General features: G+C 59.5%; 2 protein-coding genes across 2 annotated transcripts; one reads left to right on the top strand and one right to left on the bottom strand.

Annotated features, from left to right (window-relative positions):
- Positions 1-1,655: 1,655 nt before the first annotated feature.
- Positions 1,656-34,355, top strand: CEP72 (centrosomal protein 72; the record flags this gene model as incomplete). The annotated part of the gene is given in 14 exon segments (XM_080804380.1): positions 1,656-1,737; positions 7,679-7,806; positions 8,855-9,047; positions 11,308-11,416; positions 18,825-19,003; positions 20,278-20,460; positions 20,714-20,920; positions 20,923-20,989; positions 20,991-21,012; positions 23,186-23,324; positions 24,446-24,639; positions 30,368-30,494; positions 32,714-32,825; positions 34,211-34,355. Coding segments are annotated over 14 exon segments (1,887 nt in total).
- Positions 34,356-41,151: 6,796 nt separating this feature from the next.
- On the bottom strand, positions 41,152-50,891 carry TPPP (tubulin polymerization promoting protein). Its single transcript, XM_080804433.1, has 3 exons — positions 50,572-50,891; positions 42,460-42,613; positions 41,152-42,316 (listed from the first exon to the last, which is right to left on the bottom strand). Exons 1-3 carry the CDS (start codon positions 50,886-50,888, stop codon positions 42,122-42,124), a joined length of 666 nt encoding a protein of 221 aa, XP_080660559.1. The 5' UTR covers positions 50,889-50,891; the 3' UTR covers positions 41,152-42,121.
- Between the last annotated feature and the right edge of the window lie 884 nt (positions 50,892-51,775).

Here is a 51,775-nt window from a genome sequence, read left to right as displayed (position 1 = left end):
TCACTGCATTCTTCCTGGGGCCAGCTCCCGGGGCCAACATTCCTGGCTTGCTTCAAAGCAGTTCAAAAGGAACTCCCAAATAATACCCCCTAGATTTATCCCCGTAAACAAACGGAGGCAGGTGGTCCAGGACAGAAGATGGCTCAGATGACCTGGGTTTAATTCAGTACGTATATGGCCAGGAAAAATGATGTTCGATTAATGATGGTGAAGAATATTTCGTCCCATAGAGAGTTCACACAGAGTAAAAAATACATATGTATCTGCATGTGAGGGTGGTCACCACGGTCTCACTGTCATTGAATATATACAGGCTTGGGAAACACACTTGAGGGATCCATGTTAAAGTGTTAACCTTGGCCGTCGCGACGTGGTGGAATTCAGTCTTTGTTCTCCAGTATTTTGCATCTTTTCTGCAATTAATATGCAATACTTTAAGAAGCAGAAAACATGATTTTTGAAGTTTTATTGGCACTTCTATCGCAACAGAAACGTTGACTGCGTGGTGCTGTCCCACGGGGCGAGTGCAGAGGTCCCCGCCCACCCGAACTGACCGCTGGGGGAGCAGGAAGTGCTGGGTGTCCTGGCTGCGCCCTGACCAGCTACTTCCCTCTGCTGGGGGCCAACGGAAGCCTTTTGCTTGCCTCTGTAGGCTTCTGAAGCCAGGCTGTCGGGTCAGTTTCTAAGTCTCCTGCCTGCGCAGACTTCCACTCAGCAGACCTGGTGCGGGGCCCCCGCGGGGCCTGGGATGTGCCCAAGTCCGTGGAAAGGGAAGCACGGGCAGCACTGGAGTGCCATCTTGGTCAGTTACGGGACACTCCCGAAGCAGGCTTGCCAGTCCCCATAAACGCTGAGCAGCACAAGGGCCCAGGGAGGCCAGGCTTGAAGCCCTGCACCGCCTAGCAGAGTTGGGGTACCCTGCGCCCCTTCGTGCTGTGCGCACCCCCCACCCCTCCCCTATACCTCCTGCCTCTAACCCCGCTGTATGCCTCCAGTACCCACACAGCCTCCACCCTCCACCCCCTATGCTACCACCCCGGCAGGGACATGCCAGGTGACTTTGCGGATAGGCTGGTCACATCTGGGGTGAGGGGTAGCAGGGGTGTCCCCAGACAGCAGGAGATGGGGAGGCAGGGGTGACCCCACGGTTCCGGCTGGTTGAGGCACATTCGGACACGGAAGGGGTCTTCCCTGAACCCTGCAGACCTCAAGTGCTGCTCACAATGCTCCGTAAAGGTCCTAGAGGGACGCGCATGCCACCAACCTGTCGGTCAGCGGACGAGCGCCAAGCTCGGGCCCCAGACTTCACTGGCCGCCTCCGGGGGACCCCACATGTGGGGTCCCGGGTGAGGCAGGGAACCCATGGGCTGGCGGGCTTTCCCGGGGGACAGCACCCCTCCCACCGAGGGCAGAGGACCGCTTGAGTCAACGCAGACTTCGACTCGCCCCGCCCGCCGGCCCGGACCCCGCCCACCGGCCCAGACCCCGCCCACCGGCCCAGACCCCCGCCCACCAGGGCCCCGGACCCCGCCCCTCGGCCCCGGACCCCGCCCCCCGGCCCCGGACCCCGCCCCCCGGCCCCGGACCCCGCCCCTCGCGGCTCTGCCGCGGCCCCACTGCGCAGGCGCCAGCGCAGGTGCTTGTCGTTTGAAACTATGGCGCCCGCGGGCCCGCGGCTGGTGCTGTGTGAGGAGAAGATCCGGGAGAAGAGCGGCCTGGCGCGTCACCACGATCTGGGTGCGCGGCGGTGGCGGCGGGCCGGCGGAGGGTGCGAGCTTCCCGCCGCGGCGTCCGCAGACGGGGTCGGGCCGGAGCGCGCCGTCCTGACCGCGCTCTTCCCGAACCGTCGAAGGCGGGGGGCGGGGAAGAAGGGGGTCCGCGGGGCACCGGGGGCCCGAGTGGGGGCGGGGGTCCGCGGGGGGCGGGGGGCCCGAGTGGGGGCCGGGGTCCGCGGGGGGCGGGGGGCCCGAGTGGGGGCGGGGGTCCGTGGGGGCGGGGGGCCGGAGTGGGGCCGAGGACGTGGGGGGGCGGGGGGCCCGAGTGGGGGCGGGGGTCCGCGGGGGGGCGGGGACCGCGGGGGGGGCCCGAGTGGGGGCGGGGGGCCGCGGGGGGCGGGGGGCCCGAGTGGGGGCCGGGGTCCGTGGGGGCGGGGGTCCGCGGGGGCGGGGGGCCGGAGTGGGGCCGAGGACGTGGGGGGGCGGGGGGCCCGAGTGGGGGCGGGGGTCCGCGGGGGGGCGGGGACCGCGGGGGGGGCCCGAGTGGGGGCGGGGGGCCCGAGTGGGGGCGGGGGTCCGCGGGGGACGGGGCCCCGAGTGGGGGCGGGGGTCCGCGGGGGGCGGGGGGCCCGAGTGGGGGCGGGGGCCCGAGTGGGGGCGGGGGTCCGCGGGGGGGCGGGGACCGCGGGGGGGCCAGAGTGGGAGCGGGGGTCCGCGGGGGGCCGGAGTGGGCCCGGGGACGTGGGGGGACGGGGGGCCCGAGTGGGGGCGGGGACCGCGGGGGGCGGGGGGCCCGAGTGGGGGCGGGGGTCCGCGGGGGGGCCAGAGTGGGAGCGGGGGTCCGCGGGGGGCCGGAGTGGGCCCGGGGACGTGGGGGGACGGGGGGCCCGAGTGGGGGCGGGGACCGCGGGGGGGGCCCGAGGGGGGGCGGGGGGCCCGAGTGGGGGCGGGGGGCCGCGGGGGGCGGGGGGCCCGAGTGGGGCCGGGGGACCGCGGGGGACTGGGGGCCGGGGGCCCGAGTGGGGGCAGGAGGTCTCAGGAGGTCCGGGGCCCGAGTGGGGCGGGGGACAGGGCCGCAGTGGCGGGGGACGCGGGGGGCGGGGCCCGGAGTGGGGCCGGGGTCGCGGTGGGGGCGGGGGCAGGGGGCCCTAGCGGGGGCGGGGCGCCGGGGCGGGCCGAGAGAGTCAGCGGGTTTCCTTTTATTTAAAAAATGTTTTCGAGATACACTGATTTGTTTGATGTGCTGTGACCGGGGAGACAGAAGGGGAGGCGGAGACGAGCGGAGTCCTCCGAGCCCCCGGGTGTGTGCCCACGCGGGACTCCTCCCGTACCCTGAGGTCGGGACCCGAGCGGAAATGCGGAGGCTCCCGCAGGACCCGCACGCGCTCCACCGCCGGGAGGCGGTTTCGGTCTCCCGCAGTCACGGAGAAGCGGGCCTGCGCCGCGGTCGCGGGGCTCCGGCGTCTCGGGACCCCGGGGTCGCGGGGCTCGGGGCGTTCCGGGACCCTGCGGTGTGTGCGCGGCGGGCGCGGGCCGCCAGCGTGCGGTGTGCCCGGTTTCCTCCCGGCCCGGCGTGCGCGGGAAGCGGGGCGCCTGCCCTGGTGGACTCTCCCCGGAAGCCGCGTGGCTTGGAGAGGCCTGTCCCTGCCGCGCCCGACGGCACGTGTCGCTTGTCCGTCGGGGGACGCGTCGTACCGCTTCCTTCTCGGCTGCGCGGGTTGTGGCGGCGGCTGGGACCGACCCTCGGGAGAAGGCGTGGAGCTCGCGCGTGCGTCCCGGTTCGCCGGTCCGTGTCCGGAGGTCGGTCGTGCGGTCTGGGGAGACGCCTGGGACCGACCGGCGCCTGCGGCCGTCTCCCTGGTCAGAGACGGACATGCCGCGGGCTCGCGCCTCCTTTGCTTCTCTCTGCTCGCGCGGCGCTGATTTCCCTCTGCTTCTGCAGGGGGGAGGCGCACGGGGGAGGCGCGGGGGGCGGGGGCGGCCCCGGACGGCTGCGCGCCCAGCGCAGAGCCTGGGGGCTCGACCGGCCGCCCTGAGACCGCGCCGCGGGCGGAAACCCGGGGTCCGAGGCCGCGCGGCGCACCAGGGAGGCGCTGCTGCTGCCGCGGGGTCCGCCGCCGGGAGCCCCGCTACCGAGGCGGGACCCGCGGCTTCCCGGCTGGAGCGGTGGGCGCCGCGCCCCGCGGTCCGTCCGTGCCGCTGGGCGTGTGTCCGGGTCCTCCCCGGAGGCGCCGTCCGCGGCCCGGACTCTTGCGCGCGTCTTGTCGTGTGTGCGCGGACTTGCTTCCTCCTCCGCGTTCTCGTTCCCGACGGAAGCGCGGCTCCGCCTGGCTGTCGTTCCGTGGGACCGGCCGGGGCGTGTGGGCTGCGGCGCCCTCGGAGAACGCGTGCGCGCGGGGCGCCCGGGCTTCCTGCGGATCCAGTCAGCCCCGTCGGCCGCCCGGGACGCTGGGTTCTCGGTCCTCGCCGTCCGGCCCGGCGCTTGTGCCGACTGCCGGGGCGCGGGCAGCCCCGAACCCGAGGCCGGACTCGTCCGCTCCCTCTCGCCGCTTCGTGGGTGTCGGGGCCGCGCGGCGCGGAGCGGTGCGTGCGCGTCGGGGACCGGGGCCTCGGGGCGCGCGCGGGGCCGGGGCGGGGGTCGGGCCGGGGCCGGGGCCGCCCGCGCCGCGACTCCCGCGCCCTCTGGTCCCCGTTTCCGGGGCCTCTTCCCGGCTGTTCCTCCTCCGCCGAAGCGGAACGCGGTCGTCGGCGCGACGTGAGGCTCCGTCGGCAGTGGGCGGTCGGTCCGTTGTCCGGGACTCCGCCGTCCGTGCCCTTCGTGGTGTCTGTAGACCCTGGACGTCGAGTGCGACGGGCGGGCTGGGGCCGCTGGAGCTTTGCCTCCTGCGGTCTCCGCCGCCGCCGGGTCGCCGGTTCCTGCCTCCCCCGGTTGGGCTGTTTTCCTGGTTTCCCGCTTGGCGTTCTCTCGTGTATCTTCGAGCCGATCCCTCGGTGTAGCGTCCGCCTCGGCGGTTTCCCGAGTTACGGTGTGTTTGTGTCATTTAACACCGTCTGCTTGTGCGGACCTTTTACTCCTTCAAGCAAAAGGTGGAAACTTTGTAAGCGCTGTTTCCTTTGTTTCTCCCTTTTATCGTCTAGTGGCCTTAAGTATTTTCTCGGTATGCCTTGAAAACCACATTAGTCGTTTTTCCTTTTCTTTTACAGTCAGCCAAAATTTTAAATAACGCCAGAGGAGACATTTTTCCTGCATGTTTACCTGTTTCATTACTCTTTCTTCATTTCTGATGCTTCGGGTTTTCTTCTTTTATCCTTCCTGTATGTTGGAAGAGTTTTCTGTAGCAGTTGCCTTAGGACAGGTGTGCGGGTGAAACAGTCTCTCTGCGTTTCTTCATCTGAAAACACCTTATTTCGCCTCAGCCCCCAAGACTGCTTTTGGTGGATACAGAGTTCTGGGTTGAAAGTTCTTTTCTTTCGGCACTTGGGAAATGTGGTGCCCCTTCCTTCAGGCCTCCTTGGTTCTGAAGGAGAGTCCCCTGTCCTGTGAGTGCTTTTCTCTACCAGGAATGCCTTTTCTGGTTGCTTTCGAGATTCTTCCACCACTCTTAGTTTTTAGAAGTTTATTTCTGATGTATCTGGGCATGGCATCTTTTTTTTTTTTTTTTTTTTTGGTCTTTATTCTGTTTGGGGTTTTCTCACATACTTGAATATGTACCTGTATGTCCTTTGCCAAATTTGGTAAGTTTTCAGCCATTATTTCTTTAATTGTTAAATTTTTTTCTTCTTTGTCATACTTTCTCTTCTTCTTGGAACTCTAATTGGAACTGCACTGGGACCTGTTGTGACAGGAGTGTTAGATCTTTTTCTGTGGATCCTTGAAGCTCTGCTCTTTTTATTTATTTATTTTTTAAAGTCTGTTTTCTCTCTGCTGGTCAAATAAGACAATTTCGATCAATATGTTGCTGCATTTACTCTGGATTTTGGCTTCTGTTGTCTCCCTCCTGTTGCCGAGCTGCTTCTGCGCAGTGTTTTTGATTCCGTTATTGTATTTCACGTTTCTAAATCGCTGTTTGTCTCTTCTTTATGTCCTTCTGCTTTTTGGCCAAGACTTCCGATTTATCATTTGTTTGAAGAGTGTTGATAATTGTTCATCAAACTCTTGCTTTAAAATTCTTTTTTTTTAAAGGTCTTATTTATTTGACACAAAGAGACAGAGATCACAAGTAGGCAGAGGTGGAGGGGGGGAAGCAGGCTTCCCGCTTAGCAGAGAGCCCGATGCGGGGCTCGATCCCAGGACCCTGAGATCATGACCTGAGCCGAAGGCAGAGGCTTAACCCGCTGAGCCACGCAGGTGCCCCTGCTTTAAAATTCTTCTTTTTTTTTTTTTTTAAGATTTTATTTATTTATTTATTTGTCAGAGAGAGAGAGAGAGATCACAAGTAGGCAGAGAGGCAGGCAGAGAGAGAGGAAGGGAAGCAGGCTCCCTGCTGAGCAGAGAGCCCGATGCAGGACTTGATCCCAGGATCCTGGGATCATGACCTGAGCCGAAGGCAGAGGCTTAACCCACTGAGCCACCCAGGCATCCCTTTAAAATTCTTGTTAAAAAGTTCTGACTCTTGTCATTTCTGTGTTGGTGTCTGTTGATTGTTTTTCCTCATTCGAATTGAGATTTTTTTTTCAGTTTTTGGTCATTTTGTATTGAGTCGTGGACATTTTGGGTATTAAGAGGCTGTTTCTTATGTAAATCTCATTGCACAGTGTTGGCACTGAGAGGGTGCTGCCTCACTGCTGAGGCGGCGGCCACCTTCCTGTCACACGCACACTCCGTGCATGCCTGTGGGCCACCCGGGGTAGGCGTCGGGGTCCACTCGTGCTTTTTCGGGGCCGTCCGCGGCGCAAGGCAGATGTATGGTGCATTTTTTTACTGGGTGTTGAGCTAGTGTGGGGCTCACGTCAGGATCCTGTGCTGCAAGGTGCCCGTCCCCGTCCTCCCGTGGCCCAAAGGCTTACCCTTCTGTGCTAGTCAGAGTCCGTTGGTTGTTCTGGGCTGCCGGCTTCGTTGGCCCTCAGATTGGGATGTGTGGAAGACAAAATAGCCCAACGCAGGGCCCTCCCTGCTTGATGGTTTTCTTGAGGTCCCTAGACAGTGAGCCTCCCGTTCCCCACCCTCCCGAGGGGTCTGGTGCTTGTTTCAGACCTTGTTTTCCAGGGAGTTAGGCCTAGCACATGCGTAGAAGTAGGGTGAAATGGGTCTATTCTGTCTCGTGTGGAACTGGAGGCCCACAAGCCAATTTTAAATTTGACTGAGATGTGTTTTAAAACATAAATATTCCTGGGGAAGTATTGGTGTGCCTAGACCCAAACTGTCTTTTTGATGACGGAAACTTATTTTTGTAACAACATTTACTTACTGGCTGCTTGGTGAGTGTGTCACGCAGCGGCACGTGGTACGCAAAGGATGACTGTGCCCTCGTGTGTAAGTGGCTCGGACTAGGCAGGCTAGCTAACCAGTGGGCTTCTGATTGTGACCCCTGAGTGGAGGCTACGCAGGCGCTGGGCTGAGCGGCCAGGAGTCAAATAAGAGCCCGGCTAGGAGGGCCTTGCTGGTGGGGGGTGGGGAGCAGGGCAAGGGCTCGGAGATACTTTGGGCATAAGCAAGCTGAAACCTTGAGTGCAATTCTTTCATATCACTGTTCAATTAAAAGTAAGGTTAAAGGGGCGCCTGGGTGGCTCAGCGGGTTAAAGCCTCTGCCTTCGGCTCAGGTCATGATCCCAGGGTCCTGGGATCGAGCCCCACATCGGGCTCTCTGCTCGGCGGGGAGCCTGCTTCCCCCTCTCTTTCTCTGCCCGCCTCTCTGCCTACTTGTGATTTCTGTCTGTCAAATAAATAAATAAAATCTTTAAAAAAAAATAAATAAAAGTAAGGTTAAAGTCTCTGTTTTCTGTTATTATTTTTCTGTTCTTAGCTGAGCTCCGGTCATTGTCTATTCCTGGAACTTACCAAGAAAAGATTACTCACCTGGGAACTTCTCTGGTGAACCTAACAGGTCTGAAGTCTCTAGACCTCTCACGCAACTCCCTGGTGAGTCTAGAGGTAAGTTTTAAGTTTGTTTCTTCAAAGACAACTTATTGCTGTCAGGAGCAGTGCAAAGTAGGTTTATAGTAAAAAATACCATCTGTAGGGCGCCTGCGGGGCTCAGCGGGTTAAAGCCTCTGCCTTCAGCTCAGGTCATGATCCCATGATGCTGGGATCGAGTCCCGCATCGGGCTCTTTGCTCAGCGGGGAGCCTGCTTCCCCCTCTCTCTCTCTGCCCGCCTCTCTGCCTACTTGTGTTCTCTGTCTCTCTCCGTCAAATAAATAAAATCTTAAAAAAAAAAAAAATCTGTCTTACACCTGCACTTACGTGGAGGCCGTATACTTGGCCCTGATTACAGGTGGTGTTTTTCTTGTGCATCTCATTACGTCTTTAAACTACTTGGACAACCAGAAGTCCTATCTCTGATGAAGACGGTTGTATCGTTAAGGGAACTAAAATAAGGCCGAAAAGACTGTTGTGTGTGCCAGTCACTGTCCGTCCCTGCCTGTGTCGCCTTTTTCTTCATACTCATTCTACGCTCACATCTGTTTATCATCTGCCTGCTGGTGGCCTCAAACCCTGGAGTGGCAGAGCCATGGGCGCAGGGCTCCTGCCGGGGCGGGCGCTGGGTCTGCTGAGCAAGGAAGAAGCCGCCGGCTGATGGCAGCGCGGGACGTTGTGTGAACGCTGCTCGTGACTTCATGGAGAAGAGGCTCCCGCTGCCCTTGGTAGACAGAGCCCCCCGGCATGGGGCTGGGAGCCTGCCCAGAGTCCCCCCTCCGGGCGCCAGCTGTCCTGGTCTGTGCGCCGTGAGCGCCGACTGCGGGAGACGGTGACAGGCCGGTGGAAGCGGGCTGTCCCCGGCGCTGTCGGGGCTCTGCGCACGTGACCTCCCGCAGCCGCGGGCCGCTCCCCGCGTGGGAGCCGCGGCCGCCTCCCGGGAGCACGCGCGTCTCTGTGCTCTTCCCGCCAGCTGCCCGGGGCCGGGGCCCGGGCCGGTGCGTACCAACGCCCGGTTCACTGCCGGCCGAGCGCGAGCTCACTGTGCCTCCGTCCTGTTGGCAGGGCGTCCAGTACCTGACCGCGCTGGAGAGCCTCAACCTCTACTACAACAGCATCTCCTCGCTGGCCGAGGTGCTGCGGCTCCACTCGCTGCCGGAGCTCACCGACCTGGACTTCCGGCTGAACCCCGTGGTGAAGAACGAGGCCGACTACCGCCTCTTCGTCGTGCACATGCTTCCGAAGCTCAGGCAGCTGGGTAGGTGCCGCGGCCTCGCTCACGGCAGCGCTGAGCGGCGAGCGGTGCTCTCTGCTCCTTGGTTGCGCCCCTGTGTCTCGCCGGCTGGGTGTTGTGGGGGTGCTGCGTGGGAGGAGGGCGGGGAGCTCTGGCCACAGACACCTGCCTGGGGCGACCGGGGCGCGGTTGAGGGCGAGGGGCGGGCAGGCTGCTCCGTCGCTTTCTGGCTCTCCACATTGTAGCTCCTGGCCTGGACATATTCTCTGGAATCCGGTGGCGTTTCCTTGCCGGGCTGCCCGGGCTTCCTCTTAGGCAGTTGGATTCTTCCTGGTTTCACATCCACCTGGAAGGACAGATACAGGAAGAGAAGTTCATGTGTCACACCGTCCCCCGGATGATAGAGGTGGGAGAGTGACGTTCTGGTGGCAGGTGTAGCTGCCCACCGGCTCAGTAAGCTTGTCCCTCAGAGAAACAGGTTTTCGTGTCAGGCCGTAGGACAAGCTTCCAGCGCGCCTGCCAGCCACGCCCGGGGGCGGGTCACGCTTACAGAAGCCATAGTGGCGCCTCCTCAACCCCTTCCTGGTTACCAGGAGTTGTTTTTGTCATGAGCGTTGTGGCTGTTGGCACTGCCCGTGCCCACCTTGTGTCGCCGCACCCGTGAAGGCGGAGTGTGAGCCCAAGGGCACACTGAGCACGGAGAAGGGGCTGGCTTAGAGCCTTGGCCCCGCAGTCCGCCGTGTGAACGGGGGTAATGAGTGCCGAGCGGTGGCGGTGTGGCCACGTCCCCGTGAGGGGCAGTGTGGCTCCGTGTCCTCAGTGATCACAGTGTGTCCTCAGGCCTGAGGGCCGGTTCACTGCTTGGCGAGGCTGGGGGGCGTTTGGGCGTCTCCGTCTTCTGGGAGCTGACCTAACGAAACCAAAGTCAAGCTGGATCACAGCAGCGCTTGTCAGGGAAGACGGTCCGCTGTCCTTCCACGTGGTAGGTACTGAGCCGGGGCCGTCCCGTGGCTACTGGCCTGGCAGCGGCCAGGCGGTGTCTGTGGAGACCCCCGTGTTTTGCGTCTCTCGGCTGTAGCAGGTTCGCGAACGCTTTCTGCACGAGCACGCCGGCTCGCCTCCCGGTGCCCCGTCCACGGCTGGTGGGCCGTGGGCTCTGGGAGCCTGCAGCTCTGCCGGGCTGCGCCTGCCTGGGGTAGGGGTGGGCTGTGGGCATCAGTGACCGACCCCCATCGGTACATGTTTAGTTTGGATTTTCAGGTGTTTGAGGGGAGTAAGCGCCGGTGCTCTCGCTTACTTGACTGTTTACCAGCAGTTGAAGTTGGCGCTTTCACAAGCATTGTGGTCCAGATTATTGGAGAATTTTGCCGTCTTCAGTCTTAAATCTTTACTTTCTCTTCATTATAAAGGTTTTAGATTCAGAATCTTACAGTGTGCAGAAGGGGCATAATAAAGAGGGACAGTGGGAGAGGGAGAAGCGGCTCCCCACTGAGCAGGGAGCCCAACGCGGGGCTCTATCCCGGGAACCCGGGGTCATGAACTGAGCTGAGGGCAGACAACCGACTGAACCACCCAGGGCCCCCAGAGCATTGACTTTTGATGTTGGGAACCATCTTAGCCCCTAGATACACTGAGGAAGGCCCAGGAGTAGGAACTGATTAGAGGCCTTCCGGGCCCCGGGCGCACAGGCGGGGGCAGTTGGACCCGCGGATCTGACGGTGCGAATCCTAGGCCCAAACACAAGGCCGTGACGTCCTCTCTTTAGCGAGTTCGGGGTTCCTAAACGCAGAGACGTCTCCGACGTGCTCAGTGAGGTTCGAGAACCTCGCAGGGCGCCCAGAACGTGCGTTAAGGGAAGACCGCGCTGAGGAGGACGTGCAGGCGCGTGTGCCGCGTGCATCTCTCTCCCCGCGGCCGCAGGCCGCCGGCGCGTGGGACCCGAGGCTGCGCCCTGTGGGAGCCGGCCAGCCCTCCTGGAGTCCGCACCCGGCGTCTCCGGGAAGCCGAGCGTAGCTACCACGGCCCAGCGTTCCTTTCCTGGGGCTGCACAGTGCTTACGGGGACTCCTGGGGCAGTGCCGGCCCTGGGGGGATGGAAGATCCCTGAAAAGCGGCCGCAGTCCTGGTCACGTGCGGCGGGCTGCAGGGCGGGCGACGGGGGCACCTTCATTTCCACGGGGACGTGGGTGTGCTTCAGGGGTGCTCGGACGTACCCCTGTGGGGCTTGGTCGCCGGGGCCTGTCACCTGCTTCGTGGTCTGCGCATTTCTCGCATTTTCTCCCTAGATGACCGTCCTGTGAGGGAGAGCGAGCGGAAGGCGTCCCGGCTGCATTTTGCGTCGGAGGAGCCACTCAGCTCAAAGCAGAGCTTCCCCGCTGGTTTCAGAGTCGGAAGGTAAGAGCAGAAGTGGTATCTGAACGCGGAGAGCAGCCGTTCCACTCGCCTGTGGCTGGAACGGGTACCGGAAGGATGCAGACTGCCCTGTGTGCCGGCTGCCGCTTGGAGGGCGGCCGTGCAGAAGAGCAGAGGGGCTCTCTGCCCCTGTCGTGCGTGTTTTCCGTATTATTTTTTAATATTAGAACGTTTATTAAAGTAACACGTGGAAAATCAAATAGCGCGAGAGGCTTGTCATGAGAAAGCTCGGCCCCTCGTTCCCTCCTCAGCCTCGGAGGCAGCCCCCGCCCCTTCTGCAGCCGCGTCTGCTGCCGGGCTCCGTGCGCGCTCCTCTCGCGGCTCCAGACCGGCCGAGCGCAGCGCCTGTCGTGCGTGCGAGCGCTTGGCCGCGGGAGCTCACTGCCGCCCCGGGCCCTCCTCCCCAGCCCGGCGGTCCGTCCCTGGAGCGCGGTCCTTCCTGCGCGCTCTGCTCAGTGGCCGGTGGCCGGTGCCGGCTCTGCCGTGTGTAGCCGGGCTGGGGACTGGCATCTCTGGCCTGCCTGTGCCCCGCCTCCTGCCCCCTCCCGGCTCCGGGCAGCTGCATTGTTGTGTTTAACTGCACCGTGAAGGTTGACAGTATTTCAGTGTGTTCTGAAACCATAAAGTGTCTTCGTGGTTTGCAGGCTGATTTTATTGCATTTATTTAGTTAGTTAGTTTTTAAGATTTTATTTATTTGTGTGAGAGAGAGAGAGAGAGAACGAGCGCACAAGCAAAGGGAGCAGCAGGCAGAGAGAGAAGCAGGCCCCCCGCCGCCGAGCAGGGAGCCCGCTGCGGGCTCCAGCCCAGCACGCTGGGATCGTGACCTGAGCCAAAGGCAGACGCTTGACTGAGCCCCCGGGCGTCCGTACAGGTGGATTTTCAAGGGCAACATCTGCCGTGCTTGTGCCAGGGTCATAGACCGTACGCCGTGTCGCTCCGTCTAAAGCCTTCAGCCGTCTCCTTGCGCCGGAGGCCTTAGCTTGCCTTTCGGCTCCTCGGCGCGCAGGCTGACCCGCTGTCTCCTGAAGAGCGCTGGAGAGCGGATACTTTCGGTTCTGCGGATCATACGATCTCCTTCTCAGCTTTGGAATTCTGCCTCTGTCGCGTGAAGGCCCCCGTAGGTAATGCTTCACCAAACGGCTGCGTTCCGGGACAACTTCGTTTACAGGCATAGGCAGGGCACTGGGTCTGAGCTGTGGCCTCGCTTTGCCGGTTTCTGTTCTGATGTCTCAGGATCAATTCCAAATCCTCGGGGTCTCTTGTTCCTCAGATCCCCTTTCTCTCTCCCACCCCCCTTACTTCCCCATTTCAAACCAGACTAATTACTGTGTAGACAGCTGTTCCCAGTACTGTGTGCAATGGCCTGGATGTTTGTGGTCCCCAAATTCCTATGTCGAACCCTACCCCGCTAGGTGATGGTGTCAGGAGGTGGGGCCTCCGGGAGGCGGTGAAGTCGTAAAGGCAGAGAGAGCCTCACGGATGGGCGTGGCGGCTTGTAGAGAGACAAGCCCCCCCGAGTTCCCTAGCCCTTTCCTCCACGGGAGACTGAGTCAGGTAGTGTCGCCTTCTGACTTTGCTCTTCTTCGATATTTTCTTGGGTCTCCGGGGCCTTCGCCGCTCTGTGTAAGTGTCAGTTTGTTGGTATCCGTGAAAGACCTTGCTGGGACTCCCTGCGACCGCGGTGACTCTTACAGATCGAATTGGGAGGATCTGACACCGTGACAGTCTTGAGTCTTCGTCCGTGCGAGCACAGGGTATCTGTGCATGTGTTAGTTCTTGATTTCACTTAGCAGAGATTTGTGCTTTTCCTCAGTCAGATCTCGCCCACGTGTCGTTAGATTATACCTAATCTATGGTCTTGGGACACCTCTGTAAACGGTGCTCTCCTGCTTCATTTTACACGCCATACCTTGTTGGTGTGTAGGACAAGCCTGACTCTTTTTTAAAGATTTTATTCATTTATTTAACAGACAGAGATCACAAGCAGGCAGAGGGGCAGGCAGAGAGAGAGGGGGAAGCAGACTCCCCAGGGAGCAGGGAGCTGGATACGGGGCTCGATCCCAGGACCCCGGGATCATGACCCGAGCCGAAGGCAGAGGCTTTAACCCGCTGAGCCACCCAGGCACCCCGGACAAGCCTGACTTTTGTATGTTCACCTTGTGTGTGTGTTTCCTAGAGCTGATGTCGCAAAGTGCCACAGACTAGGTGGCTTAAAATAACAGAAATCTGTTGTCTCACCATCGTCGAGGTAGAAGTCTGAAATCAAGATGTTGGGGCGTTGATTCTTCGTGGAGGCTGTGAGGGAGAACCCGCTCCCTTACTCTTCTCGCGCTTTGCTGGAAATCTTTGGTGTTCCTTGGCTTGCAGACGTATCTTACCAGTGCTATGTCTTCACGTGGCTGTCTTCTTTCTCCCTGTGTCTTTTCACAGAATCTCTCCTTTTACATGCTTGCTTCTGTATCCCAGTTTCTCCAAAAGGTGCCAGTCAGGTTGGATTAGGGGCCGAGCCTAATCTCATATTAACTTGATTACCTATGTGAAGACCCCATTTCCAAATAAGGTCATGTTCTGAGGTACAGGGTGTTGGGACTTCCTATCTTTTGAGAGGGACACAATTGCGAATCAGAACTCCTTGTGTTTTACAGCCTTATTTTACAGGAGGTTTTTTTCCCCTTGTTTTTGGTTCGTTCTTGAGGATTTTCTGCATAGACGATCATGTATCTGTGACAAAGACAACTTGATTTCTTCCTTCCCAATCTGTATACCTTTTATTTCCTGTTCTTGTCTTACTGCATTAGCTGAGACTCCCAGTATGATGTTTAAAAGAAGGAATGAGAGGGGCCGCCCTTGCCTTGCCCTACTTACAGGGACGTGTCTGTTTCTCACCGCTAAGTGGGATGTTAGCTACAGGTTTTCATAGATGTTCTTTATCTAGTCGAAGAGTTCCCCTCTATTCTCAGTTTGCTGATCATTGTTATCATGAATGGATGTTGAATTTTGTCACATGCTTCTTCTGTCATGATATGAGCATACGAGTTTTCTTCTTTAGTCTTTTGATGTGATGATTGCATTGATTGATTTTCAAATGTTGAACCAGCCTTGCATACCTGGAATAAATCCCACTTGGTTGTGGTGTATAATTCTTTTTGTACGTCAATGGATACAGTTTGCTGGTATTTTATTGAGGATTTTTGCACCTATGCTCATGAGAGCCATTGGTCTGTAGTTTTCTTGCATGTTAAAATAAGGCTGACCACATAGAACGAGTTAGGAAATATCCTCTCTGCTTCTGTCTTCTAGAAGAGATTATAGAGAATTGGTATAATTTTTTCTTTAAATATTTGATAGAATTCACCAGTGAACCATCTGGACCTGGTATTTTAGAGGTTATTAATTATTGATTCAATGTCTTTAATATATATAAATCTAATCCGATTATCCATTTCTCTCTGTGTGAATTTCGATAGAATGTGTGTTTCCAGGAACTGGTCTGTTTCATTAGATTATGAAATTGTGGGCATAGGGTTGTTCATAGTTTTATTACCTTTGCGTGTTCGTGGGGTCTGTCATCACGATGCCTCTTTCACTTCTGACACTAGTAACTCGTGTCTTTTTGTTCCTAATTAACCTGGCATGGAAGTTTTTCAATTTTATTTTTAAAGAACTAGCTTTTGTTGTTTTGTTTTTTTCTGTTGATTTCCTGTCTTCAGTTTCACTGATTGCTGCTCTAATTTTATTTCTTTTCTTCTGCTTACTTTGGATTTAATTTGCTCTTCCTTTTCTAAATTCCTAAGATGGAAGCTTGGAGCTTGGATTATTGATTGTAGATTTTACTGTTTTCCTAATGTATGAATTCAGTGCTATGGATTACATTCTAAATAGTGATTTCACTGTATCCCGCAAGTGTGTTTTCATTTTCATTTAATTCAAAATATCTGTAAATTTCTCGGGAGATTTCTTCTTTGACTCATGCCGCGTGTTATCCAGGAATTTGCTCTTTAGTCTCCCGAGTATTGGGGATTTTCCAGTTCTCTTTCTGTTACTGACTACTAGGTTAATTCCACTGTGGTCTGAGAACAGACACTCCATGAACTCTCCTCTTTTAAGTTTGCTAATATGTGTCTGGTGGCTCCTAGTGTGACTTGTAACTCGAGAAGAACGTGTAATCTGTGGTTGTTGGACGCAGTGGTCTACAGATGTCAGGACGTCCATTGGACTGATGGTGCTATTGGGTTCAACTGTGTCCTTGCTGACTTTCTGCCGGCCAGGTCCGTACAGGTCACGGAGCTTGCAGTCTTCTTGGAGAACTGAGCCCCTCTCTTTATGTAATGCCTCTTTTGTTCCTGAAAACACTCCTTGTTTAAAGTCTGCTCCGTCTGAAATTACTGCAGCTACTCTTGCTTTCTTTTGAATAGTGTCAGCGCGATATATTTGTTTTTAATACTTTCCTCTTTTTTTTTAAGATTTTATTTATTTGAGGGGGAGAGAGAGAGAGAACACGAATGAGAGAGCACAAGCAGAGGACCGGCGGAGGGAGAGGGAGAAGCAGACTTCCCACTAAGCTGGGAACCCGGTGTGGGGCTTGATGTCAGGACCCCAAGATCATGGCCTGAGCCGAGGGCAGCTGCTTAACCGACTGAGCCACCCAGGTGCCCCTAACCCTTTACTTCTTATCCATCTATGTCTTTATATTTAAAATGGGTTTCTCGTGGGTGACTTGTGGGTGGGTCTTGATTTTGATCCATGTTGAATCTCTGCATTGGAACGTTTAGACCATTGATGTTTAAAGGGTTATTGATAGGGTTGGATTTATATCTGCCACGTTCATTTCTGTTTCCTTTGTTCCTATTCTTGTCTTCTGCCCTGTTTCTTCCTTTTGTGGTTCTAAATGAGTGTGTTATACCATCCCATTTTCTCTCCTTGGTTAGCATAGCAGTCACACTTACATTTTTACTTTTTTTAGTGGTTACCCTAGCATATGAAGTAGACTTTCACAACTAACCCAAGTCCACTTTCAAATACTATTGCACTGCTTCCCCGGTAGTGGCAGTACCTCACACTCACAAAACATTCCGAATTCCGCCCTCCTGCCCCTCGTATTACAGGTGTCGTCATTCACTTCATTGATGCATAAGCTATAATCATGTAGGTAATCTGTGGGTACCCGTACTCAAGTATATTGTTGCTGTCGTCTCTTAGATCAGTTAAGAATAAGATATAATAAAAAGTTGTTATTTTATTCCTTCTCAGTGCTGTTCCTTTCTATGTAGATCTGTTTCTAGCCTGTGTCATTCTTCTCTCTAAAGAACTTCTTTTAACATTCCTTGTGAGGCAGGTCTACCGGCGACACGTTCTACTGTTTATCTGAGAAAGTCTTTTTTTCTCCTTCACTTTTTTTTTTTTTAAAGATTTTACTTACTTATTTGACAGAACAGGAGAGCAAGCGTAAGCGGGGGAGTGGAGAGGGAGAAGCACGCTTCTCGCCGAGCAGGGAGCCTGATATGTGGGGCCTGACCCCAGGACCCCGGGATCATGGCCTGAGCCGAAGGCAGACGCTTCAGCAACAGAGCCGCCCAGGCGCCCTCTCGACTTTGGAAGGACGATCTTGCAGGACACCAAATTCTAGGGTGGTAGCTTTTCTCTCAGCAATTTAAATCCTTGGCTCTTGTGTTGCTTGCATGATTTCTGAGGGGGAGTCTGATGTAATTCTTGTACTTGTTCCTCTACACGTAAAGTGTTTTTTCCCTTTGGCTTATTTCAGCATTTTTTTTTCATTTTCTTTTATTTTCTCCAGTTTGGTTATGATATTCCTTGATGCAGATTTTGGGTGTGTGTTCTGCCGGCGTTCTCTGAGCTTCCCGGATCTGTGATATGGTGTCTGACGCTGAGGAAATTTTTAGACTTTAAATATTTTTCGTGTCTCTTTTTCTCTTTCTGACGTTCTCATTAAGCATGTGTTATACCTTGTGGTTGTCCATTGTCCTTCAACTCTTGGGTGTTCTCTTGTGGGTTTTTCCAGTCTTTTTCTCTCCCTGTTTTTTGGTTTTGGATGATCGTGTTGAGCTGTCCTGAGGCCCGGAGATTCGTCCTCGGCTGTGTCCAGGCCACTGATGAGCCCGTCGGAGACTTTCTTCATTTCTCTTTCGGTGCGTGTGATCCCTAGTCTTTCTTTTTGAGTCTTTCTTAGGGTCTCATCTCCTGCTTCAGTTTCCCCTGTGTTCTTGTGTATTGTCTGCTTTTCCCTTTAGACCTCTTGACATCATCACTTCCCATTGTTTTAAACCCTCGTGTGCTGGTGCCGGCGTTTCTGCCGCGTCTGAGTTCTGACACCTGCTCTTCCTGCTCACGGTTGTTTGGCCGCTTGGAGTCCCTGGAGACTCCAGATGCGCTTTAGGGGATGTTTCTCTGCTCCTGCCAAAGACGCCATCGGGATTTTGACATGTATTGCGCTGATTCTGTAGGCTGCTTTGGGAAGTACTGACCCTTTAACGGTGTAAAGTCTTCCCGTCCATGAAGATGGGATGTGTTTCTATTTATTTAGATCTTCTTTAATTTCTTCCAGCAATATTTTGTAGTTTACTTGTCCTTGACAGTCTCAAGACTGAACTGTCACAGAGTTCAGAACTCAGAGAGCCTCATCATGACCTGGCGCAGCCTCGTGATCCAGAGGTGACTGGGAGACCCGTGAGACAGGAACGTGTCAGGTTTCTGTGGGCAGACCTAGAAAGAGAACCCAAGTCCCCTTCCCTTTGCAGTGGGCCGGAAAACTCTCAGAGGTAGAAAATAGTAAATAGTATCGATTTCTTAAAGTCCGATCAGATATCATAACACCAGCACTCATAGTATGTGACTGAGTATTACCGTTTAAGAGATTTTGTAAGCTGCCTGTGTTGGAAGTGAAGTGTCCTTGGTGTGTGTCCGTCTCCGTGCTGAGGGCCGCCTTTCGTAGGGATGTCGTGTGGTAGAGCACCTCATGCTCAGTGTGGAGAGATTTTCACTTAATGTGAAGACAGAAATTCAGAACACCATATCCTTTAACTTTCTTGACCCCCGGCACGTCGTGGATGTGCTAGGAAGAGAACACGCTAGCGGATGTCAGAACAGGAGCTTTCAGGACCTCTCGTTCTGGAGTGGACCCTCCTGGGGTTCCGTGCCCTGTTCAGACGGCGTGGTGACGTCACATGACCTTCTTTTCATGAGCGCTTGTCCTGTGGATGTCTTGCACTGACTTCTTTAATAGAGCCCTGGGAGCCATTTTCTGCTGCACACCAGCTCCTTCCTGGAGACCCCGTGGCCGTGCTGGGGCCCTTGTCTTCCTTCACAGGGTCTGTGTGCACTTGTGCGGGACGCCGGCTTGAGCGACAGCACTGAGTTTGCTTTTCCTTGCAGACCGTGCCACTCTAGGGCCCTGTGCGCTGACCCCTCGGCCAAGAAGTGCTTGGTCATGGATGCAGATGACGAGGCAGTCCTGAACCTCATTGCTGAGTGCGAGTGGGACTTGAGCAACCCTCCTGGGAGCACAAGCTCCAGCCAGAGGGAGCGAGAGGCCGACCTCCATAGTTCTCAAGGTAGGCTGCTACTGTACCGTGGAGGCCCAGTGGGCCCAGCCCGTGCTGGGAGCTGGTCGTCTCTGGCCTCCTGATACACAGCTGTGCTCCCAGAAAACTGACCTTTACCTGTCGAATCCTCGTGATGTCTCTGTGAACTTGAAAATACTAGTGGTTTGGATTCTAGAATTGTGACAGGTGACGTCAGCGTAATTGAGTATGAAGTCCTGCATGCTGGCTGTTCAAACTGTCCTCCCTCAGGTAGACCACGATTTTACTTACAGGGAGACCCGGAAGTTCAGAGTAGATGGGTGAAGTGTCCTGTGGTTGGTGGCACCGGTGTCCGTCCCCACCGCGAGGGGGTATTCACTTGGCTTGAGAGACGCGTGGTGCTCAGCCGGCCAGGTTCAGAGCTTGGACCGGACACGGACGTCGGGAAGCCTTTGCGGCGTGCGGGCTTCTCCACAGGCTTTGCTCAGGGCCCCCGTTTTCCAGCGGGACTGGTGTGTGTGCGCCAGCTCCTTCTGTTTCGAGTGTCTGAGAAATTTTCCTGAAGACAACGGGTTAAGGCATTAATTTGGGCTAAGATCCCAGGATTCGCCGGCTGGCACGAGGACATCTGCCCAGTGGGTGTCCTCGCCAGCTCGTCGCGGTCAGTCTTTTCAGGCGTGGCTCCTCTGGGCACGTGGGCGTGCTTCCTCGTGGTTCTCCTGCACGCTTCCCCGAAGCCCACTGGTGGGACGGTTCTGCTCCTGTCTGTTCCCCTCGTTTTTCTCTTCTTGGTCGTGGGTCGGAAGAGTTCTTTCTCTGTGGTTCTCTTCGTGCAAGCCCTTTCGCAGCTGTAAGTGCTGCAGCCTCCCAGTCTCCGGCTTGCCTTGTGTGTGCCCGAGCGCGCTCGAAGAGAAGAGGCTCTCGCCGTCCAGCGTGTGAGTTCTGTTCTCCCTGCGGTTTGTGCTTTCTGGTGTGCGCTTGGTTTACAGGAAATCTCTGTCTGCCCCACGCCTGTGAGGAGGCTGCCTTCTCAGTCGGTAACTGTGGCACATCCGTTAATTCGGTTGACGAGCCTCTCTCTGCATTCGGCCGGCGTTGGGTCACTTGTCGCGTCTGCGGGCTGGCGTGGGGCTGTCCTCCTCCCGCAGCCGCACCGTCCGTGCTAAGGCCGGGCGGGGCGAGTCCACCTGCGTGTCCCCTTTTTCTTGTTTAATTGTGTCCCAGATAGCTGTCACACGCCGTCAGAAGGTAAAGATGGAATTTCTGATGAAATAAAACTTTTCAAGTGTTTTTTAATAAAATAGAATCCAGACATCTGTTGAGCCCTCGGTCAGCACAGCCTCAGTGTGGGGACTCCATGAAGAAGGGCCATGAGAAGAGGAAGGGCAGCTCTCGAGTCTGTGGTCCGGAAAAGAGGCTTCAGAGCCAGTACTGCGGGGAGCTGCCCCCGCAGTGTGGACAGCACGTACACTTCACCCCACACCCCGGTGAGCAGTCTCACACTTACACTCCCTTTCCTTCTCCTACAATCCTTTGTGATTCCCAAATGCCAGATTTTTACTCACTTTTTTGTTGTGCGTGTTAAGGTACTTTTGGGCGGATTGTCCGCGCGCGTGTGCACGTACGCACGCATGCACCTGGGCGCGCACGCACACACGGTCGCCTTTTTCAGCGCGGGCACGGGTCGCTGCAGCCAGAGAACTTGGTCTGCTGAGGGCTGTGTTCCGCCCGCCCTTACAGATTCTGCAGACATTGAGGACTCGACCCTTTCTCAGAAGTCAAGTTGGTCAGCACAAAAGGTGTTAAATCCATTGCCCGATCCTGAAAAGTACAGAAAGCGAAGAACGCCTGGCAGGAGATCCCGGACTCCTGCAGACCAGGAGGGTCTGAGACGCCTGGAGAGGCCGACTGTGTCATCGAGCCCCGAGGAGACTCTGAGCAGGCAGAGTGCTCAGAGGGCCAGAGCGAAAGGACCTTGTCTCGCTCAGAAGTGTCGGAGCCTGAGGACGAGGGGCCTGCAGCAGGAGGGGCACGGAGAGGTGAGTGGGAGAGCCGAGCGGGCACTAGATGGGGAGGCGGGGCTGCTGAGCCCTGCCCGTGCTCCCTCTCCACCCCTGCACTCGCCGGCCCCCAGCCGGAGAAGCTTCTGTACAGGTCTCCCCCGCAGCACTGCTGCGTCGTGGTCTGTCGGAGGTGTGCTTCCGGGCTCCGTGCCCCTTCCCGCCACCCTCGGCGCTTTGAGGCGGGAGTGTAGGCATAGGCGAGAGGCGATCGTTCTGTGCTTGTCTCAGAGGTGGAGTCCGTCCTCTTGGCCCGGGCGCCATCAAGGGTCCTGGTGTGTGGGTGTCCTGCACGTGCATCCTGTAGCTTTCCAAAGGCCTCATCCTGGGTAAGGACTGAGAGTCCTCTCAGCCTCTCAGTGACCCAGAGCCACATGGGCAGTGACTCGGTTGCCGTTGTCCCTGGGTTTGTTGGAGATGGAGGCACAAAGTGGTGGGAATTGGGGCCGACCGCAGGCGCACAGGCAGAGCAGACTGTGGCAAGGCGGTCTGGCCCGCCGCTGATTTGGCAGACATGAGGAGCTGGCCTCCCACGGGGTCGGTTAGGGGAGCGATTTTGCTTCCTGTGGTCGGTCCTGAGTTGCGAACAGGGAGAAAAATCAGGACGGCCATCACTTCACTGATCGAGTTCTGGCCACTGGGCCAGTTGTTACAGGGGGTCATGGTTTGGCCCCCTGGCTGGTTGCTGTAGGTCGAGGGTCAGAAGGCTGCTCTCCTAGAAGGTCTGGTCATGGCCTGTACGGTCAGTCTCTCAACTGTCTGGATTGAGGGAAAGAAGAAAAATGAGGCTGTCTTTGAGATAGGAACATGCCTGGGCCCTTCCCGTGCCCCAGCGGCCTGGCCTCACTCTCCGCCCAGTGCAGAGCTTCGCCCAGAGAACTCGTACAGGTGCTGTGGGGGCCGGGACTTTGCAGGAGGAGCCCACAAGGCCTTTGCGGGCCTCGTGGAGACCATCCTCACAGAGCAGGCACTGCCCTTAGCTCCTCAGGTGGCACACGGAAGCTTGAGTGAGCCCACTGAGGACCCTGGCTCTGTCACCCGTGTCCAGACGCCGCTTCCGATGGAGGTGTTAGTGCCCAGTGCTCCCTGGGACGCTCAGCCCTCAGCTTGTTGGGGCGAGTGCCAGGCTTTCGTGTCTTCATGCTGCCCCCCCCACCCCGTGGGACCTTGGGCAGAGCAGTGCTTGCTTGCTGGCTGCTTCTGGGGGGGCCTGGGGTGGCGGTGGCGGCAGGAGTTGAGGAGCTGTCCCCCGCCGGAGTGGCTTTACCTGCCCTGCCTCCTTGCCGGGTCTCTGCTCTTCGGAAGTTCCTTCAGTGGAAAAAGCCCCTGGGGGTTAGCCCGCCGCAGAGCCCTAAGTGGGGCTCTCCCCAGCCTTCTGCTTGGAGCTGCTTCCTGGGGACCTGGGACTAATCTGTGTCCCAGCTCTGGTGGTCGGTCCGAGAGACAGATGTGAGCTTCTATGCCCTCCCTTGCCAAATCCCCAGACTCTTAGGAAGTGGGCAGGAGAGCAGAGGCCATCCCCCTTTCTATGATAATTTTTCTAAATTATCAAATTTAATAATTTATCTAAATTTCTAGTTTATCTAAATAATTTCTAAAAGGAGGAAAAAGAGAGAGATGATGCGCACGCTGACATAGCCCTGGTGGGATGGGGCCCTGGATGGAGTTGTGATGGTCTCTCCTGGCAGCCCTTCTGCCCACATCGTCCTGGCCTGACCACCATCTGGGCCAGTGTGTGACGTCATTACATTCAGGGCTTCCCGGGTGCCCGTGACCATTGAGGCCGAGACTGGCTCTGATGGGTCTCCAGCCTCCAGGGGTCCCTGTGGAGTGGTTCGAGAGGGCCCAGAACAGGCCATTGTGAGAGTTGTTACAGCCTTAGAGCTTAAACCGTGATATGGATGTCATGACCATCATCTCCGTATTGACTCCTTCTCATGCACCCTTTAGTTCCTTCTGGAACGGGGATGTCACCGGAGACCGCACGTCCTCGTGCCACAGCCTGCGGCGTCTGGATGGCCCCGTGCTCCACCTGTCTGTGGGATGAGGGTGTCCGCCTGAGGCGTGGAGGGTACCAGGCAGGCCTGTGTCAGGGGCTTTGCCTCAGGCAGTGGCTCCTGGTCTCAGCGTCACGGCTCTCGCTCCATTGCAGGTGGTTCCCAAACTGTGCTCCGCTGTGCCGCCCGGGAAGAAGGCTGCGCTGGAGGCGGCGCTTCTGGAGGCGCTCCTCGACCTGGTGGACAGGTACTGGAGCGGCTACAAGTCCCTGCATGGCAATGAGGTGTTCCGCGGTGAGTCGTGAAGGATGGTCCGCTCAGACCCGCGCTCGGGGCCCCTCCGGGCAGCATTCCGTTTGCACGTGCTGTTCTCCTGCTGAGTTCTGTCTGGGGCCCGCACTTTGTTCGCTTCTCCCTATTGGCCGTCACTGTCCCCACTGCACTGCACGGAGCATCCGGACGGCCTCCCGCAGAAGCAGCTGGTGGCTTCCATGGAGTGTGGGACCTGAGGGGTGTCGTGCAGGCCTCTGGCTGTTGGTTTTCCCACCTACTGGCACCCTGGGGTTTACGGAGATGCCTGGTCACCTGGTTTTGTTGGAGATGCTGTTCACAGATGTTTGACCCTTGTTCTGTTTTATGGGAGGGTTTAGAAAGGTCAAAAAGTTACCGCTGTTTCCTTCGCACCCTCTGAACATACGATCATGTGCAGGGCCCTGGCTTGCTGAGTTTTCACTGGGAATGAGGCACAGGGGGGTGGTCCCTCCCCAGGGAGGACTTGGCTTTGCTTCTGCCTGTGCCGAGTGCAGGAGCACACTGCGCCCCCTTCTTCTGGAGCGTGAGATGCTGCACCCCGGGGTGGCAGCCCAGGGTTCAGCCTTCAGTGTCCCAGTGGGAGCAGGAGCTTGCCGACAGGTCCTTCCTGTCCGCAGACCGTGGGCCCTGCCCGGGGCTGAGCTGTCGTGGCCCTTTAGCATCTCCTCCTGCAGCCAGGACTCCCCGAGGAGCCAGAGCCCGCGGCTCCTCATCCCGTAAACCGCACCCTTTCTCCCGGTTGTGGAGCTGCCAGACTGGGTTTGGGATCCAGGGCAGGAGCAGGCAGTGCGGTGGAGGAGAGCGTGGCAGGCCACTAGGTCGTCCAGCCAAACTGTCCGGTCACGGCCTTCTCTTCGGGGACACCTTTGCTGTCGAATAAAACTGTTTTCCTCTCTCTCACCTCCCATCTGTGATTGGACGAGTGGATAGACAGAGGCCTGAGTGAGGTGCTGTCAGTGGTGCGCGTGTGCCTTTGCCAGGCTCCTTGCTGGTCAGTGTTTTCGAGGCATGTAGTTTGTGTTGCTCAAGATGTATGAACGGATCTCGTTTATACTTCGTCCTTTCAACGTAAACGCCGTCCAACGTTTGGTTTTTACTCCTAGCTCAGGCAAGACATATTTTGTCCTCGGTGCAAGCATTTACAACAACTCAGGATAGTTCAACAAGTGTGAGTGAAGAAATGAGCTTCCTTAAGCTGGAAAATAAGTCTCTGCAGAAGCACCTTGCTGAGCAGCAGCGGTGCCGTGTGAAGACGGGCGAGCTGGTGTCGGACCTCAGCGAGGCGCGGAAGCAGATGGTAAGGAAGTGTGCCTTCGCGCTAGTTCCATCCGTGCACGTGTAGGGTAGGCGCGCCGTTTCGACTCCATGGATAAGAGGAACACGTCCGGGGCGCCTGGGTGGCTCAGCGGGTTGAGCCTCTGCCTTCGGCTCAGGTCATGGTCCCGGGGTCCTGGGATCGAGCCCCGTATCAGGCTCTCTGCTCAGTGGGGAGCCTGCTTCCCCTCTCTCTCTGCCGGCTTATGATGTCTGTCTGTCAAATAAATATAATCTTTTTAAAAGGTCGGAGGGAACGCTTCCCCTTAGCTGCCATCAGGCCGTAGCAGCGGGGCTCCTTGCCCCCTGCCCCCGGGCACTGCCTCCTGCATGCCTCCCAAACCCTACACAACAGAGGTTTGAAGATCACAGCGGCCCTGCTTGTCCTAGCCCCGCCTCTCCTGTGTGAGAGGCCGAGTGGGGCTGAGAGCATAGATGAAGCTGGGCTTGAGGTAGAGATTTTTGGCCCCGGTGCTCGCTGGCCCAGGCTGCCTAGACCACTGGTGAGAAAGGCTCCAGTTAGCCTGGTGATCCTGGGGTCCCCGCTGCTGTCCTGCCTGCACCAGCCCGCACAGGCCCGTGATGTGCTGTTGGACCTGAGGGGCTTCCTCCACCAGGTGGTGCCCAAGGGCTGCTAGAGCCAGCACCGCCAAGACTCCTAGCTGGGCAGGGCTGTCCTTGCCCTTCTCACCTCACGGTAAGACCATTACGTCCAAATGCCTATGTTAAAAAAATGGAAAGATCTCGAACCACCTAATTTTATACCTCAAGGAACTGGAAAAGGAAAAGCCACCTAAACCCCAAAGTTAGCAGGAGGTAGGAAGGAAATTGTAAACATCAGAGCAGAAATAAATCAAATAGAGAATTAGAAAAATAATGGGGGAAAAAAACTAAGTTGAGTTTTTGAGAAAAAATACACAAAATCCACAAACTCTTAGCTAGACTAAGAAAAAATAGACTTAAAATCACAAATGAAAGAGGAGACATCACAGTGGACGCCTCAGAAATGGAAAGGGTCGTAAGCGAGTGTGACGAGTGCTTATAAGGGGACACACTGGACAACCTAGACAAAACGGGCAAATTCCTAGAGACTTACATCCTGCCAAGACCACATCAGGAAAGTCAAGGGTGCACCCGGGTGGCTCAGTTGGTTAGGTGTCGGGCTCTTGATTCTGGCTCGGGTCATGATCTCAGGGTCATGAGGTCCAGCCCCGTGTTGGGCTCCATTGGGGACTCTCCCTGTCCCTCTGCCTCTTCCCGCTGCTCCTGTGTGTGCACCACTACCCGCCCCCCAAAGAAGAAGAGAGAAAGTCTGAACTGACCAATAACAAGACAGGAAAATGAGCAATAATAAAAAACCTCCCAAAAAAGAAGAGCCCAGAACCAAATGGCTTCATGGCATATCGCTACGGCATGTTTCAGGAAAAAGTAATACTCTTTCATAAATGCTTCCAGAAAACAGAAGTAGAGGGAACATTTCCATACCCATTTACGAAGCCAGCATCGCCCTGATAGCAAAAAAGGAAAAACACAAGAAATCTAGAGGCTAATATCTCTGATGAACATAACTTAATATGTTCCACAGTAAAGTACTAGGAAATCAAATTCAAGAACACATCAAAAAAAGTATATACTATTACCAAGTGGGATTTCCTCCTGGAGTGCACGGTTGGTTCAAAAATGCTCTTTAATGCACCACATAAACAGATGGAAAGAGCAGAACTACACAATCATCTCAATAGATGGGGAAAAGCATTCGACAAAACTCATCATTCCATCCATCATAAGAGGTTTCAAGAAAATAGGTAGATAAGAAGGTTTCCTCAACACTAAAGGCCACAGCTATCATGCGATCGGTGGGGGAAAACCAAACCTTGCTTTCCGAGCTGAGAGCCACCACTGGACACACACAAGCACTCCTGTGAGGCCTGCTCAGCACAGCCCTGGCAGCGGTGGCAAAAGCACGCGGGAGACGGGAAGGGAAGAAGGAAGATCATCTGTTTGCGGAGGGTAGGATTGCGCGCATAAAAAAATCTTTTTAATTTTGAAGATTTTATTTATTTATTTGACAGAGATCACAAGTAGGCAGAGAGGCAGGCAGGGGTGGGGGGGGAGCAGACTCCGCGCCGAGCAAAGAGCCTGATGGGCGCTCGATCCCCGGACCCTGAGATCCCGACCTGAGCCGAAGGCGGAGGCTTAACCTGCTGAGACACGCAGGCTCATGTAAAAAATCTGTATAAAAAAATCTTAAAGACTCACAACAACCACAAAAATGCCTTAGAACTAATAAATGTAGTGAAGTTACAGGACACAATATAATAGAGAACAGTTGTTTCTTTATGCCAACAATTTATCTGAAGAGAAAACAACCCTATTTATGATAATATCAAAAAGAATAAAGTACTTAGGAATATATTTAACCAAAGAGGTTAAAGATTCTAACACCGAGGACTGTAAGGCGTGGAGGAAAGGGGTCAAGGACACAAATGGAAGAATATCCCATGTTCATAGATTGAAAGATTAATAGTGTTCGAAAATCCACACTACTGTAGGCGATCTACAGACTCAGTGCGATCCCCATGAAGAGTCCAGTGGCATTTTTTGCAGAAATTAAAAAGAAACGTAAACTTTAAGTAACGATTTTTCTTCAAATTTGTGCTCTCCTTTTTCTGTTTCTGTGAGCGGTCTCCCGCGGCCACAGCTGTCTCGGAAAAAAAATAAAGTTGGACATTTCACACTCCCTCATCTCAAATCCTATTATGAAAGAAGCTCTGGTAACTGAAGCAGCGTGGTACTGGCAAAGAAACAGACAGGTAGATGGATGGAACAGAATGGAGACCCAGAAATCACCCCATAGATCACTGGGTACCAAGAGTACACAACGGGGAGAGGACAGTTTCTTCAATAAGTGGTGCTGGGGAGACTGGGCCCTTAACGCCGTCCACAGACGTTAACTCAGAATGGATTGAAGATTTAATTGTAAGACTTGAAACTATAGAATTCGTAGGGAAAAAAAACCCACAAAGGCTCTTTGATAGGGTCTTGGCGATGATTTTTTGAATATGACACCAAAAGTACAGGCAGCAAAAGCAACAATGCTTTCACAGGTGAGGCTCCGTCAAAAGAGCAAAGGAAGGTGTCCCCCACCTGAAACGGTGGCCTGCGGACGGGGAGGTGTTGGGGAGGGGCTGCGCTGTGGCCACAGGGGACTGACCAGGTTCAGGACCGTAGCTGCTTGTGCCGGAGTGGATCTGCGAGTTTGCTGTGACAGTAGCTTTGCGGTGCTGTCCTCACCTGGAGAACTGCTCACTCTGCACGCGATGGGACGTTCACCCGCCTGACCGTGTGGATGCGGCCGGTGCCCGCGTGTCTCCGGCAGCTTTCGTTTCGCGGTCTGTCGGGCCTCGCGCCAGAGGAAGCACCGTTTGCCTCGCTGACCGTCGTGGCTGAGGTCTCGTGTATGCAGTCTGCTTGGTGGGCTCCTCCTTTAAAGTGTCAGTCCTGGCGGGTTGTGTCCTGTGGCTGGGATGTCACCGCCAGCCAGGTCTGAGCGTCCACTGAGCCTCAGGGTGTGTGTGGTCACCGCCCAGCCCATGACCCCGGTGTGCGGCCCCTCGGCAGCAGCACGTACTACCCGCCGCTCGTGTGGGTCGGGAGTCCCAGCGAAGCCAGGCTGTGTGTGCGACTCGGGCTCTGGCCGTCCTGGAGCCGAGGGGGGCGGCGGGCCCCTTTGGAGGCTCGATGGAGGCAGGCGACCCCCGAGGCTCACACGCAGGCAGCCTTGGCTCTGTGCGCGGGGCCTCTCTTCAGCCCACCGGCTGCTGGTCAGAGCCCAAGAGCACCCGTTCCCGAGAGGGACGGGTCATCGCTGGTGCGTGCTATGAGGGGTAGGGTCCGGTGGGCCCACCCACGTGAGGGGAGGACACCACGCGACGACGGGAGCACCCTCGGGCCTCTCGGGAGCCTCTGCCACGGCCGTGTCTGCGGAAGGTGGGAGTGAGAACGGCCACAGGATTGCTGCGGTCCGTGCCTCTGGCGCGTCTGAGGTTGTCTGTATTTTATGATAACTGCCATCTCAGAGATCCCCCACAAAGCTTTGCTTTTACAGAAAAAGATGAAAAATAAAAACAGTGAAGCGATCTCGGCAGCCTCGCCTGGTCTGTAGACACACGGCGCACTGGCGCCCACCCGAGTGGTGAGTGCGTGTGGAAAGGACTGGAGCCCCGTGATCTTGCCCCGTAATCACTGTGCAGAACGTCATTTTCGTGGGCAGTGTTGACCCATGGGACACAGCATGGCCTGTTAACCATGAAAACAAAGGACCATGGCTTTGGGGTTTGGCACAGATGTGTGGGTTACCCCCCATTTCCCTTACGGGGCTGAGTTTGGGACCGGCGGAATCTGGGCGGACAGGCCCCAGGTGTCTGCTCCGAGTGGTGCAGTGTGACATGGAGGACACGGCTCCTTGCCTCCGACGGCGGGCTAACCGACCCTGAACCCCGGGGCTGCCCCAGCGCCCTGTCCCGTGCCCGTCCGAGAGCCGCCCCAGGGACGCCATCGCGAGCTGCTGTTCGCAGGTTCTGAAGGGCCCGTTGCCGATCTTGCTTTCCTTCCTGCTGGGAAGACGCGGGTTCTGCGGTCGCGTCTCCTCGGGTCCTGATGTGCAGGGGACGGGCCTTAGCCGAGCCTTTGCTCCTGAGCCTTCCCGGCGCGGCTCCTGGCGCTGGGGCGGTGCGTGCTGGGGCGTGATCGGTCCATGCTCCTGCCCGGCCTCCGCGGAGACCTTCGTCAGGGCCAGGCCCCGCCCCTGCCCTCTAGGAACTCAGCACATTCTGGGGAGACCGGCCATGAGACTCAGCTGGCCAGGCAGCAGTTCCTGTATGCCCAAGAGTGTGTGTGTGCACAGAGGGGCCGGTGCCTGGGGTGGGCTCTTGGCGGGGAGAAAGAGCGTCGCGGTTTCCTGAAAACAAGGGCCCCGTCACCTTGAGACTGAGACGCTCGCTCCCCTAGAGGGGATATGCCTGCTGGTTTCTGGGCAGGTGGAGACGCCCCCCGCTCTGGGCAGCAGGTGGCTTTGATGGCCTGTGTCCCACCAGCTCTCACAGTGGTCTCCGTGACCTTCCCTCCCCTTCAGTCTCCATGGCATGCTGGGCGTCGCCACCATCTCCGAGGGTGGGAAAGGCGGCCACTGTCGGCGGCTTCCGCCTGTGCTGGGGGCGGCAGGTAGGATCCCACTTGCTTGCGCGCTGAGGACAGGAACAGAATGGGGCTCCTGCAGGGAGGTGCCTGCCTTGGGGAGCGCAGAGCCCTGGGATCTGCCTGTGCTTTTGTCCAAGAAGTGAGCCTAGAGGGACCGCGCAGGGCTGGTGTGCCGGCTGGCTCTGGCTCCTGCTCCTTGAGCAGGGACGGGGAGCGGGGCTGTGATGGCCACGGGACCTTCCTCGAGGAGCCAGGGCTCCAGCAGCACGTCTCCCTCACCAGAGATGCGGGGCACACAGCGTGCCCCCGTGGGACCTCTGTCCCCTCTGAGCGACACTGTGCTACTCAGCCGGGGGCCACCGTGATTTCTGTTGTTCATGTTGTGATTTATTGGTTATGATACATAAAGGCAAATTGATGTCGGGGGGTCTCAAAAGGTTTCTCTTAATTTTGTATATGCATTTCACTGAATCTGACTCCTCAGTTTTAAGTGTGCTGTTTTGTGTCCTTAGGATGACTTGAGACAACGTTTAGACAAATCTTTGGAGGAGAATAGTAGCTTAAAGGCTCTTTTGTTCAGCATGAAACAAGAAGCCAAAAACACAGACGCCGCAGCTACGTTAAACGTGCAGATCACCGGTGAGTCTGTCGTTTCCTCGCTAAGTTATTTGGTGGAAGGCGAGTGTCCAGACCCTTGCTGATAGGCCTCATTCACAGCTGCGGGACTCAGAGCTCAGGTCCAGCAGGTGCTGGGAAGAGGGCGAGACCCTCTTGCTCCTGAGAGCCGCTCCCGCAGGCCCCGAGCAAGGGCTCCCCGAGCCTCCGGGGTGGGCCATGGGGCGGTGGTGCGGTGGACGTGGGGGCCCCTGCCTGCCGCTCGGGGTACCGATGGCCACACCTCTGCCACCTGGCCCTCCGGAGCGGGGCAGTGGTTCTCTGCGGCCACTGCTCCCGCCAGGCCCACGCCACTTCCCCTCCACTGTCTTCACTTCTGTTCCGACGTTTCTCCCAAGGAGCGCGCGGAGGTTCCGACTCCGGGGTTTCCAGCGAGGAGCTGCTGGTGCGCGTCGTCTGCGAGCCTGCCTGGCTGTGAACCGCACAGTCCCTTGGAGGCTTTCTCTTCCCTGAGGACCAGCCGCTGAGTGGCGTCTGGTTCTTACCTCCCAGAGTCCGAAAACTGCTCGTGAAAGGCCTCAGGGCAGGTCTCCCAGCGGGCTCGGCCACACGGGCACAGCCGCGGACGGGACCGCCGCCCTGGCTGGTCCTCTTGGCGACATGACCGGCTCCGCGCACCTGTCGCGCTCTCCAGGGTGGAGTTGAACACCGAGTTCTTGATCGCCTTTGCTCTAACTTCCAAACAGACACTTCTCCCTTCTCGCGTGTCTGGAGACACATCGTCCTGCTCTCTGGCTCCCGGGCTCCCCCTCGCTCGGCCTTCGTTTCCGTGAAGCTCCGCTCAGCAGCGAGCCGGGGCCTCACGTGGGCAGCTCCGCTCCTGTCCGGCGCTCGCGGCGCGGACTCGCTCTTCAGCTCGTTCTGAAGCGGCCGTCCCTGGTGTCGGCGTCCGGGTGTGGCTTCTGCGCTACGAGGACAGCCGCTGTGTGGGGTCTGCCCTCTGCTGTTGGCCTGCTCGTGCGGCTCGCCCTCCGCACTCCCAGGAGCGGCTCAGGCGGGGCTGCGACCTGCGCCCAGGCCCCGTTCAGCCGCCCACTTCTCTCTGGCGACCCGAGCTGCCCGAGCAGGGCCCCTCACCAGCCTTTCCTCTGCAGCGCAAGCCTCTCCTGGGGGCACTGGACGGGTCAGCCTCAAGGGGTCTGGGTGGCAGGGAGCCGCTGGTGTGACTTCTTGGAGGAGGCCGAGCCCCTCTCGTGTCGGCCACGGGTCCGTGGTTGCCCAGCAGGGGCTTCTTCTAAAAATGGGGGACACTTAGTGGCTGCCCCGTTGCTGACCGTCCCTTCCCTCCCACAGATGCGGCCACCATGCCAGGTTGGCAGCACTCTCGTGCCTGGGTCTTGAGGCTGCCTCACCCCGGGGGCGGGAACGTGGCCTACATGGCTCTGGTTCTGTCATCTAGTCGTAGTCGCTCTTGGTGTTGGACTGGGGGCGGGGGGCACTGGGGGACGCCGAAACCACGCCATCACTGCCGTCTTCCCAGAATCCCGCGGCCCTGTGCTAGCGGCATCGGCGGTAGAGAGGCCGAGGACGGTGGCCTCGTCCTAGCGCATTTAGGGCCCCCGGCCTCTGCCCTTGGAGCCTGCTGCCAGTGTCCTGGCTGTCCCTTCGCCCGCCCCTCCCGCTCTGGCTGTCCTGGACTCTCGTGTAGTTTCCTGCGGATTTATCTGGATCCTGGTTTTGGGTTTCAGAGCCAATAAAGAAAAGATTTCTTTCACTGTGGAGTTGGAAACCCAGAGACAGGAGTCATGTGGATGGAATTCAGACACGCTGTGTCACGGATGGACGTGGGACCAGAGTACACATCAGAGACATGGGGCCACTGCGGGCCGCCTGTTGCTTGTCCCCAAAGCTGCAGGCCCTCCTCTCAGGCGGAGCCCGCTGCCTGGTGGAAGAGAGGGGCTGGAGGCCCTTTCCTGCTGGGAGCGGGTCCCAGAGTGGGGGTCTCCGGCTGGCACCAGACCCACGTCTGTGCCTACTCTGTGCCCTCCATGGGACGCTTGGTTCCTCGGGGATCCGGAGGGCAGAGGCCCACGGTCGTCCTCGAGCGGCTCACACAAACGGACCTTTTCCAAATGGCTCTGTTTTTCTCGCACCCTCGATCTGGCTTCAACTCTTGAGCCGTTGTAGGTTTCAGAACCTGTGGCTGAAGCTTGCTCAGTGGCGTTCCGGCTCCTCTCTTCCAGGACTCCAGACGAGCGTGGAGAGGCTGTCCGGTGAGATCGTGGAGCTGAAGCAGCATCTGGAGCACTACGACAAGATCCAGGAGCTCACGCAGATGCTGCAGGAGAGCCACAGGTGCCCGCGCGGGGGGTGTGGGTGGAGGCAGGGCCAGCCCTGGCCGCGGTGGGGCTCGGAGGAGCCCAGCTGGTGTCACCGCGGGTGGGGTTCTGGGCCGTGTGGGCCGTGTGGGTCTCTGCATTGACTGGGAACTTCCCGAGCTTCCCCTTCTTAAGGAAAAGCGAGTCCCTTGTTGCCGCAGTGTTCTGGGAGGTGTGACCTGAGGGTGTGACCGTGAAGTGTGGCCAGGAGAGGTGAGGGGCACAGGAGGCTTGGGGAGATACCCAGATGTCCCGGTCTGCCCAGAGTGGTTCCTGTCAGTCCTAGAACATGGAGACTCCCCCTTTAGCCCTGGCTGTGTGCCGCGTGGGGAGAAGAAAGGAGCTGGTGGTGTGGGGATGGTCAAGGCGGACCCCAGCTTTTATTCAGGGAGTCGTGGGCTGGGAAGCGGGTGGAGGCTGGGTGCAGGGAGGAGGTTGGCTCGGGGAGCAGGTGTGCCGCTGGGTGGGGTGAGGACAGGCCGTCTGCACTCAGTGCAGGTGCGGAGCCTGAGTCCGACGCACCCCTGCTCTCCCGCCTCCTGCTGAGGCCACCACGCCTGCCTCGGGCTTGAGTGCAGGGGGGCCATTGGTGGAGCCAGGCCGTGACCTCTCAAGGAGTCAGCCCGGGTTCCAGAGGGGAAGGGGCTTCGGACAGTGGAGCCGCAGCAGAGAGAAGGGAAAGGTGGCCGTCACGGGTGCAGGGAGGGGGCAGTCGAGGCAGAATCGCTCCTAGAACCGGACGGCCCCTGGCTGCGCTGTGGTGGGCTCCCCGTGGACGGGGCCAGCGGGCCAGGGACTGTTTCCTGGTGCCTCCACAGGACGTCTGTCTGTGGGGGTGAGCGTCTGTGGGAAGACGGTCCCTTGTCTCTGCTGACCAGGGCCGAGGGCAGTTTGCAGACGGCCGAGGGGGTACGTACAGTGCCGCTTCCTTCCTAAGGTGCTTGTCGTGGTAGAAGTGGCCGAAAGCACCACAAGCCCAAGACTGAGTTACACTGGGACACGTTGAATGAGTAGGGGGCCCCTTTACATTCGACCAGGAGCTAGAGATACGCCAGACCAGGGTCTGTCTCTGGAGTTAGAACGTTGTTTGCTGACTTTACAGACTCGGGCCGTTTTCTCCCGGACAGGCGTGGCCGCAGTGGAGGGGTGGTCCCCCATCGCGCAGCACGAGGGCCCAGGGCGGGGGGGTCAGACCCGGTGCCACCCTTGCTGGAGGGCACGAGCCCGTAGGAGGAGGCAGGGGTTGTCCACGGTGCGGACCATGCCCGGCCAGGTGAGCGAGGACGCTGCTGGCCAGGGGACCGCGGGCCGGACGTGGGGAGGGGCTCAGGTGTCGTCCCTACCCCCCGTGCTTTCCTCCAGCTCCCTGGTCAGCACCAATGAGCACCTCCTGCAGGAGCTGAGCCGGGTGCGGGCGCAGCACAAGGCCGAGGTGGAGCAGCTGCACTGGAGCTACCAGGAGCTCAAGAAGACGCTGGCCCTGTTCCCGCACGGCCACGGCTGCTAGCCCCGGCGCTGCGCGTGCTCTGCCCAGCCCTGCAGAGCGGGGGGCGCTTGCCCGCCCAGGGTGCTTGCTGGCGAGAGCTGGCTCTTCCCGTCGTTACCTTGTGTTTTGAGACGCATTCGGGGCCCAGCACTCAGTTTTCCGACACGTCCGAAGTCAGGACGGGTCGGTCTGTGGGGGAGTCCGCCTGAGGCCGTGCGTGGTGTGGCCTCTGCGAAGGCTGGCGGCCAGGGGTGTCACCCCCTCGGACTCCAGCGGCTGCTCGCGTTTCCTGAAACGCAGCTGAGATTTTACCCTAAAAGATAATCTAAGCCCTTCACATGTTTTGAGACAAGAAACACTGATATATTTTGAGATCAACATTATTAATTTTTCATAAAATACTTGGAGATAAGGAAAATACAGTATTTTTCTCCCTGATGTAGAAGAAAATGGTGTCTGATCACTAAGTGATTTTGCGTGACACTCAGTCCTTGTTTAATAAACAAATAGATTGTTTTAAAAAGTGGCTTTTTATAAATTATAACTGAGTTTTTCTCATTGAATTCTTTCCTAAAATAAGCTAGTCACCAAGTAAGCAGGAACAAATACGTTCCGAGACGTAATAAAAGGGGCACTTAGAGGCCAGGGGGACAGGAGCGGTACTGTGTGCTCCACGAACACCCACACACAAGTATCTGTCTGCCCCCTCCCGCCCCGTGTTGCTCTCCTGCTTACAGTGCATTTCTGAAAGTTAGAGCGGAACAGGGCAAAATATTAGCTTTTTAGTTTGGAAGCTTCATATCTTGTGTAAATAAATACTTGCTTTCTTTGGTAAAGCAGAGTAATTTTTTAAAATAGTACTTAGCTGATTTAGGAAGAAGAGTGGGCAGGCCTAGAGGTTCATGCTCGGTGGTGGCCGCGCGTGCATCAGGCTCTGCCGCTGGGGCTCAGGGGTCCTGCGTGTCCCTTGGGAGGGGACCTCCTCAGCCCCCACCCTGTATGGTCCTGGCTGTGTCCTTCAGCGCCAGTTTCTGTAACTCAGCCGGGAAATACGGCGCACCAGATGTGGTTTTGTTGGGGGGTGGGCTCTCTTTCATTATCAGATCTTTCTAAAATTTACTTAAAAGATTTTAGTATTAATCTATTTTAAGGTTAATTATGTTTCTCTTGTTTGAGTTTCATTGAGCTTCTTAGACCTGTGAGTTCATTTTCATCAAATATGGAGAAGATTTAGCCACCATTTCTCTAAAATTGTTATTTGGCCCAGCCTCCCTCCCTCCCGGGACCCCAGTGACACTTGGCCAGACCACTTGTGGAGTCCTCGTGCACCCCCAGACTCAGGTCTGTTTTCCCATCTTTGGTTCCTGGCTTCAACTTGGGTCGTCTCTACTGCCCTAATCCGCATTTAGACCTGTGAATATAGCGGGTTTCTAATTCCAGAGATTACGAGTGTTTTAGTTCTAAAGTTTCACTTGGTTCTTTCCTATTAACTATGTCCTGTTAACATTCATGTGTCACCTGACTCCTGCCTTCACTGCAGGTGACTGCAGATGGCTCCCGCCGCCACGGGTCACGCTGATGCTCCGCTCCGTTGGAAGCATGTTAGTGTCTGTGGGTCCGTGTTTTCAGCACTTTGCTGTGCTCATTCTCAAGGGTGTGTGAGGTTAAAGCAGCCCCTCCTGTTGCTAATCTGCTGACATCTTTTCGTCGTGAATGGGTTAAGCACAACGTAGTAATGGTGAGCTTCCCTTGCAAACCTACTTTTGGCCTTGGTTAGTGTTTTGTATAGAATTTTATGGTGTGGGTACACCACTCCGTGTCTGACTTTTCATTAGTTCTCTGGGTCTCCACGTGCTCATTTGTAGGGGGAGGACACAACACCAGGGTGCTGGGAGAAGTACGGGACAACTACCGCCAGGTCCGCGGACTGGCCTGTCACGGCGAGCACTGTGCGGTTGTGGGCCCCGACAGCGGTAACTAGTTCTGTCTCCCTGGGGGTTTCCTTTCTGCGGCCATCGTCCTCTGGATCTGTGCCACTACACTGTCCCCAGGAGAAAAGTTGGGTTGTGCATCCTTCTCTGCTCTCGGAGCGTCCAGGACAGGTTGTAATTCTCTCTTCTCTGAATGTTTGGTGGAACTTGCTGAGGAAGTCAGCTGTGCCTGGGGTTTTCTTTGTGGGAAATCTTTGACTTTCAGCTCGATGTGATTTATGGTTAAAGGTTGTGGCAGAGCCTGTTCCCCCAGAGCACCCACCTGCTCCCTCCGTCGGCCAGCAACCCCCCCCCCCAGCTGGTTTGAGGCTGTGTGACTCGTTCTGAGTGGGACGGAGGAGAACTGCTGGGCCCCGGGGGTGGGGGGGCTGCCCTCCCCTTGGCAGCCGTGTTGGCAGTGTCACAAACCAGCAGGCCCGTTTCTCTTCTTTTGGAAGAGATCCCTCCTTGACCTTGGCTAGACTCCATCTGAGTAAGAAATAAATCTCACTGTGTCCAGCCGCTGAGGTTTTGGGGGTTTTCTACTTAGTAGTTACTTACCTAAGTCATAGGACAGTGCGTGCTTTCCATTTCTTCTTGAGTTTTCGTAAGATCTCTATCTCCAAGATTTTGTTCATATTGCCTGATTTTCAAATGTTTTGGTAATAGCAATCTTTCCATGGCATTTTAATGGCTTCAGCATTTGGGGTCCTATCCCGGGCCAGAGGCGCAGGGCAGTCGTCCCTTAAGCAAGACCTTGCCGTTCAGGGAAAGGGAAGCAGGCGAGAGATGGCTCTGCCTCAGCTCCCGAGCCGGGGCACACTGGGGCGGCCCTAGCCGGTGATGGCGCAGGCGGGACACGAGGGCCAGCTGCAGGGTTCCCGTGGTGCAGACGAGGCTCGGTGTGCGCCGTCCCGTCCCAGCAGCCTATGTCCCTGCTGCTTGGTCACGGGCTCCCCTCACTTCCTTCCGTGGATTGCAGCTTCTGTCCCTTCGTATCTTCGCTGAAATTATGGACACATTTGGCTTTAAGACATCACCTGATCCCTTCTGTTCTGTTGGATCAGCTGCCGTCACGCACAGACGTGTGTCAGTCTGTTTCTTCTGTGACCGCACCCTTTCTGCTGTCGCCTTGTCCGGTGATTTCCTTACCGTGCTCCCCTCTCTGGGACTGGAAGCCGCGCGCTCTTTCTGGTGCCTTATCACGGCGTGAGGCGCCCGTCTGGTCAGGACCGCTGCCCTCCCGGGACACCCCCTCTGGTCTACGTGGGACGCTTGTCCAGTGTCGGAGTGAAGCTTTATTCCCACAGCGAGCACTTCCTTACACTGTTCACTTGTATTTACTGCTTATTCTTCGCGCTCCTCCCACAGACGTTCCATCTGGGCTCGTGCTCCTTCTGCACCTAGAATCGCTGCTAACGTCTGCCGGTGGGAGTCCCTGTGTTGTGGTCTTAGAAAGCCTTTATCTTCATGTTTTGAAAACCGCTCCCCTGATCTGAGGACCTCATTCCTGGCCCCAGGGCGGCCGCGGTCGTGGGTGGTGCCTGTGCCCTGCCCCCGGGGGTCCGCGCCCCCCCGGTGGTGCGGGGTCAGACCGCACCTGCTCGGTGCTGCGGCCCCTCCCAGGGCCCTCTGTGTTAAGTGTCAGTACCCAGGTGTGACTGCCGGCCAAGAGTGCGCCTGAGGGCAACAAAGATCCACATTTCAACACCTTTATTCATCACTTTACCGATTGGACACACAATGTTAACAGCAGCGAACACAGGAGGAGAAATATGCAGACAGACATGAGCTGTTTCACTAAAGGTTTACAAGCCAGGCGTTGACAGCAGCTCTGACAGGTGACACCGTGCCTCGCTCTGGGGAGGGAGAGGAGGGCCACCCCGATGCCATAGACATTCCTGGTGAGTGCGGCTCTTAGATGCGCACGGACGTGCCTTTCTGACTCAGGACACCCACGACAGGGACACTACTTACCATTGCGCTGATAAAGTGACACACTTAGAACTCCCTAATGGTAACAAAACAGTGTAAAAATATAGTGCATATATATATAAATTCATTTCCCTTTCCTGAAAAAAACTTCGTACAAACTAGTAGTATACGATCCCTTTCAAGTTTAAGTTGTGCGGGTTTCCTTTGTTGTTTGGCTTGATTTGGTTTTTCAAGAGTCTAAGGGAGAGAGAAAGCATCTCAAAGGTCAGGGTGACCACTGCCCGGCCCTGCCTGGGGCCACGCACTTCACACGCCTGTGGACAAGGGCCACACCCTGAACCGCCCAGTTCTGCCAAGTGTTCAGTAGTAAATCAGTGGTGGGGGGGCTAATCAGGGTCAGTGTTTTAAGGACATTCTATCCTATTGGAAACTTCACAGTACAGCTGAATTGTCAACCTGGCCTGCATGGGACAGGTGACGATGGGGGGTCCCGTGTGGCGGGGGCTGCAGGACAGGGGAGCTGGCTGGGTCCCCAGGGCAGGGCCAGCACATGCTTTCCCCATAAAGGGCCAGATGGTGAAGATGCTGGGTTTCCTCCCCACCGCCTGGGGCGGCACAGAAGCAGCCACACACCGTGCCTGAGCCCAGGGGGAGTCCAGGGGCTGGGAAGGGGGCACCAGCCTCTGCCATTGCTACAGTCCCTGTCCCCCGAGCAGTCAGAGCGGCACCTGTGGCCTGTGCTGAGCTCCGACCGTGGGACGTGCAGGCAGAGCAGCACAGACCGGGTGCGGGGGCAGCGCACCTTCTCTGCGTCCCTGTCCCCTGGCTTCTCGCATCTGATAAGATTTCATCTGCCTCAAGCTCAGGACTGAGGATGTTAGAGGTGTCAAAATACTCCAGTATAAATATATACCTTTTGCTACAACATTCCCAACGTACGTGATTTGAAGTTCATTTTGGCCAAGCTAACTGTGTTACTGACCGCTGCCTGGTCGCCTGCCCTAGCACGTTCAATAGCCATGAGCCAGTCCTCGGCGTGATGAGCCTCCGACACTCAGACGCCGCCCGGTCCCGGACAGAACGTGCCGTGTGTCCTGCTCTGGGCTGTCCTTTCTTCACAGATGGACGCGGGGTTTTTAGGGAGCCGTGGTTAGTAGAAGCATAAAAACATGCGGCAAAGACACACACCCTGCCTGTGTGTTCTCGCTACTCAGACCCCGACGGGGGCGCATGCGTGTGTGCGTGTGTGCAGTGTGGCCCAAGCAGGGGTTCTGTGTACCAGGGCCACGCAGTGCAGGGACGGACGGAATGGGTGCTTTCGAGCCGACGGAATGGTAACTACTGAAGCCTCAGGACAGAGTCTTTGCCACCTCTCCCTCCTGCCTGACACGGGGCGGGGGGCCGTGCCTGGGGGAGGGTGCTGCCTGAGCCTCGGGGTCGGGGCGGGCGGGGGGGCTGGCGAGACCCCAGCACCTGTGTGGCCAGCCGGGCCACGGTGCCGGGGCGGGGGGGCAGCTGTGTGCACTTGGTTCTCCCTCAAGCCCAAAGGGAAGGTGCTGTTGGAACAGTCAGGAACGCACTGGGGAACGTTCGTCGGAAGTGAGCCACTGGTTTCCCATCAGGCCGCTGGGCTCCCCTAGGCCGCGGCACTGGTTTGTGGTATAAATGGGGCCTCCCGCTGGGGGGCGGGCACTGTGGCAGCGTCCCCAGGGACAGCTCTGTGGTTTCTTTTGTTTAAACCACAGTCTCCCGGGGTGTCCTGTCTGGAGACCCGACTCCGGGATAGGAGACTCCCGGAGACGGTCTCCTGGGGGCAAGGGGGCCCAAGAGGGGCCGGGGGGACAGCCACTCCCTCTACACGCAGCGGCACAGGGACCCCCTCCCTTGGCTCTCCGCCGGGTGTGCACACTGAGGGGGCCAAGGTCTTGCTGGATTCCCGCGTCTGTGCCGTGTCACCAGCTGTGACAGTGGGGACCCGGCTGCTGATGGGCAGGAGGAGCCGCCCCCTGCCCCGGTGCTTGGTGCTCCCAGCACGGTGCCTCACGGGGTCCGGAGGGGGGGCTGCTCCACAACCACAAAGGAAAACCACTTCGGCTCTGGACACAGAGCTTTCTGGTTTGTGATACGCTCGCTGTGGAGAAACCCGTGTTACGTTCACAGTTGCCTTCAGATGCATTTCCCACGCTCTCCTCGCCTCTGGGTGCTCAAAAGGGTCCAGCCTGGGAGAGGACGGGGGTGGGCGCAGGCTGGGGGTCCCGTGTCCTGCCTGCTCCTCCCTCCCCCGGCACGCATGCCGTCCTGCTTTCCTGCCTTCCCGCCATGGCGTGGAGGCCTTGCCAGGCAGCTCGGGATCCCCGGGGCAGAGAGTGGACAGTGGCGCGATGGGTTTTACAAGTGACTCAGAGCCCGCTTTAACGCGCCGCCAAGTCCCCGATCCCCAGAGGGAAGCTGCCGGCGAGGCCAACCCTGGGCTGAGGCCCTGCCAGGGGTCTGGGGGAGGCCCACGCGTGAGGAGCCTGGTGCAGGAGGGCCGTGCTAGAGGGGAGCGCGGGCACCGTCCCCAGCTCCGGCAGTGGCCGTCGTGCCTGTGCCGCCACGGTGCTGGTCTTCTCAGCTGGCTGCCCCGGGCACGTGACGGCGGCGGGGCAGGTGGGCTCCGGAAGCCCCTCCCTCAGTCTGCTGCGGCCTTTCCCAGGACCCGTGCCAGGGCCGCACAGCCCCGCCAGTCACTCGCGGGCTTGGCTGCACTTATGCAAAGGGACACGTCCCTGTGGGGGCCACCATGACGGGAGGCCCAGTCCTCTGCGCTCGAGCAGCTTCACGGAGAAACCAAATTTCCGCGAACACTGTGGGCCCCCGGGCCTTCCCGTGGCCTGGCTGTTGAGTGGTTTTCTGCCCTCGCAGGGGTTGGAGAGGCTAGGGAGAACTCACCGTGGAGCCGGAGGCCCCGAAGCTGGTGCCGGGTGCTAGCGAAGAGGGAGCAGCCACACGGACCCGCAGCCCTGGGGGAACCAAGTGCGGGGCAGGGCCCCGGGCCGAAGACGCCCGCCGCTGCCAGCGGAGCGCCTGTGCGGGAAGCCTCAGCCAGCAGCGGCTCCCGACGCGGAGACGCGGGCGGCAGGAGAGAAAGGGGCAGCTACAGGGCACTCCCGGTCTTCTCTGCTGTGCCGGGAATCAACGTGTTTCTTATTTCTTCTTAGAAAAGCACAGTGAGCGCGTCGCCTGGCCGCAGTTTGCATCTTGACATCCCCGGGCTTCACACTTCAAACCGCTCCTTTGGTCCACCGAGGAGCCTCCCGCCGGCTCACCTTCCCCCCCTTGCCCACCAGCCTCTGGTTACGCGACGTGGGTGTGCAAGCACGTGCGTGCGCGTTTGCAGGCGCGTGTGTGTGCACATACAAGCACGTGTCCCGCCTCCCCACGCCCGCACGGTCCTGTTCTGGGTTCACTTCGTTCTCCGTGCGGTTAGTGAGTTAGCTCTTGCCACCCTCGACGCTCCTGGGAGGTCTGCAGGCCAGGCCGTCGGCACCACCTCTGACAGGGTCTGTCCCACTCACCCCCGTGGCCCACCGGCACCTGGACAGTGGCTCTTTGGCCTGTAAGCCGGGTGGCCGGTGTGGTCTGTTCCCGGGAGACACTGGACAAGGCCACGTGTCGATGGCCAGCACTGGACGAGGCAGGTGAGTTACAAAAGGCCAGTGAGTTCAGGGGCCCCACCTGGGGGTCAGAGAGAAGCGCGCCGGCCCCCAGGCAGGGGGAGGCCTGGGTGTCACCCCACAGCCACCCGGGCCCCAGACTCCTGAGTTCTGACTAGGGAGCACAGGAATGTAATGAAGTGTGAGGTGGTGACGGCCTCGGCAGGAGCGGCCGCTCCCGGGCTGGCTACTTGCCCCCCTGCACCTTCTGGTCGTAGGTGCCCGCGTGCTTGTAGCCCGACACGTAGCCTGACTCGTCCACCAGGTCCACACGGCCGGCCTTGCCCTTGCCCCGGCCCGACGGGTCGAAGCGCTCCTTGTGGGAGCCCGTGAACTTGGTCGTGTCTGTGAGCCGAGATACGGTGGGTGACGAGATGGCTTTCTGCAAAGGGGGAGAGTGGGGCACGCCCAGGTGAGCCCCGGCGGCTGAGGCCATGGGCCACTGCATCGGCCCGCCCCCGACCCCACAGACCCCACACCCTGAGGGCCGTGCTCCCCCAGGGAGTCCCTGCCAGCCATGCTCACCGTCACCCCTGAGATGACAGGGGACTTGCCCTCGATGAGCCTGTGCACCTCGCGGACAGCCTCCTCGCTGCTCTTGTCTTTGAATCTCTTCCGGGAGAGCTCTTCCAGCGCCTCCTTGAACTGCTCGAACGTGATGGTCCGGCAGGACTTCCCTCTGAGGGAGAGAGCACTCGGGGCTGGCCGGGACCGCTCCCCTCCGCGGTGCACAGCCCTGCCCGGCAGCGCCCCGGGGACCTGCTGACCTCGGGGAACCCCTGCCCCTGCCTGGGGACCCCGTGACATCGGGAGACCCCTCCCCCATCCAGGGGCCCGGTGACCTCGGGGTACCCCCATCCAGGGCCCCACTGACCTCGGGGAACCCCCGCCTCTCTCCCACAGCAGAAATCGTGTGCAACGTAAAAATACAGAATTTGCCCCTCCCCCTCCCTGTTGTGCACTGTTTATGCCCAACAGTCGGTCGCCATGGGCAACAGCACCAAATATAAATTGTCTTGGAAAAAAGCTTAAAGGAGCCACATCCTTTATGAACTGGACATCAAAACAGAGCTGTCGTCTGGTTCTCAAATGGGGCGTGTGTGGCGTCCACTCGGAGCGGGAGCGACAGTCAGGGCACAACACGCTTTGCACCTGAACCATAGCAGGGGCCGGGTCCTGCCTGGGGCCGCCCCAGCCCGACGTCCCAAGACCATCACAGGGACAGGGTGGGGGGGCCGCCTCCCCAGGACACCCAGCAACGTGGGCCCAGGGCCTGGCCCTGACTCGCAGGACCCCCGCCGCCCCTGCCTGGAAGCCGCTCGGGGCCAGGCCAGGGCCGCCCACCTGAGGGGCACAAAGTGCGGCTGGGGGCAGGTGCAGCCGTGTCGGTCCCCCGCAGTGGGCCATTCACAAGATCCCACAAGGCTTCTGAACTGCCTCCGCGTTTTGTATAGTTTTAGCTAAAAACCATTTTTGCCACTCCGACTGGCTCTCCCACGCTGACCCATTCAGAGAGGTCCCGTGCAGGCAGCTCCCCACGGACACCCTGTCCACCCTGTCTTCCCTGACACCCTGTCAGCAGGGTGCTGGGTGGGACGGCCCCGTAGCACCCGGCAGGCGGCTCTGCAGAAGTCCACGAGCAGAGGGCCCAGAACAGCCAAGGGCAGGCCGAGGGACTGAGAGCCGCAGGGACACAGCCACACGGGGGTTCCCACAGAGGAGCAAAGACCGTCCGGTGGGGGACGACAGCTGGCCACCCAGCTCTGAGCGGTGCCTCGCAGCTGCTAGCCCTGGGTTCATCCTAGATCCTAAACTACGCTTCCCTGAGTACCTCAGAGAACAACTCTGATCTTGGGGGAGGCAGATGTTTCTGAGAAATACCACCAAAACTGTCCATAAAAGAAAAAAGGCATTGGAATTCATCAAAATTTCGTTTCAAGGCCAGCCACAGACGAGGGGAAACATGTACACACACGCCAGAAAAGGACACCCCTTCAGTCTCAGCAGCAGAAAAGCCCAGTACGAAATCCGAGCAAATGCTGGGCCACTTTGTGCGGAAGATGCCAGCGGCGAGCCCCGCCGTGAGCCGGCCACCGGGGAGAGCCGCCGGGGAGAGCCGGCCGCCGGGGAGAGCCGCCGTGAGGCCCCCCGCACGCCTGCCGGCCGGCCGCCAGGACCAAAGCAGTGACAGCGAGAGGCTGCGGGCCACCAGGTGCTCGGACACCGCTGCTGGGGTTCTGCAGTCCCGGCCCCCACGCCCCACACCTGGGCCTTATGTGGGAGAAGCCACCTGGGGACCCGGGCGAACTACATAGCCGGGGGTCCGACGGCATGCACGGGGGCTCGCGGGCCCACGACACGGGATGTGCTGACTGGTGGCCCACAGGAAGGGCACGGCCCCGGCTGTGACACAGCAGGGTCTGGGGCCCTGGTGGACACGGGGCTTCCTCAAGTCCAGCAGCGGGCGGTGGGTTCTGCTCCCGGAGCAGTCAGCCTCTGAGCAAACCGGCCCGGGCCGCACGGTCCCCAGAGCTGCTGTCCCGCACAGAGAACCCCGCGTGCCCTGGCCGAGGCCGTTTGTTTGTCCTGAGCCATCCAAGGCACTCCCGTCTCCTATTCACGCCCTGCCCGGGTCGCATGTGGGGGCCTGGACGCCGGAGCACGCAGCCCTCTCTGGGCCCCGCGGCACCAGGCACCACCAGTGTGAGTCACTGGGGCCGGGGGCGGGGGCATGGCTCGTGGGGGCTCCCGTCAGAGGCCACATTCAGAGCTGGTGGACGTGCAGGCCTTGCCCGCTCCACCTGGCTGGGCTGGGTGTCCCCAAGTGTCCCCACTGGGCTGCCCATCAGGGAGTTCTCCCCAGGGGACCCAGTGCCCTGCTGCAGAGAGCTGTCCCCAGCAAGTTCTAGAATGACAATGCCTGTCTCTTCCCCAGAGACACTGATCACATTACACCGCTCTCTGGACACAGAGTGAGCCTGTTCTCCGGAGTTCACAGAACCGGAGGGTGTCCCCACGATGAACCCCCCTCCTCCCGGCTCCAGCCCGGCCGGCCAGCACCCTGCTGGAAAGCCAGCCCAGGAGTAGCGGGGTCACTGGTCATAACAAGGTCCTGTGAGCTGGGGTTTCACTCGGCTTCCCCAGCCCTGTGTCCCCCAGGCCTCCAGACCTAACTCCGGGTGGGCAGGGGGCTGGACCCTGCCAGTACCAGAGGTTACCCAGGAACACCAAGGGCATCTGGGAGCCAGGCAGGGGACCCGTGCAGTCCTCCAAAGACAGATGCATGTGCTGGCCACCCGGGCCACCACCGGGAAGGCTCCCGAGCTTGGGGCCACCACCTCCTCACCAGCACCTCTGCAAACTGGGACCGAGGGCACTCCCGGGGGCGCCTCTCTGACCAGTGGCAGCCAGCGTGCTGGGTCCTCACGGACAGCCGGCTGCTCAGGCTTGGGAGAAAGCTGCCGGCTCTCCTTGCCTCCCCTGAGCAGCAAAGCCAGGGCCCTGGCTGACCTGTCCAGACAGCCGCCTGGCGGGCCTGGACGCCAGCGGGAATCCACTTCCGGCCCTGATGAAGTCCGTGGGAAGAAGGGGCCTCTGGGATGCTCCCAGCAGGGGTGGGGGGATGCTGGGGGAGCTTCGCTGTGCAGGTAGCCTGGAGCGGCTCCCAGGCTGGGTGCTCCAGGGGGACCACCGATGGCGGTCAGACCCTCCTGGCACACAGTGGTTCCCTCGCTCCGGCCCAGGGCTCCCCCCTGCCGCTGACGACCATGATGCTGGGGGTCTGTAGGGGCACGTGCAGGCCCTGAAACTGCCTAAAGGGGCAGCTGTAGCCCCAACTCTGCGTTCCCTCTCCCCGGGTAGGGCAAAGCCACCCTAGCGTCCCCCTAACTTTGTGCTTGCTTCGTGCAGGTCCCTGGGGCTGGGCTTGCCCTGGGAGGGCAGCTCCCCCCACCCCACCCCATCCCCTCCTAACTGCCATCCTGGCTGTGGCAGGGGCGGGACGGGGCGGTGGGCGGAGGGGACAGCTGCACCAAGGTCACTGAAGCCATTTCTGGGTGTTTGGGAAAGGTCATCCTCTTAGAAGGCCGTCATGCCCTGGGACCCAGCACCCTCATCAACCTGGAGAGGAGCTGTGGGGCCAGGAACTCCCTGATTCCTGTTCTCTGTGGCCTTGACCCTCGACCACAGATGCGCCAGGCCACCCACTGCAGGGGCTCTGTACTGTCTCTGGGGCCACGAGAGGGCCCACAGAGGAGGACTGGGCCACACGGCTGCTCCGACCTCCCCGCTGACCCTGAATGCCCCCTAGCCTGTAGGGAGGAGCCCAGGGCAGGAAAGGCCCAGCGTGGGTGGTTAGCTCTGTCTCTGGCCATCATCTCAGACATGGCGCAACAGCTCTGCCAGCTCTCGCCCACCCCTCCTGTGGGCACCCCCACCCCACCATCGTGCTGTCCTGGGGGGACCTCTCCTGAGGGTGCTGGATGGTGGGGGACAGCGTCTGCGCTCTAGGCGTAAGGCTCAGGTCTGCTGTCCCAGCTCCCTGCCTGAGACCGTTCCCACCGTGTCCTGGCAGGGGCATGGGGCGTGTGGCAAGAAGGGAGCAGGCTGGTGGCAGACATGCCCCAGGGAGCCCACGCCAGTCTGCTTCTCCCTAAGCGGTTCAGACGCCGGCTCCGTGTCCCTCCGTGAACCCACAGCGCCCAGCAAACAGGCGTGTGTGTGGCCAGGAGAGGCTGCGGCCGGGACGCCCACCACGCCCTGTCCCCTTGGGCCAGGCCTCTCCACCTGTGCCTGGCCGCGAGCACGCAGGCAGGATGGAAGGGGACATCGTGGCGGGGACCCGTCTGTCAGGGGGACATTCCCGCTGTGCACGCCGAGGCTGGGCTAATTAGTATCTCAGACGGACCGGCTGCGGCTCCGGCCCGGTGGGCGCAGAAGCCTTTGTCTCAGGAACAATAGTGACAACAGTGCTCCGTCCGGACCGCGGAGAAACTCGTCTGAAACCCAACACATGGTAACATCAAAACAAACAAGGGCCGCCATGGCGACCGGCCCCAAACAGAGCCCGCAGGGCCCGGCCGGCGCCGCCCGCGCCGCCATGGCGACCGCCCGCAAACAGAGCGCGGGCGCCCCTCCACCGGCCTGGCCGGCCCGCGTCTGGGGCTCCCGTGGGGCGAAGGCCCTTCCGCCGTGGCTGCCGCTTGGAAAAACCGCGGCCGAGACCCCACGGCCCAGGACACGCCCGCCCCGCCCCACACCGCCGTCCTCACGAGGCCAGACAAAACCAGTTTTTAACAGGCTCCTCGAGGCCTCCCGGGGTCCTCCGGCGCGTCCCTCGGGACCCCGCGATCTCCCCCTCGGACGAGGGCATGGGCCCCCCGCCGCGGGCTCCGAGCTGACCGGCAAGCCCATCCGGGCGAGGGCCCGCGCCTGCCCCCTGGGAGGGGCCCCCGTGGCCGCCGCAGCTCGGGGTGACCGGGTCCTGAGCTTGTGGGCTCGGGCCACCGCGGCCCGCTCACCGCGCCGCTTCTCCTGCCGGGAGCGGAGGCAGAGACGCCGGGGTCCCAGGCGGCCCCGCGCTGCGCAGAAGGGAGCCCGCCGTGCCCAGGAGCCGGGAGCCAAGCCTCACCCGGGACGGGGACAGCAACCAGATGGGCTCCCTTCCTGGTGCTCACACGAGTGACGCCGGCGCCCCACGGGGGCTACCAGGACCCCATCCCCCTGCCTCGGTGCTGGGCTGCCCGTGCCCGCTGCACACAGGGTCTTGGGGCCTGTCCGGAGCACCTGTCCTTGGAACGAGCCATCTCCCAGCACCCGAGGGGAGCCTGCGTTTCACCTGAGAGTGCGTGTGCGGGCCGTCTGTGCACACACGCGTGAGCTCTGAGTGCATGTCCACACACGTGTGCAAATGCCTGCGCTCGGCGGCCTGGAGGAAGGAGGGAAAGGGGATGGGAGGAAGAGTCGCCACCCCTGTCCCCAGCGGCTGGACAGGCAGGCCGGTACCGAGGCTGTGGGAGCCTCTGGGGCTTCCTGGAGAGGTGAGCCGCCGTGGACGTGCGGCTTCCTGCCTCCTTCCCAGCCCTTCTGGAACCTTCCCCAGAGGACACGGCTCTGGGGTTCCTCTGCTCTCGGGTCAGCCCGTGTCTCCGGGACGCACAGCGTTTCCCAAGGCCAGTGCTCAAGGCCTGGAGAACGTGCCCAGGAAAGGGGACGGGGAGCTCCTGCGGCCTCCCCTGCCTGCAGCGCGAGCCCGTCTGCTCTGCCCGCGGACGCTGCAGGGGATCCGGCCGCTCTCCCTTCCCTCCCCGGGCTGCTGCGCGGGGCCCGCCTGCTCTGCCGAGTGCGCTCTGGCCCCCGACGCGCCCAACGCAGCCGCAGGCCCTGGGCCGGCCCTTGGGGTCGGCTGGTGGCGGCACCACACGCCCGAGGCCGGCTGGGCCGCCTGGACCGTCCCCAGGGAACCACACGGCAGAGCCGGTCCCCATTCCTTAGCGAGGACGGCGCACCAGACGCCCCGGCACGCCTCTGGAGCTGCTCGGCCGAGGACTCCGGCCACAGCCCGGTCCCTGCTGCCTAGAGCACCTCCACATCCTCCAACAGACCCCTCGGTCACGAGCCCGGGGCCGCAGGGGCAGCCAACGTGGAGGTCCTCGGCTGGGGCCACAGAGAGCTGGTCCCTGCAGGCTGCCAGACCGGTGCCCGGGGTGGGGGTGGGGAGAGGCAGGCTCCATGTGGCTCCCTGGTCCCCAAAGGTCCCGAGGCCCCCTACTCGGAGACGCAGGAAAGGACAGGATGCAGCCCCCACCAGGCCCCCACCCGTCCCGGGAATGTCCTTGACCACGAGGCCACACCCCACCAGAGACTCCCAGGGTCTGGCCCCTCTGCTCCCATGTCCGGGGGCCCCTGCTCCGTGGGGGTGACCCCAGGGGTCCAGGACAACTCGGCTGAGCAGCACACCACTCTTCCTCTCCAGAGGCGGCCTGTCACTGAGTGGGGACTCGCAGAGGCCCCAAAGGCATGGCAAGAGGTTAGGGACCCACATTCCCGGTGCGTGGGGTGCAGGCGGGCTGGGCCTCTGTAAGAAGGAGACAGCATAAGCCGGTCTGCGAGCAGGGCTGAGACGGGCTGCTGAACCCCACATGGAGCCTAGGACGCATGGAGTCGGTGGGACCTGAGTGCCCAGCCGGGGACAGACGTGGGGTCTGATCTGCCCACACTCACTCCTCCACGGGCTGTGTCCTCAGCCTCCGCAGGTGAGTGTGCAGGGACGGGGGGGCAGTGACTGGACACTTGGGTCCAGACGACACCACGTGAATGCCTAGCCACGGGAGTGCTCCGTCCTGTGCAGAGCTGTCCAGATTTGGGGACCACGTCGCCTCTGCACGAAGTCTGCACAGACCGGGGAGCTGAGGAAGGACCCCAGAGGTCTGGAGAGCCCACCTGCCCTCTGCGTGGGCCCTGCCCCCTGGACCCAGCAGCCGTCAGCAGATGGGGGGCTCGGACAGCTGGGCCTGCACGGTTGGCCGAACACCTTCCCCTGGGCTCCTGGGACCTCAGCCTGGTCCCGGTGATGAAGCCTCTACCTTGGGCCCCACAGCAACCACAGAGCGGCTCCTCCCACCCCCCCCGTGTCACCCCCCCTCTCCCCTCTGCCCACCTACACCCGCCCTCACCTCCTCCCCCACCTGCCTCCACCTCACCTCCTAACCCCCACCTGCAGCCGCCTCACCTCCTAACCCCTACCTGCACCCGCCTCACCTCCTCCCTCCTACCTGTGCCCCACCTTTCCCTTCCTCTCTGACCATGGGCCTTGGGAGTGGAGGGCTCGCTAGAAGCCGGGATCCCACAGCCGTGGTGTCCTTAGGGACTCTGCTCGGACATTCTGACTGGGCCTGCCTCTTCCCCAGGACCAGAAAAGTCTAGTCCTAACAAGTGACTTTCTGGGGTTGCCCGCGGGGCTACCACACCCTGTGTAGCTCCACAGTGCCTGATGGTGACGGCGGCACCCCTGGGCCTCGGGTCAGCCCGGGAAGTCAGGGACACTGCCCTGGGATGGAGGCACACTGGTGTCTGGTGACAGAGTCACAGCCACCGGGGACACGGCGGGAGGAAGCCATCCGTGGCTGAATGCACGGAGGGGCCCAGCCACCAGTGGGCGGTGGGGGGCACGGGGGCGTCCCGCGGAAGGTGCCCAGCTGACAGCGATACCCTGACCGAGATGGCCGTGGTCAGAAACAGGCTGAAAGCTGTTTTCCATCGACGGGCGACAGAAAGCAGTAGACGTCAGGTAGCCCCCCAGGGCGCTGTTCCTCCTCTCGGGCGGGTCGTGGCGTTTGCGGGACGCAAGGCGCCCAGTGGCGATGCCGGACGTGCTCCCCGGCGCCCGGGACGAAGGACGGTCCCCACACGCCGGAGGCACGTGGGCGCACCGACCGCTCTGTCTGCGGCGCCGAGCCCTGGGCGCGAGGTGCCCGCACAGCCCGCCGCGCACTCACCCCCGGAGCAGCCCACGCCGGCCAGCACGGCGGCCCCCGGGCAGTGTCCCCGACCCGGCACGCCGGCCTCTCACCCCGAGAAGGGGGCTCGAGCGCCGCCTCACGCCGGGTGCGAGGGGGCGCAGGCCTGGGCGGCACTTACTTGATTTTGCTGAAGACGATGTCCACGTCTGTGACGGTCACGTTCTTCCCGTCGATGACCTGGCAGTCCTTGCACAGCTTCGACCAGTTCTTGCCGTGCATCTCCTTCCCGGTGGCCCTGGTGTCCCCATGCACCGCAAAGCGCCGGAAGGCCTCCTCCAGGGCGCTGAGCTCCGGCGCCGCGGCAGCCGCCCCCTCGCCGGCCCCCTCCGACTCCAGCGACAGCCGCTTGGCTGCCCTGTCCTTTGCGGGGTCCCCTGGGGACTTGGGGGGTGTCTTGTTGGCGGCCTTGGCAGACTTGGCCTTGCTGTCGGCCATGTTGCTGGAGGAGGAGGGGGAGGAGAAGCGAGTCACCACGCTCTGCCCAGCCACGTGTGTCAGGATGGGACCGGGATGTGGCAGCGGCCCTCATAAGGGGCAGAGGCGCCGCCAGGGGCGCTGTCCCCAAGCAGTGCAAGCCCAGCCACCCGTGGGGCTCGGGGCCCCTCCCGTGGCTCCCCCGCCAGCCACCGTGTCACTGAGCCCTCCCTGCAATGAACCTTCCCTGGCGTACCCACCATGTGATGGGGAAGGGGACCCAGAACCGGTCGCCACCACCTCAGTGGGGCCCCTGGGTGGGGACCGCACGTGCAAGGGAGGCCACCGAAGAGGCCCCCGTCAGGACCTCAGCGGAGCCTGCCCTGACCCGCCCGTGAGTCTCTGCCTTCGTGGGGCCTCTGATCCCCAAAGCCGGGCAGATCCCTGTGGACCACACAGGCTATCCCCTCCCGCGTGTCCCAGCCAGTGGCTCCTGTCCCAGCAGCCCCCGATTCCCAAGCCTCGCAAAAGTGTGTCCGTGAGTCTCCAGAAACCACTCCCAGAAGAGCTGCGGATGGCCGTCCCTGCCTCGGGGGGCTCAGCAAGGGGGGACGAGCCCTCGGGCTCAGGCAGACTCCGGGACAGACAGCAGCGCTGGGGCCGGCAAGCACACGCACAAGTCCGCAGTTCACGGGGGCCGCCCCGCCCTGTCCCTCGCCGCTCCAAACCTGAGTCCTCAGCACCGGCTTGCCCAGCAGAAGCCGGGACCAGCACCAGGGGCTGGGGTGGCCGGGCAGATGGCGTTAGCACAAACTGCCACCCTCGGCAAAGCCCACGCAGCTCAGCCGCCGCGCTGAACGTTCTCCGGGACCCCCTGTGGCCCAGCCGTCCCCCTGCTCCAGGAGCAA

Source organism: Martes martes (genome assembly GCF_963455335.1).
Source record: "Martes martes genome assembly, chromosome: 5".
NCBI lineage: Eukaryota > Metazoa > Chordata > Mammalia > Carnivora > Mustelidae > Martes > Martes martes.
The sequence above is the reverse complement of the archived record's forward strand: the minus strand, read 5'-3'. Positions and strand labels throughout refer to the sequence as shown.

Coding starts and splice junctions, on each gene's coding strand:
- TPPP (XM_080804433.1), bottom strand. CDS start 50,888: ATGGCCGACAGCAAGGCCAAGTCTGCCAAGGCCGCCAACAAGACACCC. Junction 42,614..50,571: donor ATCGTCTTCAGCAAAATCAA/GTAAGTGCCGCC, acceptor TCTCTCCCTCAG/AGGGAAGTCCTGCCGGACCA. Junction 42,317..42,459: donor CTGTCATCTCAGGGGTGACG/GTGAGCATGGCT, acceptor CCCCCTTTGCAG/AAAGCCATCTCGTCACCCAC.